Raw genomic sequence first — 72,089 nt, forward strand, 5'->3', positions numbered from 1 at the left:
TTTTGAATATTTTGAGGAAAAAGAGATAGAGGTACGAGGGTTAAAGAGAGTTAATCGCCTGTTTTGAAAAAAAAAAAACCAATGTCCAAATAGTGTCGAAACTCTGCTGAATTTTTGAGAAAATGAAAAGAAAAAAAATAGTTTTATTTGCCAATAAAAAAGGAGTTTCGTTTTCAAAAAAAAAAAGTTTGTTTTATCGGCCCGAACTACGCCGGTTTGATTCTCACAGGATGTGAGATACGTAGGCAGCCCTCATCAGGTCCAACGTCCCCTTTTGCAAAAATAGCCAAAATAACAGAATTTACTGTTATTTGAAAAATAGTTAGAGTAATGCCATTCTTGTCAGAAATAGCCGAATGTCCTTAAAAAGGGCGCCGAAAAGCCGTTTTTGCAAGAACTGCCACATGTGGTCATTTTTCGCAAGGCTTTCATCAGTGAGCCAACACAGCCTTAAAATCTTCATTCTCGAAGTGCTGAAAGGCCGTATTTGCGAAATTGGGTTTTTATTTTATTTTTGAAAAATGTGTGTTAATTTTATTTTGAGTCAAATAAGTCTTAAATTTTAAACACCCTAATAAATGTGCAGAATGAGCACAAATCAAAATTTACACGTAACAATAGTGAACAAGATCCATTTGGAGTTGCACATATGGTGGGATGACTTGGGCGAATCAGGGCGCGACACGGTCAAGCTATACCTGGGAGACATCACTGGGTTGCTGAAGATTAATCCTAGGGGAATATCATAAAAGCTTTGTTTACATTTTGGGACACAGCCCACAATGTAGTCCACTTCTCTGATTTTGAACTCACCCCGAAAGAGGTAGCAGGTTATAGGGACATTACTGAGGGGCTAAGGCACAAATATCTGATTGCTCCAAGAGCCGTTGATACGCACCCGGGCATGGATCTACTAAAGATAAGCAAGGGAGTCCCGAGTCGGATAAAGTTTCCCTACTCTACAGTTCATGGACATATAGGAGGGTTCGACGATCCAAAAGCGGGGTTTGCAGCAAAGGAAATCAGATAAAATGGGATGAACATAGGCGGTTCGCCTTCATGGTAACATTCTTGGGCATTGTGGTATTTTCACGGAAAGAAATTGATTTAAAGGTGGCGGGAGTCGTCAAAACCCTGATTGCCAACAATAAAAGCACACTGGCCCCTATGATGACATCCGAGATGTACCGAGTTCTCACAACTTGTAAAGCCGAGGCCGATTTCTTCGAGGGGTACATTAAGCACGAGCAAGGCATACGCGGTGAATAAAGAGGGACTACGAAGGGAGAATCACTATATTGAGCAAAACAATATCCACTCTCAAAGAGCGGATCTTTAGACAAGCCCAAGAGGCCAGAACAGATAGGAAGCACTGCTATGATCCGATGGCCCGGATGGAGAAATAGATCAATGGGTTTCAGGATCAACTCTTTTACAACGCTCAAAGTGCTGGGGATACGGAATCAACAAATAGAGTGATTGCTTATGGAAAGGGACAGAGTCAAGGGAAGAATCGACGATATCAGGCACTACATCACCATAAAGTGCCTAGCTTGTGAGGATATATCCTGTACCACCTTCTTTGCTTCAAAAATGATTCATGTCCACCAGGTTATGGAAGATTTAAAAGATCTACAAAGGGATCTCGCACCTAAGCCCGCGGCAAGGCCGAACGATGCCTCGCGGGCACCAACTTTTGGAGCTTTAATGTATTCATAGTTTGAGTCAGTGTTTTGTTTTTAGAGTCTGTTGTCTGTCTGTATATTCTCTTTTGCATCAAAATGTGTCAGTAGTTTTTTTAGTCCGTAATTGGTTTTACTTCGGGTTTGTTCTCCTTTCCACAAATGTCTAGTTTGTATTATAATGTTTCAATAAAGAAAATGGAAAATTCCCAACATATGCTTTCGCATTTATGTGGCAGAACTACGCCCGGTCTGATTCATGCGGGGACATGATACGTAGGCAATCCATATAAGATTCGGCCACCATTAAAAAGAAAAAAAAAAAGAGAAAAAAGAAAAAAAGAAAAAAGGGAGCACAATTACAAGAAGCTGAAATGACGCACATAACTGAAGCAAATGCATGATAGAAAGGTTTAATTGCCTAGTTGCATTGCATCCTTAATGTGTGTTTCTTATCTGTTGAAGACCCTAACGCTAACAGGTTGCTTCAATCAGAAAGGTTGTTGGTTGTGATTCTAAAGTAACGCTTCCCTGCAACACAAAGGCTAAAGACAATGGCAGAGAGCAACAAAACTGAGCGGGTTGGTACCGATGCCCGAAAGCAGTTGGTTGAACAGGACTACGGGTTGGTAGAAGAGGTAAGAATGTTGAGACAGCATGTGACAGACATGTATCGGGCATGGATGACTGGGAAAGCACCACCCCCGCCACCGCCTAGCTTCCTGAACTCTATCCTTACCCAAATGCCCTAACACAATAACGGATGATCTCCCATACTCTCCATATCTACCCACTTATAACAACTTTCCCAGCCACCCGAGTAGCTCCATCACTCGTCATCCAACTATATTCTCCCAACACCACTCCCCTCCCCAATGTTACTTCTCTCCACGGGACTCCCAAAAACATGCTTCACTTTCCCAGTACCCAGCTCCACAAAATGCCTATCCATCTTCACAAGCCTACCGAAATCCCTCTGGATCAGGTTTCTGGCCCAATCAAGCATTTAAGAATGAGAGGTTGCTGAAGAAAGAAAAGGCTTTCACCCCTGTTGGAGGATCATATGCTAGTTTGTTCCAAAAGTTGAAGCAATTGGACATGTTGAAGCCGATTCATATAAGAATGCCAAACCCTCTGTCAAAGAAGTTTGATTTTTCTCGAAGGTGCGCATATTGCTCAGATGCCCTGGGGTATGACACAGAGAAGTGTTGGAAGCTGAAGAAAGCAATTCAGAAGCTCATTGATGCAGGTGACATTATCGTGCAAAATTTAGATGCAACAGTCACTAGCCAAAGTCCATCGCCTATTCGTAATGAGATGCATATGTTGAATATGACTTGTTTTGAAAAGGAATATGAGAATTCTTCTAAGATCCTCGAAGGTCCGCGCATTGCAAAGTTTTCAGTGCTATCAGAGGTTGCTCTTAAGGACGAGCCCGCAAAGGAAACCCAAAAGCAATTTGTTAAGAACAATGAGATGGAAGTTGGTGGAGGTCCCAGTAATGTTGATGCCGAATTCAGTGGCTAAGATGCCGAACTTGGCAATTGGAAAGACGCTCCTTTCTCGGTTGGTCAGGGAGGAGTTTTTGTGGTTCATTTTGTTGTCATTACCGTTGACCAGGTTATTTGCAGGGTTGTAATCCGAACATTGTCTTGTGTCAAACCCTCTTATCCTTCCATATTTTTAGTGGTTTGTTTAGTGTTGTCTATGTTGGTTTTAGGTTTGTTCCTAGGTTGTACCCCGGTTGTTTTGCTTGTTTCGTTATACGAACCATTTAACCGCTTGTCTAATGCAAATTCCGGTATTTTGTTACCTCCAGTCATCTTTTTGTTTAGTTCTTTTTATCCTTTTGTTTTGTCTTTGTTCAACGCCGATTCTAGTGACATGACATGCACGCACAGTTTGGTCCTAATCTTAAGAGTTAATTATAAAGCCATTGGGAGATTATCGGGACACTTAAGGGAAATAAGAACATCTTGAGATCATTTGAAGCCCGAGCAATGTGAAACTAGGGCAAGTAAAAAAAAAAAGAAAAAAAACCATAAGAGCAAGTTAGCCATATTGCCAAGAGGGTCGTTCATGGTAACGAAAGTGAGAGTATTGCCCAACGGTGCTTTAAAAATGACAAATGAAAAGGCGAATGTGTAGATATGGTTATCGAGTCCGGCACAATCAGAAGATGTGGCGAATGTTTAATTGTTTTGTTTGTGCTTGGCATGTTTTGAAGATTGGAATGACGAAGGCATTTTATTCTGCTATCTACACTTTATCCTTCGTTAACCCTTTTGAACCTTATTGGTTTTCTTTCGTACTCCTCGTTCGGAATCAGTAGCAAAGACTAGAAAACACAAGCATGGAAGATAAAGAAAAAGAAAAAGGAAAAGGAAACAACAGAAACAACAAAACAACAAAAGAGAAAGGAGAAAGGAAAAATGAGCAAAAGAGAAAGAAAAAGAAAAAGAAAAGAAAATAATAAATAAGTGGAAAGGAAAACAAAAAAAGAATTGGGAACTACGTTTGACATGATTCCTCAAAGAGGATACGTAGGCGCTTCACGGCTCGGTCATAGTGTAACAAAAAATCAAAAATCCCCAAGCAAGAAACTGGGGCAGAAGTTGTGTTTGATGTAAAGAAATCTGGTTCCGAAGGTTGTAAATTTTGAACCCAAATTGATTCGTTTTGAGCCGCTAATACCCTTTCTTTCTAGCCCTATACAAAACCCCACGTTACGGTCCAAAGAAAGACCTTTTGACCAGTCTTCAAAAGATGCCAAATCATGCAAATGGAAGTCGAGAATAACACTCTGATCCCCGACAGAAAAGTAATAAAATGAGAGTCTTATCGGTGAAAACCTTCACGGGCACCTTGAGGCGGCTATAAGTTGAGAGAAAAATCAAAATGAGAGAGGCTTGATAGTGAAAACCCTTCAGGCACTACAAGTTGAATAAAGATTGAGAATCATACAGGAAAGCACCAGACGAAGATTGCGAAAGGCGATTAACGACGGAGGATAGGCCATGTGTGCATGTCATGGCCAATAGAGTTGGTATCCACATCTGATGGGTTTTACTTTGTAGTTTTCTTGTTAGGAGTCATCTCTTTCTTTTGCCTTTTACTCTGTTCCTTTTTCCTTTGTCATTTCCTCTTCTTGAGTCTCTTTGGTCAGAACAAATGATAAATGATCTCAAAATTTGCCATCAGCTTTCCAATTATGCAAGACGTGATCTGACTAGTACGTCAAAGTGGTATAAGTTAGGAAAGAACAAGCGCAATGAACTAGTAATAGTCAACGTGCTTTAAGGTTCGCGCAAAATACCCAAGATTGGTCCATGTCAATTCAGGGATAGTGCAACAAAAAGAGGGCCAGAGGGATTTAACCGAGGGTATATTCGATGATGAGATTGACAAAAGGATGGACCAGCGTCAAGAAGGATATCCCCAGCAGAAATCGAGGGTTATAAGGCTAAGGCCAGCGGAAAATCAAGAAAGAACAACGCGAAAAACAATGGACATAATTGGGAAATTCATAGGAGACTCAAAGGTGGGGGAAATGCCAAGTTCACGGACAGTACCACAAGAAGATATTGGGTCTGCACCGGGAAAGGGTATTTCAGTAACACAGACGATGGAGGGAGTGGTTAATCAATGAACATGCAAGATCTTCAAGTGAAATCAGCTGTCATGAAAATACATGAGGTCAGATAAGGAGGCCGAGAAAATGGTTAAGAGGTTTGTGAATAAGGAATCGTCAAGAAGGTCGGAAGGTATCAGCCCAGTTCAAGAGGGTCAGACAACGCATAGATGGGAAAATGGTTGATAGCATCCCCAGCAGGAGTATCGCAACCAACCACCACATTTTAAACTGACCAAATTTTCTTTGATTTAAAGCAGGGACCGAGAATGTTACTGATGACGGAAAGAAGCGCCACAAGAAAGATTGTCAAACTGGGGTAGAAAATTTTCGTTCATTTCGAAAATTTTCGCGAAATCTAACACAAGTTTGGTAAAAAGCGGTATCCCCAGCAGTTTTTTGGGAGAAAGCAAAACAAGTTTTAAATAAAGCAATGTCAAGAGGAAGATAACACAAGTTTTAAGCGAGGTAGTCTTCGAAGGAAGAAGATAACAAAAGGGAAGTAGTTTTTGAAGAGGAAGACCAGTTTTGCAAATGGAAACGGTTTGTAGAGGAATGAGACATCAGTCTTAAGGGAAGTAGTCTTTGAAGGAGTAAGATAACATATTTTCGAAAAATGTTATCCCCAGCAGTTCGTATAGAAAACAGTACAAGTTTTGAGGAAAGTAGTTTTAAAGAAAGATAATTCAAGTTAGAAGGAAAATGGTTGTTGAGGTCAGGAGCCCGCCTGAAGAACGTAATGGCGTTTTATTTTCGAAATTGTTGTCAGGAGCCCGCCTAAAGAACGGAATGGAGTTTTATTTTCAAAATTGTTGTTGAAGTCAGGAGCCCCCCTGAAGAACGGAATGACGATTTATTTTTTGAAGTTGTTGTTGAGGTCAGGAGCCCCGCCTGAAGAACGAAATGACGATTTATTTTTCGAAGTTGTTGTTGAGGTCAGGAGCCCCGCCTGAAGAACGAAATGGCGATTTATTTTTCGAAGTTGTTGTTGAGGTCAGGAGCCCCGCCTTAAGAACGGAATGACGATTTATTTTTTGAAGTTGTTGTTGAGGTCAGGAACCCCGCCTGAAGAACGGAATGGCGTTTTATTTTTCGAAGTTGTTGTTGAGGTCAGGAGCCCCGTCTGAAGAACGGAATGACGTTTTATTTTTCGAAGTTGTTGTTGAGGTCAGGAGCCCCGCTTGAAGAACGGAATGGCGATTTATTTTTCGAAGTTGTTGTTGAGGTTAGGAGCCCCGCCTGAAGAACGGAATGACGTTTTATTTTTCGAAGTTGTTGTTGAGGTCAGGAGCCCCGTCTGAAGAACGGAATGACGTTTTATTTTCTAAATTGTTGTCAGGAGCCCGCCTAAAGAACGAAATGGCATTTTATTTTCGAAATTGTTGTCAGGAGCCCGCCTGAAGAACGGAATGGCGTTTTATTTTCGAAATTGTTGTTGAAATCAGTAGCCCGCCTGAAGAAAGGAATGACGCTTTATTTTTCAAAGTTGTTGTTGAGGTCAGGAGCCCGCCTGAAGAAAGGAATGACAATTTATTTTTCGAAGTTGTTGTTGAGGTTAGGAGCCCGTCTGAAGAAAGGAATGACATTTTATTTTTGAAGTTGTTGTTGAGGTCAGGAGCCCGCTTGAAGAAAGGAATGGCGTTTTATTTTCAAGTTTTGAAGTTGCGAGTCCGCCCATATAACAGAGGAATACATTTCAGTCTTTACATTTCAAGTTTTGAAGTTGGGAGCCCGCCCATATAACAGAGGAATACATTTCAGTTTTTACATTTTAAGTTTTGAAGTTGGGAGCCCGCCCATATAACAGAGGAATATATTGAAGTTTGAAGTCAGTAAAGCGGAGTGTTACAACAACAAAAATCCCCAGCAGAAGAAGGCAGTTCAAGATTCGATGGAAAAATAATGCGAAGCTCACGAGAAGGAAATAAGCAGTTCGAGATCGGCAGTCAAGGGAGAATACAAGGAAAATCAGAAAGAATGAAACATCAGAGGAAACACCAGTCACCGAGACATCAAAGAAACAAGAGACACAAGAGCACGACTGAAGATCTAGATAAGATTTTGTAATTCATAGACTATAGTTTAGTCTAGCTTCTTGTTTTCTTTCAACATGGTGTAATAAGGAGGTCGACAAACAGTAATAACAGCATGCAACAGCAGTAACATTGCAGTCCCATGGTAGGCCCAGCTACCAAAACTTCTCGAACTACATTAACATGATTCCCTTTTAGCCAGGGATATGTAGGAAACCTTTGAAGCAAAGGTTCAGCTAAATCTTTCAAAAAATTGCTTCACACGGAGTAATCGGATGGGCAAAACTCGCTCGTATCTGCTCACTTTATCTTTGCACGAAAACTCTTCGTGTTTTCGGACAAAGAGGGGCAGCTGTGAGCACGTGATTTTTGCCCTATGTGAGAATTACTCCCAAAAATTCAAAATAAAACAATTTTCCTTTGTGCGCAATTTTGAGAATTTTCGTGGCATTTTTGGATAATTATTTGTATTTGTCCGTGCATGTTTATTTGTTAAATTAATAAAAAATACAAAAATGTTCGCACTTGCATTTAGTATTCGATTCTACAATTAGGGGTGATTAATTTTGTTTTTACAAAAAAAAAATCATAAAAATAATATACATTGCATTTTTAGCATTTAATGTCCAAATTGTGTGATTTTATCGTAATTGCTATTTAATTGTGTGTTAATTGTTATTAAGAGTTAATTAGCACTTTTATAAATTAATTTAGTTCTATAGGCTAATTTAGGATTTTTAGAATTTTAGTTTTATTTTAAGAAAAATAAAAGAAGAAAAAGAAGTAATGGAAATAAGAAGAAAATCGGAATGGGCCACCTTTTAAATTAAATCAACCAGGCCCAAACCAAATAACCCCTTATCCAACCCAAAAACCCACCGACCCGGTCCGCCCCATAACCCAAGCTAACTACCCCACTTCTATTCTTCATTCCCTAACAACAACAAAGAAAAGAAAAACCCTAAAAAAAAAAGATGCCTGCTCCCCTTCCTGCTTCATCTTCTCCGTCGTTCACCTCCAGCCAAACCAGCTTTCTCCATCAACGACCACCGTCGACGAGCCACCAAAACAAGCTCCAGCCGGTCCGCCATGGCTACTGCTTCTTCTTCTTCAACAGTCACTGCTCAACACACACACACAGAGTCCGTCGACCATCTCAAACAGCCCCACCCCTCCATTCCCGTCGACGAACCACCATAACCCAACGTCCAGCTCCACCATGACCATGTCCCTCTCCAAACCACCACGTCTGAGCTTCTTCTTCAACACCCTCATGACCAGCAGCTCCGTCACACGCACATACACAGTCCGTCGATGAACCACCAAGCCGACGACGAAACCAACCAGCCTCATCATCGTTACTACCCCCAGCTCCCCCACGACCTGAAATAGCCATCCGAGGTCATGCTCAGTCATACGTCGAGGCAGTACGTTGAGGTTCCGTTCGAGTCCGTGTCTGTTAGTCAAGCGTCAAAACAGTGTTGCGAACGAAGTTGTGTTTCATCGGAAGTTCAACATTGTTCGACGTCGGATCGTTAGCATAAAGGTCAGCCATAGTTCGTTCACGGATTTTTGTTGCTTTTTCTTTGGTTTCGTTTTAATATGTGGTTTCATTTATGATAAAATTTTCGCATGATATTCCTACTGCATATTCGTTAAAATTGTGTGTGTGTGCGTTTTGACGACTTTCCTACTGTTTTGAGTTCGATTGATGCTCAAGTTTAGTGATTGAAATCTACTCGCTTGTTCCGTTAAGTTTGTTCTGATATGAATATGACTCTGTTGTTAATTCATGAACGTTGTCGATTAGGAGTTTGTTTGGCGAGTTTGTTTATTCAGAGTTTGATTATTAATTGGATAATTGATTAGATGAATTGGTTATAGCTGATATGGTTTGTAATACAGATCAAAGGGGATGGGGGTAGAATGGTAATTTCAGTAGTTTCAGGGGTAATATGGGAAATGAGTCTTAAAAAATGATTAATTTGAGTGCTCCGTCTACTAGAAATTAATAATATTAAAATAATACCTAGTGGGGGACAAGACATATGATGGTGGGAATTAATACATTGTTTAATACATTGTTTAATACATAGTGGAGGGACAAGACATATGGTAGTGGGCAATAATGCATTGTTTAATATAGTGGGGGACAAAGCATGCAGTAGTGGGGAATAAGGGAATTAAATAAAGAAAAGACAAGTAGTAGTGGGGAAAAGTGAATTAAAAAGAGGACAAAACATATAGTAATTTGGAACCAGGCATGCAAGTGTGGGGAGAACATTTTCGGATTAATTTAAGTGTTTCAAGGCAGATAAAGTTAATGGAGTTTTGGCTATAAATAAGGGGAGCAAAACACAAGAAGAGGGGCGGGAAAGGATTGAAGGTTTTGGTATAAATATAGAGATCAGTAGAGACATGAGGGGAGGAGAAAAAAGATCCTGAAAATCTTAAAAGAGTGCTGGAGAGTTTAAAAAGAGGAAAACAAAAAGAAAGAGAGGGTTCAACAAAGCGCCATTCCGTTCTTCAGGGGGGGCTCCTGACCTCAACAACAACTTCGAAAAATAAATCGCCATTCCTTTCTTCAGGCGGGCGAGACTTCAACAACAACTTCGAAAAATAAATCGTCATTCCGTTCTTCAAGGGGGGCTCCTGACCTCAACAACAACTTTGAAAAATAAATCGTCATTCCGTTCTTCAGGCGGGGCTCCTGACCTCAACAACAACTTCGAAACTAAAGCGTCATTCCTTTCTTCAGGGGGGGCTCCTAACCTCAACAACAACTTCGAAAAACAAATCGTCATTCTGTTCTTCAGGGGGGGCTCCTGACCTCAACAACAACTTCGAAAAATAAATCGTCATTCCGTTCTTCAGGCGGGGCTCCTGACCTCAACAACAACTTCGAAAATAAAGTGCCATTCCGTTCTTCAGGGGGGCTCCTGACCTCAACGACAACTTCGAAAATAAATCGTCATTCCGTTCTTCAGGGGGGCTCCTGACCTCAACAACAACTTTGAAAAATAAATCGTCATTCCGTTCTTTAGGCGGGGCTCCTGACCTCAACAACAACTTCGAAAATAAAGCGCCATTCCGTTCTTCAGGCGGGGCTTCTGACCTCAACAACAACTTCGAAAATAAAGCGCCATTCATTTCTTCAGGTGGGGCTCCTGACCTCAACAACAACTTCGAAAATAAAGCGCCATTCCGTTCTTCAGGGGGGGCTCCTGACCTCAACAACAACTTCAAAAATAATGCGCCATTCCGTTCTTCAGGGGGGGCTCCTAACCTCAACAACAACTTCGAAAATAAAGCGCCATTCCGTTCTTCAGGCGGGGCTTTTGACCTCAACAACTTCGAAAATAAAGTGACATTCCGTTCTTCAGGGAGGCTCCTGACCTCAACAACAACTTTGAAAAATAAATCGCCATTCCGTTCTTCAGGCGGGGCTCCTGACCTCAACAACAACTTCAAAAACAAAGTGCCATTCCGTTTTTCAGGGAGGGCTCCTGACCTCAACAACAACTTCGAAAAATAAATCGCCATTCCTTTCTTCAGGCGGGCGAGACTTCAACAACAACCTCGAAAAATAAATCGTCATTCCGTTCTTCAGGCGGGGCTCCTGACCTCAACAACAACTTCGAAAATAAAGCGTCATTCCGTTCTTCAGGGGGGGCTCCTGACCTCAACAACAACTTCGAAAATAAATCGCCATTCCGTTCTTCAGGGGGGGCTCCTTACCTCAACAACAACTTCGAAAAATAAATCGTCATTTCGTTCTTCAGGCGGGGCTCCTGACCTCAACAACAACTTCGAAAATAAAGTGCCATTCCGTTCTTCAGGGGGGGCTCCTGACCTAAACAACAACTTCGAAAATAAAGCGTCATTCCGTTCTTCAGGGGAGGCTCCTGACCTCAACATCAACTTTGAAAAATAAATCGTCATTCCGTTCTTCAGGCGGGGCTCCTGACCTCAACAACAACTTCGAAAAATAAATCGTCATTCTGTTCTTCAGGCGGGGCTCCTGACCTCAACAACAACTTCGAAAAATAAATCGCCATTCCGTTCTTCAGGGGGGCTCCTGACCTCAACAACAACTTCGAAAATAAAGTGCCATTCCGTTCTTCAGGCGGGGCTCCTGACCTCAACAACAACTTCGAAAATAAAGCGCCATTCATTTCTTCAGGTGGGGCTCCTGACCTCAACAACAACTTCGAAAATAAAGCGCCATTCCGTTCTTCAGGGGGGGCTCCTGACCTCAACAACAACTTCAAAAATAATGCGCCATTCCGTTCTTCAGGGGGGGCTCCTAACCTCAACAACAACTTCGAAAATAAAGCGCCATTCCGTTCTTCAGGCGGGGCTTTTGACCTTAATAACTTTGAAAATAAAGTGTCATTCCGTTCTTCAAGGAGGCTCCTGACCTCAACAACAACTTTGAAAAATAAATTGTCATTCCGTTCTTCAGGAGGGGCTCCTGACCTCAACAAGAACTTCAAAAACAAAGCGCCATTTCGTTCTTCAGGGAGGGCTCCTGACCTCAACAACAACTTCGAAAAATAAATCGCCATTCCTTTCTTCAGGCGGGCGAGACTTCAACAACAACCTCGAAAAATAAATCGTCATTCCGTTCTTCAAGGGGGGATCCTGACCTCAACAACAACTTTGAAAAATAAATCGCCATTTCGTTCTTCAGGCGGGGCTCCTGACCTCAACAACAACTTCGAAAATAAAGCGCCATTCCGTTCTTCAGGGGGCTCTTGACCTCAACAACAACTTCGAAAAATAAATCACCATTCTGTTCTTCAGGGGGGGCTCCTGACCTCAACAACAACTTTGAAAAATAAATCGCCATTTCATTCTTCAGGCGGGGCTCCTGACCTCAACAACAACTTCGAAAATAAAGCGTCATTCCGTTCTTCAGGGGGGTTCCTGACCTTAACAACTTCGAAAATAAAGCGCCATTCCGTTCTTCAAGGAGGCTCCTGACCTCAACAACAACTTTGAAAAATAAATCGTCATTCCGTTCTTCAGGCGGGGCTCCTGACCTCAACAACAACTTCAAAAACAAAGCGCCATTCCGTTCTTCAGGAAGGGCTCCTGACCTCAACAACAACTTCGAAAAATAAATCGCCATTCCTTTCTTCAGGCGGGCGAGACTTCAACAACAACCTCGAAAAATAAATCGTCATTCCGTTCTTCAGGCGGGGCTCCTGACCTCAACAACAACTTCGAAAATAAAGCGTCATTCCGTTCTTCAGGGGGGCTCCTGACCTTAACAACTTCGAAAATAAAGCGCCATTCCGTTCTTCAGGGGGCTCCTGACCTCAACAACAACTTCGAAAAATAAATCGTCATTCCGTTCATCAGGCGGGGCTCCTGACCTCAACAACAACTTCGAAAATAAAGTGCCATTCCGTTCTTCAGGGGGGGCTCCTGACCTAAACAACAACTTCGAAAATAAAGCGTCATTCCGTTCTTCAGGGGAGGCTCCTGACCTCAACATCAACTTTGAAAAATAAATCGTCATGCGGGGCTCCTGACCTCAACAACAACTTCGAAAATAAAGCGTCATTCCGTTCTTCGGGGGCTCCTGACCTCAACAACAACTTTGAAAAATAAATCGTCATTCTGTTCTTCAGACGGGGGCTCCTGACCTCAACAACAACTTCGAAAAATAAATCGTCATTCCGTTCTTCAGGCGGGGCTCCTGACCTCAACAACAACTTCGAAAAATAAATTGTCATTCCGTTATTCTGACAGGGCTCCGTTCTCAACAACAACTTCGAAAATAAAGCGCCATTCCGTTCTTCAGGGGGGGCTCCTGACCTCAACAACAACTTCAAAAATAATGCGCCATTCCGTTCTTCAGGGGGGGCTCCTAACCTCAACAACAACTTCGAAAATAAAGCGCCATTCCGTTCTTCAGGCGGGGCTTTTGACCTTAACAACTTTGAAAATAAAGTGTCATTCCGTTCTTCAAGGAGGCTCCTGACCTCAACAACAACTTTGAAAAATAAATTGTCATTACGTTCTTCAGGAGGGGCTCCTGACCTCAACAAGAACTTCAAAAACAAAGCGCCATTCCGTTCTTCAGGGAGGGCTCCTGACCTCAACAACAACTTCGAAAAATAAATCGCCATTCATTTCTTCAGGCGGGCGAGACTTCAACAACAACCTCGAAAAATAAATCGTCATTCCGTTCTTCAGGGGGGATCCTGACCTAAACAACAACTTTGAAAAATAAATCGCCAATTCGTTCTTCAGGCGGGGCTCCTGACCTCAACAACAACTTCGAAAATAAAGCGTCATTCCGTTCTTCAGGGGGGCTCCTTGACCTCAACAACAACTTCGAAAAATAAATCACCATTCTGTTCTTCAGGGGGGCTCCTGACCTCAACAACAACTTTGAAAAATAAATCGCCATTTCATTCTTCAGGCGGGGCTCCTGACCTCAACAACAACTTCGAAAATAAAGCGTCATTCCGTTCTTCAGGGGGGCTCCTGACCTTAACAACTTCGAAAATAAAGCGCCATTCCGTTCTTCAAGGAGGCTCCTGACCTCAACAACAACTTTGAAAAATAAATCGTAATTCCGTTCTTCAGGTGGGGCTCCTGACCTCAACAACAACTTCAAAAACAAGGCGCCATTCCGTTCTTCAGGAAGGGCTCCTGAACTCAACAACAACTTCGAAAAATAAATCGCCATTCCTTTCTTCAGGCGGGCGAGACTTCAACAACAACCTCAAAAAATAAATCGTCATTCCGTTCTTCAGGCGGGGCTCCTGACCTCAACAACAACTTCGAAAATAAAGCGTCATTCCGTTCTTCAGGGGGGGCTCCTGACCTCAACAACAACTTCGAAAAATAAATCGTCATTCCGTTCTTCACGGGAGGCTCCTGACCTCAACAACAACTTCGAAAAATAAATCGTCATTCCGTTCTTCAGGCGGGGCTCCTGACCTCAACAACAACTTCAAAAATAAAGTGCCATTCCATTCTTCAGGGGGGCTCCTGACCTAAACAACAACTTCGAAAATAAAGCGCTATTCTGTTCTTCAGGGGGGGGGCGAGACTTCAACAACAACCTCAAAAAATAAATCGTCATTCCGTTCTTCAGGCGGGGCTCCTGACCTCAACAACAACTTCGAAAATAAAGCGTCATTCCGTTCTTCAGGGGGGGCTCCTGACCTCAACAACAACTTCGAAAATTAAATCGCCATTCCGTTCTTCAGGCGGGGCTCCTGACCTCAACAACAACTTCGAAAATAAAGTGCCATTCCGTTTTTCAGGGGGGGCTCCTGACCTAAACAACAACTTCGAAAATAAAGCGTCATTCCGTTCTTCAGGGGGGGCTCCTAACCTCAACAACTTCGAAAATAAAGCGTCATTCCGTTCTTCAGGCGGGGCTCCTGATTTTAACAACTTCGAAAATAAAGCGCCATTCCGTTCTTCAGGGAGGCTCCTGACCTCAACAACAACTTTGAAAAATAAATCGCCATTCCATTCTTCAGGCGGGGCTCCTGACCTCACCAACAACTTCAAAAACAAAGCGCCATTCCGTTCTTCAGGGAGGGCTCCTGACCTCAACAACAACTTCGAAAAATAAATCGCCATTCCTTTCTTTAGGCGGGCGAGACTTGAACAACAACCTCGAAAAATAAATCGTCATTCCGTTCTTCAGGGGGGCTCCTGACCTCAACAACAACTTTGAAAAATAAATCTCCATTTCGTTCTTCAGGCGGGGCTCCTGACCTCAACAACAACTTCGAAAATAAAGCGTCATTCCGTTCTTCAGGGGGGCTCTTGACCTCAACAACAACTTCGAAAAATAAATCACCATTCTGTTCTTCAGGGGGGGCTCCTGACCTCAACAACAACTTTGAAAACTAAATCGCCATTCCATTCTTCAGGCGGGGCTCCTGACCTCAACAAGAACTTCGAAAATAAAGCGTCATTCCTTTCTTCAGGGGGGGCTCCTGACCTCAACAACAACTTCGAAAAATAAATTGCCATTCTGTTCTTCAGGGAGGGCTCCTGACCTCAACAACAACTTCAGAAAATAAATCGCCATTCCATTCTTCAGGGGGGGCTTCTGACGTCAACAACAACTTTGAAAAATAAATCGCCATTCCTTTCTTTAGGCGAGCGAGACTTCAACAACAACTTCAAAAATAAAGCGTCATTCCGTTCTTCAAGGGGGGCTCCTGAACTCAACAACAACTTCGAAAATAAAGCGCCATTCCGTTCTTCAGGGGGGGCTCCAGACCTCAACAACAACTTCGAAAATAAATTGCCATTCCGTTCTTTAGGCGGGGCTCCTGACCTTAACAACCATTTTCCTTCTAACTTGAATTATCTTTCTTCAAAACTACTTTCCTCAAAACTTGTACTGTCTTCTATGTGAACTGCTGGGGATAACATTTTTCAAAAATATGTTATCTTACTCCTTCAAAGACTACTTCCCTTAAGGCTGATGTCTCATTCCTCTGCAAACCGTTTCCTTTTTCAAAACTGGTCTTCCTCTTCAAAAACTACTTCCCTTTTGTTATCTTCTTCCTTCGAAGACTACCTCCCTTAAAACTCGTGTTATCTTCCTCCTGACATTGCTTTCTTTAAAACTTGTTTTGCTTTCTCCCGAAAAACTGCTGGGGATACCGTTTTTCACCAAACTTGTGTTAGACTTCCCAAAAATTTTCGAAATGAACGAAAATTTTCTGCCCCAGTTTGACAATCTTTCTTGTGGCGCATCTTTCCGTCATCAGTAACATTTCCGGTCCCTGCTTTAAATCAAAGAAAATTTGGTCAGTTTAAAATGTGGTGGTTGGTTGCGATACTCCTTCTGGGGATGCTATCAACCATTTTCCCATCTATGCATTGTCTGACCCTCTTGAACTGTGTTGATACCTTCCGACCTTCTTGACGATTCCTTATTCACAAACCTCTTAACCATTTTCTCGGCCTCCTTATCTGACCTCATGTATTTTTATGACAGCTGATTTCACTTGAAAATCTTGCATGTTCATTGATTAACCACTCCCCCCATCGTCTGTGTTACTGAAATACCCTTTCCCGGTGCAGACCCAATATCTTCTTGCGGTACTGTCCGTGAACTTGGCATTTCCCCCACCTTTGAGTCTCTTATGAATTTCCCAATTATGTCCATTGCTTTCCGCGTTGTTCTTTCTTGATTTTCCGTTGGCCTTGGCCTTATAACCCTCGATTTCTATTGGGGATATCCTTCTTGACGTTGGTCCATCCTTTTGTCAATCTCATCATCGAATATACCCTCGGTTCAATCCCCCTGGCCCTCTTTTTGTTGCACTGTCCCTGAATTGATATTGACCAATCTTGGGTATTTTGCGCAAACCTTAAAGCACGTTGACTATTACCAGTTCATTGCGCTTGTTCTTTCCTAACTTATACCACTTTGACGTACTAGTCAGATCTTGTCTTGCATAATTGGAAAGCTGATGGCAACTTTTGAGATCATTTCTCGCTTGTTCTGACCAAAGAGAATCAAGAAGAGGAAATGAAAAAGGAAAAAGGAACAGAGTAAAAGGCAAAATAAAGAGATGACTCCTAACAAGAAAACTACAAAGTAAAACCCATCAGATGTGGATACCAACTCTATTGGCCATGACATGCACACGTGGCCTATCCTCCATCGTTAATCGCCTTTCACAATCTTCGTCTGGTGCTTTCCTGTATGATTCTCAATCTTTATTCGACTTGTAGTGCCCGAAGGGTTTTCACTATCAAGCCTCTCTCATTTTGATATTTCTCTCAACTTATAGCCGCCTCAAGGTGCCCGTGAAGGTTTTCACCGATAAGACTCTCTCATTTTATTACTTTTCTGCCGGGGATCAGAGTGTTATTCTCGACTTCCATTTGCTTGACTTGGCATCTTTTGAAGACTGGTCAAAAGGTATTCTTTGGACTGTAACGTGGGGTTTTGTATAGGGCTAGAAAGAAAGGGTATTAGCGGCTAAAACGAATCAATTTGGGTTCAAAGTTTACAACCTTCGGAACCAGATTTCTTTACATCAAACACAACTTCTGCCCCAGTTTCTTGCTTGGGGATTTTAGATTTTTTGTTACACTATGACCGAGCCGTGAAGCGCCTACATATCCTCTTTGAGGAATCAGGTTAAACGTAGTTCCAAATTCCTTTTTTGTTCTCCTTTCCACTTATTTATTATTTTCTTTTCTTTTCTTTCTCTTTCTCATTTCTCCTTTGTCTTTTGTTGTTTTGTTGTTTCTGTTGTTTTCTTTTCCTTTTTCTTTTTCTTTATCTTCCATGCTTGTGTTTTCTAGTCTTTGCTACTGATTCCGAACGAGGGGTACGAAAGAAAACCAATAAGGCTCAAAAGGGTTAACGAAGGATAAAGTGTTTAGATAGCAGAATAAAATGCCTTCGTCATTCCAATCTTCAAAACATGCCAAGCACAAACAAAACAATTAAACATTCGCCACTTCTTCTGATTATGCCGGACTCGATAACCATATCCACACATTCGCCTTTTCATTTGTCATTTTTAAAGCACCGTTGGGCAATACTCTCACTTTCGTTACCATGAACGGCCCTCTTGGCAATATGGCTAACTTGCTCTTATGCTTTTTTTTTACTTGCCCCAGTTTCACGTTGCTCGGGCTTCAAATGATCTCAAGCTGTTCTTATTTCCCTTAAGTGTCCCGACCATCTCCCAATGGCTTTATAATTAACTCTTAAGATTAGGCCCAAACTATTCGCGCATGTCATGTTACTAGAATCGGCGTTGAACAAAGACAAAACAAAAGGATAAAAATAACTAAACAAAAAGATGACTGGAGGTAACAAAAGACCGGAATTTGCATTAGACAAGCGGTTAAATGGTTCGTATAACGAAACAAGCAAAACAACCGGAGTACAACCTAGGAACAAACCTAAAACCAACCTAGACAACACTAAACAAACCACTAAAAATATGGAAGGATAAGAGGGTTTGACACAAGACAATGTCCGGATTACAACCCTGCAAAAAACCCGGTCAACAGTAATGACAACAAAATGAACCACCAAAACTCCTCCCTGACCAACTGAGAAAGGATCGTCTTTCCAATTGCCAAGCTCGGCATCTTAGCCACTGAATTCGGCATCAACATTACTGGGACCTCCACCAACTTCCATCTCATTGTTCTTAACAAATTGCTTTTGGGTTCCTTTTGCGGGCTCGTCCTTAAGAGCAACCTCTGATAGCACTGAAAACTTTGCAATGCGCGGACCTCCGAGGATATCAGAAGAATTCTCATATTCCTTTTCAAAACAAGTCATATCCAACATATGCATCTCACTACGAATAGGCGATCGACTTTGGCTAGTGACTGTTGCATCTGGATTTTGCACGACAATGTCACCTGCATCAATGAGCTTCTGAATTGCTTTCTTCAGCTTCCAACACTTCTCTGTGTCATGCCCCGGGGCATCTGAGCAATATGCGCACCTTCGAGAAAAATCAAACTTCTTTGATAGAGGGTTTGGCATTTTTATATGAATCGGCTTCAGCATGTCCAATTGCTTCAACTTTTGGAACAAACTGGCATATGATCCTCCAACAGGGGTGAAAGCCTTTTCTTTCTTCAGCAACCTCTCATTCTTAAATGCTTGATTGGGCCGGAAACCTGATCCAGAGGGCTTTCGGTAGGCTTGTGAGGGTGGATAGGCATTTTGTGGAGCTGGGTACTGGGAAAGTGAAGCATGTTTTTGGGAGTCCCGTGGAGAGAAGTAGCGTTGGGGAGGGGAGTAGCGTTGGGAGAATATAGTTGGACGACGAGTGATGGAGCTACTCGGGTGGCTGGGAAAGCTGTCATAAATGGGTAGATATGGAGAGTATGGGGGGATCATCCGTTATTGTGTTAGGTGCTTGGGTAAGGACAGAGTTCGGGAAGCTAGGCGGTGGCGGGGCTGGTGCTTTCCCAGTCATCCATGCCCGATACATGTCTGCCACATGTTGTCTCAACATTCTTACTTCTTCTACCAACCCGTAGTCCTGTTCAACCAACTGCTTTCGGGCATCGGTACCAACCCGCTCAGTTCTGTTGCTATCTGCCATTGTCTTTTGCCTTTGTGTTGCAGGGAAGCGTTACTTTAGAATCACAACCAACCACCTTTCTGATTATTGAAATAGGACAAAATGGAAGCAACCTGTTAGCGTTAGGGTCTTTAACAGATAAGAAAACACACATTAAGGATGCAATGCAACTAGGCAATTAACCCTTTCTATCATGCATTTGATTCAGTTATGTGCATCATTCCGGCTTCTTGTAATTGTGCTCCCTATTTTATTTTTTCTCTTTTTTTTTTCTTTTTAATGGTGGTCGAATCTTATGTGGATTGTCTACGTATCATGTCCCCGTATGAATCAGACCGGGCGTAGTTCTGCCACATAAATGCGAAAGCAAATTTCGGGAATTTTCCATTTTCTTTACTGAAACATTATAATACAAACTAGACATTTTTTGGAAAGGAGAACAAACCCGAAGTAAAACCAATTACTGACTAAAAGAAACTACTGACACATTTTGATGCAAAAGAGATTATACAGACAGACAACAGACTCTAAAACAAAAACACTGACTCGAACTATGAATACATTAAAGCTCCAAAGGTTAGTGCCCGCGAGGCATCGTTCGGCCTTTCCGCGGGCATACTTGCGAGATCCCTTTCAAGTTGCTCCAGTTCGTACATTGTCTGCTTGACGAAAATCATTACTGCTGACATGAAGGTAGTGCGGGTCATGTCTTCACACATTCGGCATCTCCTAATGATGGTATGGGCAATAGTCCCAATCTTGTCCCTCTTTATTTGCCGCGTATGTTTTGCTCGCACTTATGTACCCCTTGAAGAAATCTGCCTCGGCTTTACAAGCTGTGGGGGCTCAGTACATCTTGGATACCATCATAGGGGCCAGTGTGCTTTTATTGTTGTCAATCAGGGTTTCGACGACTCCCGCCACCTTTAAATCAATATTTCTATCTTTCCGTGGAAACACCACAATGCCCCAGAATGCTACCATGAAGGTGAACCACCTATGTTTATCCCATTTTGTCTGATTCCCTTTACTGCAAACCCCGCTTTTGTATCGTCGAACCCTCTTATATGTACATGAACTGCAGAGTAGGGAGACTTTATCCGACTCGGGATTCCCTTGCTTATCTTTAGTAGATCCATGCCCTGGTGCATATCGACGGCTCTTGGAGCAATCAGATATTTGTGCCTTATCCCCTCAGTAATGTCCCTATAACCTGCTACCTCTTTCGGGGTGAGTTCAAAATCTGAGAAGTGGACTACATTGTGGGCTGTGTCCCAAAATGTAACCAAAGCTTTTATGATATTCCCCTAGGATTAATCTTCAACAACCCAGTGAGGTCTCCCAGGTATAGCTTGACCGTGTCGCCCCCTGATTCGCCCAAGTCATCCCACCACATGTGCAACTCCAAAGAGATCTTGTTCACTATTGTTACGTATAAATTCTGACTTGTTCTCATTCTGCACATTTATTAGGGTGATTTAAGAAATAAAATTTATTTGACTCAACAAATTGACTATTTTTTTTAATTTTTCACAGATTAAAAAGGAAGATCCGGTTCCGCACACGGCTTTTCAGCACTTCGGGAACGAAGATTTTAAAGCTGGGTGAGTCAACCGGTCAAAAAATCAAAACAAATGACTAAAAGTGGCCGTTTATGCAAAGTCGGCCTTCCGGCATCCCTTTCGGGAACATTCGGCTATTCTTGCCAAAAACGGCATCACCTGACTTATTTATGTTGACAATTAAAATTCGACATTTTTTTTGGCTATTTTTGTAAAAGGGGAGGTTGGACCCAATGAGGATTGCCTACGTATCTCACATCCGGTGAGAATCAAACCGGCGTAGTTCGGGCCGATAAAACAAACTCTTTTTTTTTTTAAAAACGAAACTCCTTTTTTATTGGCAAATAAAACTATATTTTTTTTTCTTTTCATTTTCTCAAAATTTCGGCAGAGTTTCGACACTATTTGGACATTGGTTTTTTTTTTCAAAACAGGCGATTAACTCTCTTTAACCCTTGTACCTCTATCTCTCTTTCCTCAAAATATTCAAAAGCCGGTCAACATGCAAGTCCGAAGCAAACAAATGCACAAGTAGCAAATAAGATGCATCAGGATGGTCTCTTGTCATTTTTGGTACACTTGTCCTAGACAGACCCAACCCCTGTGTTGAGCCTCCAAAGTCAAATGCACGTGATGCAAACAAACGTTCCTACTAGGGATTCGGCATGAAACTGAGTTATTCTCGGTTTATAACCTGAGTATTTTTTCTAGACTGTGTACCCGAGCGGACGACTCGAGTCGAGGAGGGGGCTACGTACCGGGAACCAAAAGGCCATCTGGCTTAGTAACTTGTCAGGCCTCTTTCTTATTTCAGGGTATGACACTAACAGAATAGGGAGTCTCAACCAGTAAGAACATCCCCGGAGGCAAGAAGAGAAAGGGTTCGGCACAATTTATATACAGTTCGGATAATATCAAAGCGGTAAAAGCATCATTTAGCACATTAGGCCCAAACATGTAACAAAATCAGATAAAGCCAAATATAACAATTTATCTAAGCTCGAATTCTGAACCCTGAACCAGAGATTCTGGGTTCGGTCCCTAGCAGAGTCGCCAGAGCTGTCACACCTCATTTTTCAGCTACACCCCGCAAAGGGGCGTAGAAGGGAGTTTTTCCAATTAAAGGACAATCGAATGGGATTTTATTTAAAGATTCAGAGTCGCCACTTGGGAGATTTGTAGTGTCCCAAGTCACCGGTTGAATCCCGAATCGTGGAAAAGAATGACTCTATTTAACGGTCTGTGCACCAAAAATCCGGATAAGGAATTCTGTTAACCCGGGAGAAGGTGTTAGGAATTCCTGAGTTCCGTGGTTCTAGCACGGTCGCTCAACTGTCATATTTGGCTTGTTTATCTGATTTTTAATACATGTTGAATCTGTGTGCAAATTTTAACTGTGTACCGCTTTTATTATTATTATTTTTACCGAGAATTGCAACATCGTGAAAATACATCTCGAACCACGTCACATCAATGCACCCGTGGTTATTGACACATTTCAACTCTATTGAGATTTGGATTTGGGTCACATAAATGTGCACCCGAGTTTAAGAAGATAATATTATTAAATACGCGCCTAAAGTGACTAGCGTATCATTATTTTGGGTAGGGCCGCGAAATTTTGCTAAACAGTCAATCCCGAAGTCTAAGTAATTTTACCAACACGTATAGAGGGCCCCGCAGCTTGTGTACTTTTGTTTGTCAAGGCTCGTCTCTTTCATTATTTTTAAAAGGAATTTGCAACGTCGTGGAAATGCATCTCGAACCACGTTACAATCAATGTACCCGTGATTAGCGACACATTTCGACTTCGTTGAGATTTGGATTTGGGTCACATAAATGTGCACCCGAGTTTAAGAGATTATTATTTAAAGCGCGCCGGAAGTGATTTGCGCGTTGTTATCTTTTGGGGAAGGCCGTGAAATTGGCTAAACGGCCCGTCCCTAAGTCTAAGTATTTTAAAACAAATATTTATTGAGGGCCCCGCAATTTTGTATTTTTTATTCGGCGAGGCTCATCTCATTTTTTTATTCAAGGATATCCTAAAGCGACTATGATTTCCTATTTATTGGTCTCTAAGAATAAAGAAAAATCCTAATCAATTAGCATTAAAAGTTCGGGCTTCAAATTCAAATCCGGGTCCAAACAAAAGGAAACACCTTCTAGTTTGAACCCGCTACCTAACTTAAGATCCGCCGCCTGCCGTTGTAAATATTAACAAACCAGCTACCATTTCGATCCAGTTCAACTTTAGCTTTATTATATGAATTGGATTATTGGAGTTAACTATGTGGAATATAAAGCCATTTTTGAGCTCTTTTTACGATTTGTTGAAAAATGCATCAATGCTTAAAACTGACATCAAGCTAACATTAATCACTAACATTCGAGAACTAACATTAGTTACTAACATTATTTACATTGCGGTTTTAAATGATACTATTTACTCAAGTGAACTCGCGATTTCAGAATTAGACCTATTAAACCAACATGCTGATTTTCATAAACTATTTGAACCTGTTTTGTGACATAACCTACTTGAAACTATTACACAACCACTAAAAAAGGAATTAACTACACTATATTTCATAACTAGTAATCACAAACTAGGATTAATTACAATTGATATTTACATGTTTGTAGAAATAGATTCAACGGTCCAGTTTATGCATTCCAAAGTCGTTCTAATACATACTATGCGATATCAAGTGAACTATTGCTTATACATTAAATTAAACACAAAGAAACAGGAGAAATTCATAAATCCATTCCAACAACTCTTTACTTCCTTTCCATTAAATTTGAGAGCTTTAGAACATGTACCTGGATAATAGAAATACAAGAAGATGAAGGAGCAGTTAGCAACAGTAGTAACACAGCAAAACAACAGCAACCCAACAGCAGCAGTTCAAACCAAATTCGAGGCTCGAAAAAATTTGAAGAAAACCAAACAAGCTCGATAGAACAGCCCCAAAAGTTTGTAAAAGACTAAACAGCAACCACCAACATCACCACAAACAGACTCAACCACGCGTGTATTAAACCCAAAACTGAACTCGTAGACCACTGAACCAATTAAGCATTCAAAAAGGAATCAGGTTCACTGTCCCGAATTTGAGTTACTCCTACAGATGCAATGAAAAACCCTCTCTTTCTTTTTGTTTTCCTCTTTTTAAACTCTCCAGCACTCTTTTAAGATTTTCAGAATCTTTTTTCTCCTCCCCTCAAGTCTCTACTGATCTTTATATTTATACCAAAACCTTCAACCCTTTCCCGCCCTTCTTCTTGTGTTTTGCTCCCCTTATTTATAGCCAAAACTCCATTAACTTTATCTGCCTTGAAACACTTAAATTAATCCGAAAATGTTCTCCCCACACTTGCATGCCTAGTTCCCCATTACTATATGTTTTGTCCTCTTTTTAATTCACTTGTTCCCCACTACTACATGTCTTTTCTTTATTTAATTCCCTTATTCCCCACTACTGCATGCTTTGTCCCCCACTATATTAAATAATGCATTATTGTCCACTACCATATGTGTTGTCCCTCCACTATGTATTAAACAATGTATTAATTCTCACCATCATATGTCTTGTCCCCCACTAGGTATTATTTTAATATTATTAATGTCTAGTAGACGGAGCACTCAAATTAATCATTTTTAAGACTCATAGCCCATATTACCCCTGAAACTACTGAAATTACCATTCTACCCCCATCCCCTTTGATCTGTATTACAAACCATATCAGCTATAACCAATTCATCTAATCAATTATCCAATTAATAATCAAACTCTGAATAAACAAACTCGCCAAACAAACTCCTAATCGACAACGTTCATGAATTAACAACAGAGTCAGATTCATATCAGAACAAACTTAACGGAACAAGCGAGTAGATTTCAATCACTAAACTTAAACATCAATCAAACTCAAAACAGTAGGAAAGTCATCAAAACGCACACACACACAATTTCAACGAATATTCAGTAGGAATATCATGCAAAAATTTTATCAAAAATGAAACCACATATTAAAACGAAACCAAAGAAAAAACAACAAAAATCCGTGAACGAACTATGGCTGACCTTTATGCTAACGATCTGACGTCGAACAATGTTGAACTTCCGATGAAACACAACTTCGTTTGCAACACTGTTTCGACGCTTGACTAACAGACACGGACTCGAACGAAACCTCGACGTACTGCCTCGACGTATGACTGAGCATGACCTCGGATGGCTGGTGTTTGGAGACGGCCTGAGAGACAACTATTTCAGGTCGTGGGGGAGCTGGGAGTGGTAACGATGGTGAGGCTGGTTGGTTTCGTCGCCGGCTTGGTGGTTCGTCGACGGACTGTGTGTGTGCGTGTGACGGAGCTGCTGGTCGTGAGGGTGTTGAAGATGAAGCTCAAGCGTGGTGGTTTGGAGAGGGACATGGTCATGGTGGAGCTGGACGTTGGGTTATGGTGGTTCGTCGACGGGAATGGAGGGGTGGGGCTGTTTGAGATGGTCGACGGACTGTGTGTGTGTGTTGAGCAGTGACTGTTGAAGAAGAAGAAGTAGTAGCCATGACGGACCGGCTGGAGCTTGTTTTGGTGGCTCGTCGACGGTGGTTGTTGATGGAGAAAGCTAGTTTGGCTGGAGGTGAATGACGGAGAAGATGAAGCAGAAGGGGGGGCGGGCGTCTCTCTTTTTTTTAGGGTTTTTTTTTTCTTTGTTGTTGTTAGGGAATGAAGAATAGAAGTGGGGTAGTTAGCTTGGGTTATGGGGCGGACCGGGTCAGTGGGTTTTTGGGTTGGATAAGGGGTTATTTGGTTAGGGCCTGGTTGATTTAATTTAAAAGGTGGCCCAGTCTGATTTTCTTCTTATTTCCATTGCTTCTTTTTCTTCTTTTATTTTTCTTAAAATAAAACTAAAATTCTAAAAATCATAAATTAGCCTATAGAACTAAATTAATTTATAAAAGTGCTAATTAACTCTTAATAACAATTAACACATAATTAAATAGCAATTACGATAAAATCACACAATTTGGACATTAAATGCTAAAAATGCAACGTACATTATTTTTATGATTTTTGTTTTTTGTAAAAACAAACTTGCTTAATTAAATCCTAAATTGTAAAATTAAATCCTAAATGTACATGCAACACATATTTTTTTGCATTTTTCTCATTTAAAATAGAAAAATGCACGGACAAATACAAATAATTATCCAAAAATGCCACGAAAATTCTCAAAATTGCGCACAAAGAAAAATTATTTTATTTTAAATTTTTGGGAGTAATTCTCACATAGGGAAAAAATCACGTGCTCACACCCTTCTCCACTTAAATATCAGGCTTTGTTTTGCATGGTGTGGGGGCTTGAACCCGTGACCTAAGACACAAATCCACCACCAAGGGCCTAGCTTTGCAAATATTGTGATGATCAATGATTAATCAGGCTGCAAAAGCATGCTTAAATATAGTTGAAAGACCAGTAAATAAAGTCACAACAACATCAAAACAACCACCAGATGGACAAAAAAAGAGAGTTCAGCCTTAGCTAATTATATGGTATTAATATAACTGATATAATTTGTATGAGAGCTATCACTCAAAACTCTATTTTGTGACAAGTGAGAACAAAAAATTAAAACTAACAGAATCATTCACATTGCTAGCTGCTTCTGTCTTTTTAGGATGAAAGATTAAGACAAATAGGGCAAATAGTCATAGGTCACAGCAACCATGGATTAATGCCTATGTCTATTTATAACCGCCATCATTCAAGACCAGGGAAGGCAAAAGAAATAATCCAGCCAAAATTTGTTCTATTTTCTGAAAGAGTTCATAAGGGAACCATCCTTGTTGTACTGGAGTAGATCTGTTTTTACAAATTTATTAACTAGGCAATTGGCCAGATGAGGACCTAAGACCAGAGCATGCAGCAAAATCAAGCAATGGATCTAAGAAAGTCAACTCTGAGGCACAACTTTTTCTATTTTTGTCTAGGCATTCAAGTTGCCTAGAAGTAAAAATCTTCCTTTACGGTCCTAAATTCTTCGCTGAGTTACTAAAACAGTTTAACCAAAATATAGGAGACAGAGGCATAGATAACACTTCTTGACCACTAAGAGTTGATTAAAATATACCTTCAGAAGGGAAAGCAAATGCTGATCCATGTCATTGTTAGAAAAGCAACAACTTGACTGAGTTATCAAGTGACTGGTTGAATAATTGTCCAGCATCACCAAGAACCAAAGATTTACTTGCACAAGCCACCAGAGAAGAATCTTCAATTGGGCCAGAGGAATTTATTAATTTCTGCACCAATACTTGTCACAAAAATGGATGATAAACCAACTATAGTACCACAATAAACAGATAACGAGAGGAAACTCAAGATGTACAAAATGTAACAAATTTTTATCTGACCAAGAAGTTCTTGAGTTGAAGTTTAGCATTGGCAAGTATATCCATGGTGGCACTTGTAGCCTGACCAGAGCCAGAAAGACCTCCCAGGACAGACAATATGGAGCACTATTAAGAAGTGAAAGAAAAAGAGAGTTCGTATGAAGATGTCTATCGAGTTTACAACAAGGCATAAACGAGGACATTAACAAAATGATGTACCTCATATCTAGAAGAAACTTCATAAAACCGCAAACGATGAAGTATATAAGTAGCAAGAGAGGCTACATCATGCCGCAGATTGTGCAATAATAACTTCAACAATTGATTGTATCGCTCACTAGTACCAGAAGGTATATTTTCATCCTCACGAGGCCACCATCCAAGGAAACCTTCGCAGCCAACTGAATGAGAAGTTGCCTGTTCAATAACTCCAAGGTGCAGCAATTTGAGAGCACTAGAGTTCTGCAAGCTACTAACAAAACAATAACCAAGCTGCTCCATGCCACCACAATTAACAAAATGATAGCAGCTTTCTCTTGCCAAAGACACTAGAAGATCCAGAGTCAAACAGAGAACCATGTTCTCTCTCTGAAATGAGAAATCATAATCATATTACAAAATTTATGTTGAGATAAAAAATAATCTCGCCCAGGAATAATATCCACAGCAAATTTAATAGCACAAGAGAGTAACAATGACACCAAATATTTTTGTGGGATAAAATACAATACCCGAGTAGAACAATATTATTACTATAATATTACAACTGGTAGTGTCAAGAGACTACTACAACTTTGAAAGAAATAACACTTTTTATTTAAAACACCTCACTACAATATTACTACCACTCACTAGTTATCTCACAGACCACAATCTGTGGATTACTCTCACTGCTTTATGCTTCTCACGTTATTTTGGTGTACATCAAAAGAGAAATGAAGCCTGCTATTTATAGAAGATCAGAATGGTTTATTCACTGTAATTTGCAGTGCAAATTACCATCGATCAAAACATGTGTTTGTGACTTTTGCAATTTGGCAACTTTTTCTAGCCGCCTAACTTGAAAATTTTTTCCAGCCACCCTATTTGACTTCTGCAACATTTTCATCTTTTCTCTTTTGTTTCATCTTTTTTATGGGTCCTACAAATCTCTCCGTTAATTTTGATTTTTCTTCTTTATTCTAAGTCTTGATCTCAATCTTTGAAAATCTTCAAATTTGAGAGGCTTTGTGAAGATATTTGCAACTTGATCATGAGACTTCACATATTTGAGCCTGACTTCCTTCTTGGCAATGCACTCTCTGATGAAATGATACCTTGTATCTATATGCTTGCTTCGATCATGATACACCAGATTCTTGGCGAGTGCTTGTGCATATTTGTTATCAATACAAATCTCTGTAGCCTCAATTTGTGATAAATTGAGCTTCTTCAATAATCTTCTTAGCCAAATAGCATGACAGGTACATGATGTTGCTGCTATATATTCGGCTTCACAAGTCGAGAGAGTAACTATGGACTGTTTTTTTGAACTCCAAGAAATAACAGATTCACCCAAGAAAAATACAAAACCAGTTGTACTTTTTCTATCATCAATATCTCCCGCATAATCGCTATCACAAAATCCCACAAGGTTGAAATCATTAGAAGAAGAATAAAATAACCCATAATTGATCGTACCTTTTAGGTAACGAAGAATTCTTCTAATGACCTTCAGGTGAGTAGAGGTAGGAGCCTCCATGAAGCGACTTACTACTCCAACTGCAAAAACTATATCTGGCCTAGTACAAGTAAAGTACCTCAAACTTCCTACAAGACTTTTGAAGAATGTGGGATCCACTTTTTCTCCTTCATCAAACTTGGACAATTTTGTCCCATTTTCCATCGGTGTGTTCACAGGGTTGCAATCGAGCATGTTGAACTTCTTCAATATCTCCTTTGTATAGCTTTCTTGAGAGATAAAAATTTCATCCTCCATCTGCTTCACTTCTAGGCCCAGGTAATATGACATGGGCCCTATGTCTGTCATCTCGAACTCACGGGATATATCTTTTTTGAAAGCTTCAAACAAACTTGGGTTATTACCCGTGAAAATAAGATCATCAACACAAAGACAAACAAGTAAGATATCTCCATTAGTATGAATTTTAAGGTAAAGAGCATATTCATGGAGACAACGAGTAAACCCATTGTCTTGAAAATACTTGTCGATGCAACTATTCCATGCTCGTGGGACTTGCTTTAATCCATATAAAGCTTTCTTCAACCACAACACTTTATCTTCATGGTTTTTGACCATGAAACCCAATGGTTGTTCAACATAGACTTCTTCTTCAAGATAGTCATTCAAGAAGGCTGACTTGACATCTAGTTGATGAATCTTCCACTTCATTTGTGCCGTCAAAGAGATCAGCAAACGAATAGTCTCCATGCGGGTAACAGGTGCATACACTTATTCATAGTCAATGCCTTGCCTTTGCTTGTAGCCTTTAGCCACAAGTCGTGCCTTGTATTTCTCCACATCTCCATCAACATTCTTCTTTGTTTTGTATATCCATTTAACTCTAATTGCTCGATGACCCTTGGGAAGAGTTGTTAACTCCCAAGTGTTGTTCTTCTCTATTGACTTGATCTCCTCCTCCATGGCTTGTTTCCACCTTTTGTCTGTAACAGCTTCATCAAAGTTCATTTGTTCACTATCAGCAAAGAGACAATATAAAAAATCAAAATTAGTAACTTCTTCTGTGTCATCATAGACTTGAATGCTCCTTGTCCTTTGCGGCTGTTCGCTTGAACTTTCTTGAGAAGAAGGAGATGCAACATTGGTTGGAGAAGGGGGTGGAGTTGTATCCTGCACAGGTTCCACGGTCTCTGGTTCTTCTTCATCACCAAAGTATGGAAGAAAATCATATGAAGTTTCTTCCTCAGCTTCCCAATTCCATGCCAGTTCTTCATCAAATTCAACATCACGACTTACCACCACCTTACCGCTGCTTGGGTTGTATAGCTTGTAGCCTTTTGAACTCGTATCATAGCCAACAAACACATGCTTGACACTTCGATCGTCAAGCTTTGCTCTCCCTTGATGTGGCACATGAGCATAGGCTATGCTCCCAAAGATTCTCAAGTGCTTGACACTTGGCTTTCTTCCACTCCATGCTTCTTGAGGGGTTTGATCTCTAACATTTCTTGTTGGAGACCTGTTATTCAAATAAACTGCACAAGAAACAGCTTTGGCCTAAAATTCCTTGGGCATACTTTTAGCTTTCAACATACATCTAGCCATATTAAGAATCGTTCGATTCTTTCTCTCTGCAACACCATTTTGTTGAGGTGAATAAGGTACCGTTAGAGGGCGACGAATTCCATAAAGTTGACAGAAGTCATTAAATTCGCTTGAAGTGAATTCGCCTCCTCTATCGGACCTTAGAGCATTAATTTCATAGCCACTTTTTCCACAACTACTTTGAAATTTTTAAAAGTAGCAAAAGCTTCAAATTTTTGGTTCAAGAAATAAACCCAAGTCTTTCTACTAAAGTCATCAATAAAAAGCAGAAAGTATTTTCTTTTACCAAAAGAAGGTGGATTGATTGGTCTACACACATCAGTGTGGACAAGCTGGAGCGGCTTGGTTGATCTTGACATGGTCTCCTTTGGAAAACTCCTCCTTGCATGTTTTCCAAAAAAACAAGCTTCACACAATTGATTTGGATGGTTGATTGATGGTATCCCATGTACCATGTTCTTTTCTCCCATTGATTTGAGTGCTTCAAAATTTAAGTGCCCAAATCGCATGTGCCAACACCATGATTCATCTTGCACATTAGCCTTCAAACACTTTGCATCAATTGTTTTAATATTGAGAGAAAACAATCTATTCTTTGCCATATGCACTTTAGCAATTAGAATTCCACTTGAATCTCTAAGCCAAAGATGCATATTTTTCATGTGGATGTCATATTCCTTTTCAAGAAGTTGGCCCAAACTTAAAATATTACTTTTTAATTTTGGCACATAATAAACATCTTGAATTAACTTGTGACTACCATCTTTACAGGAGATCAGAATCGTACCTATCCCTTCGATTTGAACCTTTGAGGTATCTCCAAAGGACACATTACCTCTCACTGTTTTATTGATCTCCACAAACTTCTCTTTGCATCCACACATATGATTGCTTGCTCCATTGTCCAAATACCACGAGCTGCAATCATCTCTGTCTTCTTCCTTGAGTGCCATCAACAACGTTGACTCATTTTCTTCTTTCTTGTCGTCAACAAGGTTAGCCTTTTCTTCAACATTGCTACGACATTCCCAAGAGTAATGGCCAAATTTATGACAATTATAACATTCAATTTTTGATTTGTCATACCTTTGTCCATTATTTTCTTGGTAGTATCCACGTCCTCTTCCTCTTCTTTGTCCACGACCACGACCTCTCATTGTTAAAGTTGTTACCGTTACTTCTTGAAGTTGTTACCATTACTTCTTCCTTTTTCATGACCGCCACGGCCTCGTCCTCGTCAGTTTCCTCGATAGCTTGTTTCACCTCCATAATCCTTGAAGGATGCCTGAGTTTTAAGAAGTTGCTTCAATGACACTTCTTTTCTCCTTTTGATCTTTTCTTCGTGGGCTTGTAAAGAACCTTCCAATTACTCCACCATTACAGATTCTAAATTTTTAGACTCCTCAATAGCACACACCACAAAATCAAATTTAGGTGTTAAAGTGCGAAGGATCTTTTCTACCACACGGACATCTTCTATGTCCTCCCCGTATCTTCTTAGTTGATTTACAATAGCCTTCACTTTTAAAAAATAATCCGAGATGCATTCGGATTCTTTCATTTTTAAAGCTTCAAAATCAGCCCTTAGAGTTTGAAGTTTTACCTTTTTTACCTTGTCAACTCCTTGAAAAGAATTTTGTAAAATCCCCCAAGCTTCCTTTGAGGTGGTAGCATCTGCCACCTTCTCAAACATGGCATCGTCCAAACATTGGTGAATGAGCGTGAGGGCTTGTTGATCCTTCTTCCTCGTCTTTGCCAAGACCTTTTTTTTATTTTGAGGCAGAACTTTCTCATTATTGGGTTTTGCATACCCTTTGTCTACGATTTTCCATATATCCTGAGAGCCAAGAATGACTTTCATACGTAGACACCATTTTTCATAATTATCTTTTGTGAGACGGGGGTACTGAAAAGATAGCAGACCATTATTCGCCATTGCTCTAATACCACATTGTTGGGAAAAATAATAATCCAGCTCAAAAATAATATTCACAGAAAATAATAATAACACAAGAGAGTAACAACGACACCAACTCTTTTTGCGAGATAAAATACAATACCCGAGTAGAGCAATATTATTACTATAATATTACAACTAGTAGTGTCAAGAGACTACTACAACTTTGAAAGAAATAACACTCTTTATTTAAAACACCTTACTACAATATTACTAGCACTCACTAGTTATCTCACATACCACAATCTGTGGATTACTCTTACTTCTTTATGCTTCTCACGTTATTTTGGTGTACATCAAAAGAGAAATGGAGCCTGCTATTTATAGAAGATCAGAATGGTTTATTCACTGTAATTTGCAGTGCAAATTACCATCGGTCAAAACATGTGTTTATGACTTTTGCAATTTGGCAACTTTTTCTAGCCGCCCAACTTGGAAAAATTTTCCAGCCACCCTATTTGACTTCTGCAACATTTTCATCTTTTTTCTTTGTTTCATCTTTTTTATGGGTCCTACAATTTACACATGAAAACTAGACGCATTTAGAAAAAGAAGAGACAGAAAACATCGAGCTATATTATAATGAGGATATGATATCATAAGTACACATACAAGCTAGATATCCAACCACCTTTGAAAGCTCACGATGAACAGCATCTCCAGTACTACTGCCAAATTTGAAGTGGTGGCTTAAGGAGTCCAACAGTTGCTTTGGAGCAGCAGTCTCATTCTCGGATTCCAACAACATAGCATCTGCTACAAATTCAGCAGACTGGTCGCCAGCTTGAAAAATAAAGCTATCATATATCTCCTGGAGCTCCTTTTTGGCTTCAGCAATTTTAAGTTGAACTTCTTGATTATAAACCAACTTATCCAGTTCAAGCTGCTTTTGCATTGTCATCATAGAAGGAAAGTAGGAGTTGCATAGATTGAGGCCACTGATAACAAGGACGTAAAAACCTTATTTTTCACAAGTCCAAATTTTGGTGATTCCAACATTTTAAGAATAAGTTGTAAAAACTGCCTGAGCTCGAGAGGAATATCCTGAGGAATATTTTTTAAAGATAATGATTTCAAAGAGGACAATGTTTTCTCAGTCGAGAGATTATTTGGACGCAATGCAGGTGGGAGGTCTTCAAGGTCTCCTTCAACAACACTAATAGTATTGGCCAAAGAGCCATCTAAATCAACATCTATGTTGAATTGGCCAAGATCTTCGGTGGTGTTTCCATACACAACCAGGCTAAGGCTTCGATAGCTGCCTCGACAACCAAATGATTGGTTACAATTGCCTGCAAAAGTCATATTCACTTTAACAAATAGCAAAATACAAAAGATTCTCATTTTTCTTTCCAGTTTAAACCTTTTAAAAGAGGTAAGAAGAGGAGGGCGATGATGATGTCCATCTCATTGAAGAAGTATTAGGCATGTGCCTAATAAAAGTTTCTTTGGTTTGGTAGCCAACCTTGTTGACTTGGTTTGGTTTGATAGCCAACCTTGTTGACTTGGTTTGGTTTGGTAGCCAACCTTGTTGAATTTCTTTGGTTTGGTAACCAACTTTGTTGAATTGTAAAAAGTGTGTGTAAATTGTCAAATATGGTAGGCTTTAGAGAGTGAACCTTTGGCTATAAAAGGAGAGCTTCAACTCTCATTTCTATACTCCAACAAAGAGAGAAAGAAAGAGTGAGGTTTCACAGATAAGGTATAAGAAAATAATTTGCGAGGAAATTAGAGAGTGAGCGATATTGTAGTGAGGTGAAAATATCAAAAGAGGGTTATTTCTTTTGAGTGTTGTAGTGGTCTTTGGAGTATTTTACTCGGATCTACAAAGTGTAAACATTCCTTGCTATAGTGATATCAGTTGCTCGTCTCAGGGCCGTGGTTTTTTTTCCTTATTTAAAAGGGTTTTCCACATAAAAATTTTGGTGTTGTTGTCACTATTTTATTCTTGTTAATTATCATATCTTGGTGCTACGTTATTATAATACCGTGAATATTATTTCTGTGGGGGTTTATTCCCAATAACTGGTATCAGAGCACAGGTTTTGCTCGTTCACTAAAATACTATTCAGTGTCGGTAGTACTATACTCGGTGAAAAATAAAAATGTCCGAAATAAAGTACGAGGTAGCAAAATTCAACGGAGATAACGGTTTCTCAACATGACAAAGAAGGATGAGGGATCTGCTCATCCAACAAGGATTACCCAAGGTACTAGTTGTTGATGCCAAAAAGCCTGATACCATGAAAGCTGAGGATTGGGATGACTTGGATGAAAGAGCTGCTAGTGCAATCAGGTTGCACTTATCAGATGATGTGGTAAATAATATCATTGATGAAGACACTGCACGTAGAATTTGGACAAGGATGGAAACCCTATACATGTCCAAAACGTTGGCAAATAAATTGTACCTAAAGAAGCAGTTATACGCCCTATACATGGGTGAAGGTACAAATTTTTTGTCACATTTAAATGTGTTTAACGGATTAATCACACAACTTTCCAACCTCGGAGTGAAAATCGAGGAAGAAGATAAAGCCATCTTGCTATTAAACTCGTTTCCATCTTCGTACGATAATTTGGCAACAACCATCCTGCACGGTAAGACTACTATTGAGTTGAAAGATATCACATCGTCTCTTTTACTCAATGAGAAGATGAGAAAGAAGCCTGAAAATCAAGGACAAACTCTCATCACAGAAGGTAGATGCAGGAGTTATCAAAGGAGTTCGAGCAACTATGGTAGATCCGGAGCTCGTGGGAAGTCAAAGAACCGATCCAAATCAAGAGCCAGAAATTGCTACAACTGTGATCAACCAGGTCACTTCAAAAGAGATTGCCCAAATCCAAGGAAGGGAAAAGGTGAAACCAGTGGCCAGAAGAATGACGACAACACAACCGCCATGGTGAAAAACAATGATAATGTTGTCCTCTTTATTAATGAAGAGGAATGCATGTACCTGTCAGGTCCAGAGTCGGAATGGGTGGTTGACACAGCGGCATCTTACCATGCCACACCGGTAAGAGATCTTTTTTGCAGATATGTAGCAGGTGATTTCGGCACAGCGAGAATGGGTAACACAAGTTACTCAAAGATTGTGGGGATTGGTGATATTTGTATCAAGACAAATGTCGGATGCACATTGGTTCTAAAGGATGTGCGACATGTACCTGATTTGCGGATGAACTTGATCTCGGGAATTGCTTTAGACCGAGATGGATACGAGAACTATTTTGCAAATCAAAAGTGGAGACTCACTAAAGGATCATTGGTGATTGCAAAAGGAGTTGCTCGTGGCACGTTGTACAAGACAAATGCAGAAACATGCCAAGGTGAATTGAACGCAGGACAAGATGAGATTTCTGCATATTTGTGGCACAAAAGAATGGGTCATATGAGCGAGAAGGGATTGCAGATTCATGCCAAGAAATCACTCATTTCTTATGCCAAAGGTACTACGGTAAAACCTTGTGACTACTGTTTATTTGGTAAGCAGCATAGTGCCTCATTTTAGACATCGTCTGAAAGAAAATTGAATATACTTGATTTAATATATTCTGATGTTTGTGGCCTAATGGAAATTGAATCAATGGGCGGTAACAAATATTTTGTTACTTTTATTGATGATGCTTCACGAAAATTATGGGTTTATATTTTGAAAACCAAAGATCAGGTGTTTCAAGTTTTCCAGAAGTTTCATGCTCTAGTAGAAAGAGAGACGGGTCGAAAGCTAAAACATCTCCGAAGTGACAATGGAGGTGAGTACACTTCAAGGGAATTTGAAGAGTATTGTTCAAGTTATGGGATCAGACATGAAAAGACAGTTCCTGGAACCCCACAACACAATGGCATAGCCGAGAGGATGAACCGTACTATTGTGGAGAAGGTGAGAAGCATGCTCAGAATGGCTAAACTGCCTAAGTCATTCTGGGGTGAAGCAGTTCAAACAGCATGTTACCTGATCAATAGGAGTCCATCAGTTCTGTTGGCATTTGACATTCCAGAGAGAGTTTGGACCAACAAGGAGGTGTCCTACTCGCATCTAAAGGTGTTCGGTTGTAGAGCTTTTGCACATGTACCAAAAGAACAGAGAACAAAGCTAGATGATAAATCTGTTCCCTGCATATTTATCGGATATGGAGATGAAGAGTTCGGGTACATACTGTGGGATCCTATAAAGAAAAAGGTCATCAGAAGCAGAGATGTAGTCTTCCGAGAAAGTGAAGTTGGAACTGCTGCTGATATGTCAGAAAAGGTGAAGAATGGTATAATTCCTAACCTTGTTACTATTCCTTATAGTTCTAACAATCCCACAAGTGCAGAAAGTACGACCGACGAGGTTGCCGAGCAGGAGGAGCAACCAGGTGTGGTTATTGAGCATGGGTAGCAACTTGATGAAGGTATCGAGGAAGTGGAGCACCCCACTCAGGAAGAAGAACAACCTCAACCTCTGAGGAGATCAGAGAGGCCAAGGATAGAGTCATGCAAGTACTCTTCCACAGAGTATGTCCTCATCAGTGATGAGGGGGAGCCAGAAAGTATTAAGGAGGTGATGTCCCATCCAGAAAAGAACCAGTGGGTGAAAGCCATGCAAGAAGAGATGGAATCTCTACAGAAAAATGGTACGTACAAGCTGGTTGAACTTCCAAAGAGTAAAAGACCACTCAAATGCAAATGGATTTTTAAACTCAAGAAAGATGGAAATGGCAAGCTGGTCAGATACAAAGCTCGATTGGTGGTTAAAGGCTTCGAACAAAAGAAAGGTATTGATTTTGATAAATTTTCTAACATGTTGTCAAAATGACTTCTATTCGAACAATTTTGAGCTTAGCAGCTAGCCTAGATCTTGAAGTGGAGTAGTTGGATGTGAAAACTGTATTTCTTCATGGAGATATGGAAGAGGAGATTTATATGGAGCAACCAGAAGGATTTGAATTAGCTGGAAAGAAACACATGGTGTGCAAATTGAATAAGAGTCTTTACGGATTGAAGCAGGCACCAAGGCAGTGGTACATGAAGTTTGACTTATTCATGAAAAGTCAAACATACCTAAAGACCTATTCTGATCCATGTGTATACTTCAAAAGATTTTCTGAGAATAATTTTATTATATTGTTGTTGTATGTGGATGACATGTTAATTGTAGGAAAAGACAAGGGGTTGATAGCAAAGTTGAAGGGAGATCTGTCCAAGTCATTTGATATGAAGGACTTGGGCCCATTACAACAAATTCTAGGGATGAAGATAGTTCAAGAGCGAACAAGTAGAAAGTTGTGGCTATCTCAGGAGAAGTACATTGAACATGTACTGGAATGCTTCAACATGAAACGTGCTAAGCCAGTCAGCACACCTCTTGCTGGTCATCTAAAGTTGAGCAAGAAGATATGTCCTACAACAGTGGAGGAGAAAGGGAATATGGCTAGAGTTCCTTATTCTTCAGCAGTCGGAAGCTTGATGTGTGCAATGGTATACACTAGACCTGATATTGCTCACGCAGTTGGTGTTGTCAGCAGGTTTCTTGAAAATCATGGAAAGGAACATTGGGAAGCAGTCAAGTGGATACTCAGGTACCTAAGAGGTATCACAGGAGATTGTTTGTGCTTTGGAGGATCTGATCCAATCTTAAAGGGCTATACAGATGCTGATATGGCAAGTGACATTGATAATAGAAAATCCACTACTGGATATTTGTTTACATTTTCAGGGGAAGCTATATCAAGGCAGTCGAGGTTGCAGAAGTGTGTTGCACTCTCTACAACTAAAGCGGAGTATATTGCCGCCACCGAAGCTGGCGAGGAGATGATATGGTTGAAACGGTTCCTTCAAGAGCTTGGATTGCATCAAAAGGAGTATGTCGTCTATTGTGACAGTCAAAGTGCAATAGACCTTACCAAGAACTCTATGTACCATGCAAGGACCAAACACATTGACGTGAGATATCATTGGATTCGAGAAATGGTAGATGATGAATCTCTAAAAGTCTTGAAGATTTCTACAAGTGAGAATCCCGCAGATATGCTGATCAAGGTGGTACCAAGGAACAAGTTCGAGCTATGCATAGAACTTGTCGGCATGCACTCAAACTAGAAGATAATGCTACCTCTAGATGAATGAGACTGGAGGGGGAGATTGATAATGTCCATCTCATTAAAGAAGTATTAGGCATGTGCCAAATAAAAGTTTCTTTGGTTTGGTAGCCAACCTTGTTGACTTGGTTTGGTTTGGTAGTCAGCCTTGTTGAATTAGTGTGGTTTGGTAGCCAACTTTGTTGAATTTCTTTGGTTTGGTAGCCAACTTTGTTGAATTGTGAAAAGTGTATGTAAATTGTCAAATATGGTAGGCTTTAGAGAGTGAACCTTTGGCTATAAAAGGAGAACTTCAACTCTCATTTCCACACTCCAACAAAGAGAGAAAGAAAGAATGAGGTTTCACAGATAAGGTATAAGGAAATAATTTGTGAGGAAATTAGAGAGTGAGCGATATAGTAGTGAGGTGAAAATATCAAAAGAGGGTTATTTCTTTTGAGTGTTGTAGTGGTCTTTGGAGTATTTTACTCGGATCTACAAAGTGTAAAAATTCCTTGCTATAGTGATATCAATTGCTCGTCTCAGGGCCGTGGTTTTTTTCCCTTATTCAAAAGGGTTTTCCACGTAAAAATTTTGGTGTTGTTGTCACTATTTTATTCTTGTTAATTATCATATCATGGTGCTACGTTATTATTCCGCTTTTAATACCGTGAATATTATTTCTGTGGGGGTTTATTCCCAAGAGGCGAAACGTGTGGCAATAAAGACATATATAGGAATTCAAGGAGGAAAGAAAAGAGAGAAGTAACAATGGAAAATAAGTTCATATTTGTCCAATCGAAGTCTAGAATGCACCATATACAGGAAATAGTAGTTGCATTAAAAAGCATTAACACTCATAGAGCCCCATAAGTATGTTGCAAATAGATAGAGGCCCTCAAAATGCATCTTTTTCCCATCATGGAGCAGCATGGGAACCACCTCACAGGTAATAACAACAAGAAAAGGGAAAGAAACGATATAAAATGCTGTTCTCGAAACAGAACTGTTTTGTTTCTTGCACAGGTATTTTGGTTTTTCAAATCCAAACACGTTTTGTTTTGTTTTAGAAAACAAAACAGAACAATCAGAACACACATTCTCTCAGAATAATCCCAAATCCAATCACTGGTGAAAGACAAAAAAAACAGAAGAACATAACAAAAACAAACTGTTTCCTAGTCCAAACACACCCAGAATTTCTGTAAGCCAGAAGAGAAGACAGTTATCACATTTCCCTACTGTTAGTGGACAACAACATAATACCCAGTATAGTCCCACAATAGGGGTCTGGGGAGGGTAGTGTGTACGCAGACCTTAACGCCTCTTAATTATCAAAATAAAAAAATAAAAAATGGCGTCTTATGTCTTATTTTGTCCCTGGGCAATATGCCTTGGTGATGCCTAGAACTGCAATCTGCTTAAGCAGCTGCCTTGTTTGAAGGAACAGACAGTTTTGGGGGATATTATACACATGTTTGTCTAGGCTTATTTGGCTGGAAAGAATTAGAAGGATGTTTCAGGGGAAGAATATGTCTTTGAACAGGCTCAGATCCATCTCTGTTCAATATTTATACTGGTCGACAGGTGAAGCAAGGATAAATATCCTATTTCCCACCATGAAATATGAAGCTTTTGGATGCATTAAGATCCAACGACTTTTAGCTCATTTCTTCTACAGTTATCGTTGGATGCATCGTATTGATGCATTAAGATCCAACGACTTTTACCCTTAGTGCTTCATCAATGAAATCTAAATATCAGAAAAATGTCTGTAACGATCCAATTCAAGCTGATCAAACTTAGAATATCATGAAATATACATGTTTTAGAACTTCTGAAAAGATTGGCTCTTGTTACTTTAAAATACAAAAAAACAATTGTAGGAAACACATCTATAAAGTGAGAGATACCAAAACACAAGAGACGTTCACAAAACTTAACAGATACTGAGCCACAAGAAGATAACTGGCTTTGTTTGTTATTTTTGTGCATAAAGAGGAGCTTCAAAAGAGCTCGTTTAGGAGATATTTTAGCACAATTGACCCTGATGGCTCATTCACCAAGTCATTGAGGAAAAATGTTGCTTTTACAGCGATGAGATCACTAACTCCAAAATTGAATCTTGAAGTTGAAAAAGCAAGCCATATTCTGTTTTTTGGGGGGCGACAGATTAGCATTTCAATTGTCTTTCAGTTGGTACTGATCCGGACCAATCTTACCTAGCCAACTTGGGAAAACTATTAGACCTTCATAAAAGAACACTACCACCTATTGACCTTTCAATTTAGATAAGTACTCAGGAGAGACTGCAACAGCAGCTTTATGGTCAATGAGTAATGACATACCAAATGTTATTCTCCACTTCTTCTTGCAGAGTCTCAACTACTGTTTTCAGTGCCAGAGATCTAACCTTACAGCCCAAATCCCGTGGAGGAGGAGGAGGAAAAAGGAAGTGTGTGCACTCGGAATATTATCAGAGAGCTCATGGATTAATATAATTCTTTCTCAATTTTATAGACGTAAAAGATTTTGGATATATGCAATATAAGATAAAACGTTCCATTTGGCATTTGGGAACTAATCAACAACACATCCCATTCAGGAAAAAAGCTAGTATTACAAGACAGCCTACAACAGAAACCACGACATTCAAATTATAACAGTGGAATACAGATTAAATTCCTCCAAATTCGCTGTGGCTAGAATTGAAACAGCCAGTTATAAAGGGAAGCTTCAGTTGTAAAAGTAAAAAAGAACAAGCAAATGTACAGCTGGACATTATTAATGGCCACGAAATACGAATGTCCTAATGGATTTATTCAAACACAAAAGAGAATTTCTAAATGGAGTTGTCATACAAACAATAATTACTCCTGAAGAAAAGAAATGAAATAGAAAACTACTTTCTCCTAAACACGCACAATGGCACAAGGGTTGCAAACAATGTGGATTAGTTCTTCAAACAATATCCTGAAAACTAATGCCATTTTCCAAGACCACCGTATGAATAAGACAAGAATTAGGCAAATTTTACTTGATACCTCAACTTCAAGCACATTTGACGAAGAATGAGAATACAGGAAAGGTTGACATAGACGCCTAAACCTTGTCTCTCCCTCGCATTGGACAAAAACCTCCAAAGCAAATGAAGGTGGGGAAGTGGCCCTGAGCAAACCAAAAGGTAGTATCAAAACATACATCAAGAAGTATTCTCATATTTAGGGAGAACTAGATAAAAACTTTTATAGAAGGGTCCAAAGGGGTATTCATAAGCCATAACAATCATGACAACACATACAAAACTCATTCAGTCATAATTTCACATAGCTCCAGAAAAGCAAGATGATAACAAATTCAGTAGAAGATTATAAGTGTCTTCAACCAATAATGTGGTAAGTAATTTTGACCCAACAGCATAAAAGCAGATTTATGGAGAGGATGTGTTATCTTTCAGGTTTGCTTTGTCTTCCACTCTAAATACAAAGCGTCTGCTAAAGAAATAACAGCAAGATCCTATATAATCTGGTTGAGAAGTGCGATCATATCTTCCACTTAGATTATTACACTATATTTGTATTAGTTATGAAAAGCACTAAACTAGAATTATCCTAAATTTCTCCATGGGACTGAACGTTACTTTCTCTGCGATAAGGATAGAGCACTATGCCTACTTCAAGAGATCTAGTTCACTGACCTCCTAAATAATTGTGAGGCTTTTGTTATTAGTTGTATTGTTGCACAGAAAAATTGTTCTTTTTTCGGTACACATCCTTACTAACAACGGTTTCTTTTATACGAAAGAGAAGATCATAAGCTTATCAGTCTTCGACACATAGGGTCTTCTTTTTGTTATTATATATTATAGGTAATTGTTCCTATAACAAAAATGCAGATCAATGATATTTGACATTGGCTTCTCAGATCCATAGGAAAAAAATGTGTTCCGCTCGAACCAGCCAATCATGTAAAGGTCTTTCCTTAATTTCCCTATTAAAAACTTCTTTTTCGAAAAAATTACCCTAATAAAAACTAAGAATTGAGATGAAAACATTCTCCCTGCACTCACACATGCATCAAAGAGAGAAAAACATATTCAAACGGACTCAGCAGAAAGATTTTTTGCTAATTTTAGTTTTCTATAACACATAGTAAAAATCTTCCACTTCACTCTTTCGTCCAGATGAACTCAAGTAAAAGCTTTTTTTAAATAACTGTTGTGTTCGGGCTAGCTTGCGCACTCCTCGACTAATTCCATGGATACCTGCTACCTCCCACCCGCAACAGGTACCAGGTAACTCTATCCACCAAGCTTGGATGGATGGATTGAAATCACCTAGTGTTTTTGGCCTCCGTTGGGATTTCATCTGAGACCTCATGGTTCTCACTCACTTCATTGACCATTAAGCCACACCCTTGGGTGCAAAACTCAAGTAAAGTTATTCTCACGGTCAGCGCCAAGATCGATACATAAGGAAGTCCTTCACTCTCTAAATTGCTAGAACACGGCACAAAACTTTTCAGAATCAGTCAAAGACTTAATAGGGTAAATTTTATTTCCACTCAATATCCATCAAAAAAAATATAATTACAACCTCCTCTATCTTGCGTGGTAGATTCAACCAATTTCTTTAGAATGAAAAGTATCATATCCCCAAGAGCAAGGTGGGAAGTTCTTGGAAGGAAGGATGCCGAAGGCCTATTTGGAAACAGCCTCTCTACCCCAGGGAAGGGGTAAGGTCTGCGTACACACTACCCTCCCCAGACCCCACTAAGTGGGATTATACTGGGTTGTTGTTGTTGTTTGTTGTTGAAAAGTATCACATCCCTTCCATTAAAGTGAAGACCATGCACTGAGATTGAAGGCCATGATCTATTAAGTTCTCATCCAATAGGCTCTTCTTAAATCCATAGCCACAATCAGACATGAAGAGTGATATGCAAGTCAGACTGCTTATCAAATTCTCTTTAATAATTAAGGTTGTTGATGAGTTAGAAGTTCCAATACCACTGGAAAAGATACCGGGGGAAGTGACTTCCACCAACAATACCCCAAACATATAGATTTAAACTAACCATAAATATCCACTTTAAGACTCGTAATAAGAGAAGACCTGAACTTGATATTACTGCTAACTATCATCTATTTTTCTCTGTAACGTTGTGATTAATAAGCAGCGGAATTTGTACGCCCAATTGTTCTTCCCTCCCAAGTTCCTCACCTCCTTTTATTTCTCTTACTCTCTCACACAATTGGAGGTTTGCCGGAGATGTTCGCTGGGGATTACCATCAATGTACATGTACTTCTAAGCACACTTGGCCAAGACTCACGACTGTCAAAACTGAGCAAGAGAAATTCCCGCCATGGACTGAAAACTCATATGTAAATTTGGGATTCTCCAGTCTTTGGAAACTACTCTCAAGTCTCAACTGCTGTTAACACTTCACATAGCCCAGTCTGAGATTTTCAATTTCCTTTTGTAAGTCCTTGAGCCTGTAACTACACCATTTCCACCCTATTCGGCTTCAAAGTTGAGAAGAACCAAGGCCTAAAACTTCAGCCTTCTGTTTATTATATTAACCCAGGCAAATATTTATATCTTAACAACTCTTTGACAAATATGCTCCTAAGATTTTCTAAACAATGTCACATCTCAGACAAATCCTTTTTGTCTTGCTTCTCTACGTCTCACTGTCAACAATGATAACCTGATTGGCTGATGGTCCCAAAAATACCCCATTCCGTTGTAAGCATAATATATGGTGTATCAAAAACTTTTAATGCGTTATTTGAACATGTAAACCAACATTAATGCAATAAAACCGCAATAGAACCTATAACCTAGAAATTTTTGAATTCACACTTGGACTACAACTTAAATATAGCTTTGTGCAATGTTACTTCAAACTGCGGTAAATAATAGTAAGCAAATATAAAAAGCAAACCGTACCCCACAAGCTTGAGTGAAGAACAAGCAGAAGCGGCATTCTGTTCAAGAAACTCGCAAGCAGTGACTACGACCGGCTCTGGGAATAGCACCTGGCAAACACCCGGATAACAGAGCAATGACATCAAAAAAATAAAAATAAACAATAAAAGGCATCCACAACAAGAAAATAGACAATTGGAACAATATAACACAACAATTATCCACATAACATAACCCTAGTGACTGGCAAAGAGGATAATAGTTACCTCGTCAACATACTCATCGAGTTGAGGCTGGACGAAAGTTTGGGCAAAGAGTACACAGGGCTCCGGTCGACCCATTCCTTGTATCTGCGTACTCCCGCCGGGAGAAGTTAACCCGAATGTTTAATCTGAATCGTGTTAATGCTCTCTGCCAACGGTAACATAAGAGGATCTCAACAGCGACTAGTTCAGTCGCCGGCGACCACCCTCCGCCCAGGTAAGTCCCCTCACCCCTTTCTCCTTCCCATCATCCAACACCCCTCTCTCTCTCTCCGCCATTCTCTCTCACCCTACCTCTCCTCCTTTCCCGTCTTGTCTTCTCCCCCTATTACTCCGGCGAGACACGGATCAGTCGCCGGCGAGTGGGAACAACCACAGTCAGGTTTTGGGCCTGGTTGGTCAGGTTTTGGGCCTGGTTGTAGTGCCGTGGTGACACACAAACCAGGCCCGTCTTCAAGCCAGAGGTGCGGATTCTTGTCCGGTGAGGTCAAGCTATTTTTCAGGTGGCTTTGGGCAGCGAGCGAAACGGGCACGTACAAACAGTGAAGAACAACCCGAGTATCAGCAAGGAACGACAGGAGCTGGACGCGAACGAGCTAGGTGGACGCAATATAGTCGAGTATACTAAGATAATTCCCGGGTTATACTCACGGGAATTTGGTACCTCCCGTTTGCCTATTTCCCTTTATTGTGTTAGTAAAATTGCTATCCTTTTAGTTCTTATTAGTTTAGTCACCGTATTAGGGCACCTGCAATGACATCTTGTCTTATTCTAGTTTGTTATGTGGTGTCTGTTAGTGATTACCCCTAGTCCTCCAGAGTTATAGTGGCTGCAGTCTGGGATGGTCAACAGAGTTCATGTGCGAGGGGTGGGTTGGGAGGTAGGGTGGGGGCTAGGAGGTGTATTGGGACGCAAGGGAGGTAAAGGGAACAAGGGTGTCCATCGGTTGAGAATTGGGTCATGGAACGTAGGTTCATTGATAGGTAAATCTATAGAGCTGGAGAAGATCCTCAAGAAGAGGAGGGTTAATATAGCGTGTGTCCAGGAGACAAAGTGGGCAGGATCGAGTGCGAGGGACGCAAATGGGTATAAACTTTGGAACTCTGGAACCCAGAAGGGTAAGAATGGAGTGGGTATATTGGTGGATAGGGAACTTAGAGAGTCTGTTGTTGAGGTTAGACGAGTGAATGATAGATTGATGATTATTAAGTTGGTGGTTGGTCAGTGCACCGTAAACGTCGTCAGTGCCTATGCGCCACATATGGGCCTAGATGAGGAGGTTAAACAGCGCTTTTGGGATGGGTTGGATGAGATTATATGTCAGGTACCACCTACTGAGAAGTTATTTATAGGAAGGGATTTCAATGGTCATATTGGGTTGACCGCAGGTGTGTATAACGAAGTGCATGGAGGCTTCGATTTTGGGGAGAGGAACGGAGGAGGAACCTTGTTACTGGACTTCGCTAAGGCTTTTTGGTTGGTGGTTGCTAACTATTGCTTTCTGAAGAGGGAGGAACATTTGGTTACTTTTCAAAATGCGGTGGCGAAGACTCAGATTGACTATCTCCTTCTCAGGAGACGCGACAGAGGGTTGTGCAAGGATTGCAAGGTGATTCCAAGTGAGATACTCGTGACGCGACATAGGCTATTGGTGATGGACGTTGGTATTATGGTGAAGAGGAGGAAAATGTCTGCTCGAGGAAGATCGAGAATCAGGTGGAGAGCCTTAACTAAGGACAAAGCCCAAGAGTTGGAAGGGCGGTTGTTAGTTATGGGAGCTTGGAAGATTAGTGGTGACGCGAACTCTATGTGGTCAACTACAGCAAACTGTATAAGAGAGGCTGAGAGAGAGGTGTTAGGGGTCTCGACGGGCATCTCCGGCAGGCACAAAGGAGACTGGTGGTGGAATGAAGTGGTACAAGGTAAAGTGAAAGCGAAAAAAGAGGCGTACCGGGCATTAGTGGGGAGCATAAGAGAGGGGGAGAAGCGAGCTTGCATGGAGAGGTATAAGGTAGCTAGGAAGGAAGCGAAGCTGGCGGTCACGGAGGCTAAGACTGCGGCTTATAGTCGTATGTACGAGGAACTAGGGGAAAAAGGAGGGGAGAATAAGTTATTTAGGTTGGCCAAGCTAAGAGAGAGGAAAGCTCGGGATTTAGACCGAGTGAGATGCATCAAGGACGACGATGGTGGAGTATTGATGGAAGATTCTCAGATTAAGAAGAGATGGCAGACTTACTTTCAAAAACTTCTTAATGAAGTAGGGGATCGGGATATTGTGCTCGGTGAATTGGAGCATTCCGGTAGTCACAGTGACTCTGGGTACTGCAGGCGCATCGAGGTTGAGGAGGTCATGAGAGCTATGAGTAAGATGAGTAGGGGCAAAGCGACCGGGCCCGACGAGATTCCGGTAGAATTTTGGAAGTGTGTGGGGAAAACAGGTTTGGAGTGGTTAACTAGGTTGTTGAATGTTATTTTTAAGGCGAAGAGGATGCCAGATGAGTGGAGATGGAGTATGATGGTCCCACTGTATAAGAACAAAGGTGATATCCAGAGTTGTAACAATTATAGGGGCATCAAATTACTGAGTCATACTATGAAAGTATGGGAGAGGGTGGTTGAAGCAAGGTTGAGGATGACAGTATCCGTCTCCGACAACCAATTTGGTTTCATGCCGGGTCGTTCTACTACAGAAGTTGTACACCTTGTTGGAGGTTGGTTGAACAGTACAGAGATAGGAAGAAATATCTGAACATAGTGTTTATTGACTTGGAAAAAGCGTATGACAAGGTTCCTACAGAAGTTCTTTGGAGATGCTTGAAGGCAAAAGGTGTATTGGTTCTCTATATTATGGCAATTAAGGACATGTATGATGGGGCAAAGACTCGGGTTAGGACAGTAGGAGGCGACTTTGGGATTTTCTGGTTGTTATGGGGTTACAAAAAGGTTCTGCGCTCAGTCCATTCCTATTCGCCCTGGTGATGGACGCGTTAACATATCACATTCGAGGGGATGTGCCATGGTACATGCTATTCGCCAATGACATAGTTCTGATTGACGAGTCGCAAACCGGTGTTAACGAGAGGCTGGAGGTTTGGAGACAAACTCTTGAATCTAAGGGTTTTAAGCTTAGCAGGACAAAGACTGTCACACCTCCTTTTTGCGCGCCCGGCCCCGAAGGGTAAAAATGCGCGAGTGGAGTTTTTCCAATTTAAGTGACAATATTCGAAATGGGATTATTTATTTAATTCAGAGTCGCCACTTGGGAAAGGTTTGGCTTTTGGTGTCCCAAGTCACCGGTTTATCTTGAATCCCAAATCGAGGAAAATATTCGACTTTTCCAAATGAAGTCTGCGAACCAGAAATTCTAAGTAAGGAATTCTGTTGACCCGAGGAAAGGTGTTAGGCATCCTCGAATCCCGTGGTTCTAGCACGATCGCTTAAATTGTTATAATGGCTAAATATCTGATTTAAATACATGTTATGACTTATGTGCTTTTATTAAGTTTAAACCGCTTTGATTATTATCATTTATTTTTATAGAATTGCAACGTCGTGAAAATGTATCTCGAACTACGTTGCAATCAATGCACCCGTAATTGTTAAACACACTTCGACTCCGTTGAGATTTGGAATCGGGTCACATCAATGTGCACCCGGGTTTAAGAATGTAATTTAATTAAGTCGCGCCTAGAGAGTCTAGCGCATTATTATTTTTGTAGGAAGCCATGAAATTTGCTAAAACGGCCTATCCTGAATTCTAAATATTTATTATGGTTAATTATTGAGGGCCCCGCAATTTACATTTTTTCATTTGGCGAGGCTCGTCTCATTATTTTAGAAGGAACATCCTAAAGCGACTACATTTCTAATGTGTTTATCTAAAAATAGAAGAAAAGATGCATGTTAATTCAACTGTATGTTTGGCCAAATCCAGATTTTAGTTAATCGTCTGATTAATTATTTGCAGAGTGAAGAAACGTTGTACCTCATGAAAACATGCTTTTAACTTGATAGAAGAATTATATACGAGATTGATGAAATGCTACGACTGTTACAAGAGCTCCCTAACTTTAACTTATTCAGACAAGATTAATTAAAATTGCTTATTTGAAAATGCGACTAATGATATTTGAAACTCATCCTATAAACTGCCTAATGAAAACTGAAACTCAAAAGCTTGAAACTGTATTATCTTTAGCTAGATCTAAACAGCCATTTGCCCTTACATATTCGAAGCATGCTGAAAGAGCGAGTTTGAGTTAACAATCGTATTGAATGGCTGCACATTTCATGGATTGTGTTTACATCTTGTATACTACTAAACGAATAAAATGTCACAGTTTCAGATTGGCATAAACTTTAATTAAGTACAACCTTACTAATGTATCTCTATTAGGCTAACGGTCGAGGAACTTACATATCTTAACAACATTTATAAAAAAAATTCGTAAGCAATACAACAGGTGATTATAACTCCTTCAGATCTTTTGATTCAGCTTTCATTGCAACATCAGACAGATTCGAAATGTGTACCTGAGGAAATGCTTATAATGAAGAAGGTAGGGGAGTCAGTTGAGCAATAGAAGCGATACCAAACAGCAGCAGTAACAGCAGGTACCAATAGAACAAAAATCCCAGTGCAAGAGGCCAGTAAAGCCAATGGAGGAAGGGCAGAATGAAACAAATTCCCAGTAGTATGGAATCAGAGATCCAGGCAATCCAATTCCAGGAGAAACAAACAATACAAATCCAAACAATAGATTTAGCCGACACTTGAAAGAAGGCAGAACTGATTTGGACAGTTTGAACAAAACTGAGAGTCGAACAAACAATAGGAAGAAGACAATTTCTGATCTTTGTGATATCCCTTTCCCTATCTCCTTTATTTTCAAATTCTAATGTCAATTCTCAGTTTTGAAATCTATTTGGGTTATCAAAAAGAATTCTTTTCCAGTTTCTGTTTTCAGAATTTGAACTCTCAGGTGTTCCCTCTCAGTGTCTCTCTCTATCTCTGTATGCTCTGTCTGTGTATCTCTATCAGCTCTCTCTTTTCTCGTATATCCTCACAGTGTGTGTATCCCTCTATGTCTGTATGTATATATCTGTATGTATTTCCAACTCCCTTCCTATTTCTCCAGCCCCCCCTTTTATAAGCCTTAAACTTACTCCTTTTACAGCCTGATAGATTAAAAGAAACCCCTCCCATGTGCCCATCTTCTTTTCAGTTCTACTTTAGCTATTTAAGTATTAAACCCCATCATTCCCTTGGCAGGCTTAACTTTCCCATTTTATTAACTAAAAGCGGATATGGGCAGTAGGAGGTAGTCTGACAGCACATGCTGTCAAACTATTTAATTCAAAAGGGCCTTTATGCCCATGTTGTGCACATGCCCTCCAGTTCAGATTACCATTACAGCCTACACCTTAGATTTCTGAAATCAAATTAGCAATTATAAGTAAACTGAACTTAGTTCTTAATTGATTCAGGCAATGTTCAACAGAAGCAAATCGATTTATTTTTGTTCAGACAGTTGAAACTAATTGACGACATATGTCGACTCGACTATATTAGTTATAACACATACAATCGTAGCCAAAATCAGACATTTAACAGTATCACACAAGGTTCGAATTATACTGACTAAGCAGAATTGTACTCGAGGGGTCAGCTAATCAGCTCAAATTTGAAGCTCAACTATTCGCACAGCACGTACACATATACACATTCAGTAACAAGTAAAAGAAAGAAACAAATCAAACACAAAGGCTCGGGCAAGGTGGACAGGACACAGTTAATAGAACTCAAAACAAACAAATTTCAACAATCATGAACAGCTTTTAAAACAGAACACACGGACTAAAACAAGTAAAGGAAAGAAAGCAAACTCACCTTAAAACTCGAAAAATCAAAAGTTTTGAACTCGGATTTGGACAGACCTTTCTTAAGGCTGAACGGACTTTAATCGAAGTGTTTCTCAGATGAGAAACACCTCGATTAAGGTCCATTAGGCCTTAATTTCTTTGGCTCGAACAAAACACGGACCAGTGACGAGGAACCCTAAGGTTCGAAAACTAGATCCGGGATTCATGCTTCCCTGGTCAGATTCGGACCAAACCAAGTATGGTTTGGTCACGAGGGGGTCTGGGGAGTGTCTGGTATGAATTTAGGGCAGATCGGTGTAGATTAGGTCCCGACTCGAATCTTCAAATGAAGATTCGAGAAGGTGGGATAGGATTCGAGGTGTGTGGTCGATAGATTTGGGTTCAGGACGACAAGGGGGTTCTACGGTGTTAAGGGCGAGGTCACCGGCGTTCATGCCGCCGGCTTTCATGGCGAAGGTATGCAGGGGCGGCTAGGGTTTGGAAGGGTTGGGGTCTTGGTGAAGACGACCTAAAGCAGGGGGGTTTGGATTAGGGCACGGGGTAAAGGGGGAAGGGTTTATATACGGGGTGGATGCATTGATCTCAACCGTTAGATCGATCTAGATCTACGGTCTGGATCCGAGGGCTTAAGTGGAACGGTGTCGTTTCGAGGGTAAAGGGTTTGGGTTGGTCCGGGTGGCAACGGGTCGGGTTCCTCAGTGGGTTATGGGGAATCGATCTTGACCGTTGATCAATTTGAGATCAACGGCCCAGATCGACCTGGATTAACACGACGTCGTTTGGACGCTCTGGTGTTTAGCTGGGACTGGACCGGGTAGGCCTGGTTTTTGTGCATTGTTTGTTTGGGCCAATTTTAATAAATTGGCCCAATCCGGAAGAAGAAGGGATCTTTTTATTATTTTTATTTCTTTTTCTTATTTATTTTAAAAACAAAACTAAGCAAAATCAAATTAAAATTAAATACACACTCAATACAATTATTCGCACACACACTAAAATATTTCAAAACAGGTAAAATCAAACAAAATAAAATCACGGACGAAGATGCCTATTTATGATTTTCTATTTAACGACCGGATTACGGTTCGAATTATGCATGGCACACACATTTTTTTGTATTTTGTTTTGATAAAGTAAAAATGGGCCAAAGTCATAAACAATTAACGAAGTGCCATGTAAAAATCCAAAAATTGTACAGCAGGGCCAATTATTATTATTTTTTATTTCTTTTGGAGCGATTGTCGTGCGAAACAAAAATCACGTGCTCACAGCTGCCCCTCTTTGTTCGGAATCACGAAGAGTTTTCGTGCAAAGATAAAGTGAGCGTGTATGAGCGATTTTTTTGCCTATGGACTACTCCGTGTGAAACACATTTTTTGAAAGATCTGACCGAATCTTGCTTCAAAGATTTCCTACATATCTTGGGCTAAACAGGAATCAGGTCAATGTAGTTCGGGAAGTTTTGGTAGCTGGGACTACTATGGGATTGTAATGCTTGCTGCTACTGCTGTTGCTGTTGTCACTGCTGCGTCACTGACCGCCTTATTACAACCAAACGAAAATTGGAAACTGAACTAACTACTTATATGCATGTCAACTGCTAGTTACAAGATTCCTATCTATGATTCTTTTACGACTTGATCTTGGGTCTTAGCTGATTCTGCTTGTAGACTCCGATCTGAATCTTGATGCTTGCGAGTTGCGGCGACTTGTTTAATCTCTGGGATACTGAGTGAGACGCGATTGGCAGGGTTCAGGACCTTAACCAAATGTTGGAGTCAATTTGCCTTCCATTTACTTCGATATCTCGGGACATCTTCTCTCTTTTTTCTTCTTTTTTCTTCGTTGATTCCGAACCGGGACTCATCTCGTGGGTCATTTCGATCCATGTGGCTCGAGGTTAGACCTGCGGGAGAAAACAAATGAACGAAATTTTCTGCCCCAGTTTCACGAGGAAAATTTCGTTAATTATTCGCCAGGAAGTTCATAAAATTGATGAAAGAGGATATGCATGCTCAGTTCAGGGTTGGAGCCCTAATATCGACTAGCTGGGGAAAGGTTCAGTTTAGGGTTTAAAATCCTAACGCCGAACAAAGGAAGAATTCAGTTTAGGGTTTAAAACCCTAATGGTGACTAAAGAAAAATTCAGTTTAAGGTTTAAAACCCTAATGCTGATTGCATGGGAAAGCTCAGTTTAGGGTTTAAAACCCTAATGCTGGCTGAATGGGAAAAAGTTCAGTTTAGGGTTTAAAACTCTAATGCTGACTAAAAGAAAAATTCAGTTTAGGGTTTAAAACCCTAATGCTGATTGCATGGAAAGCTCAGTTTAGGGTTTAAAACCCTAATGCTGGCTGAAAGGAAAAAGTTCAGTTTAAGGTTTAAAACCCTAATGCTGATTAAAGGAAAAATTCAGTTTAGGGTTTAAAACCCTAATGCTGATTGCATGGAAAGCTCAGTTTAGGGTTTAAAACCCTAATGCTGGCTGAAAGGAAAAAGTTCAGTTTAGGGTTTAACACCCTAATGCTGATTAAAGGAAAAATTCAGTTTAGGGTTTAAAACCCTAATGCTGATTGCATGGAAAGCTCAGTTTAGGGTTTAAAACCCTAATGCTGGCTGAATGGAAAAGGTGCAGTTTAGGGTTTAAAACCCTAATGCTGACTAAAAGAAAAATTCAGTTTAGGGTTTAAAACCCTAATGCTGATTGCATGGAAAAGCTCAGTTTAGGGTTTAAAACCCTAATGCTGGCTGAAAGGAAAAAGTTCAGTTTAGGGTTTAAAACCCTAATGCTGACTAAAAGAAAAATTCAGTTTAGGGTTTAAAACCCTAATGCTGATTGCATGGAAAAGCTCATTTTAGGGTTTAAAACCCTAATGCTGGCTGAAAGGAAAAGGTTCAGTTTAGGGTTTAAAACTCTAATGCTGATTAAAGGAAAAATTCAGTTTAGGGTTTAAAACCCTAATGCTGATTGCATGGAAAAGCTCAGTTTAGGGTTTAAAACCCTAATGCTGGCTGAAAGGAAAAAGTTCAGTTTAGGGTTTAAAACCCTAATGCTGATTAAAGGAAAAATTCAGTTTAGGGTTTAAAACCCTAATGCTGATTGCATGAAAGCTCAGTTTAGGGTTTAAAACCCTAATGCTGGCTGAAAGGAAAAAGTTCAGTTTAGGGTTTAAAACCCTAATGCTGATTAAAGGAAAAATTCAGTTTAGGGTTTAAAACCCTAATGCTGATTGCATTGAAAGCTCAGTTTAGGGTTTAAAACCCTAATGCTGGCTGAAAGGAAAAAGTTCAGTTTAGGGTTTAAAACCCTAATGCTGACTAAAAGAAAAATTCAGTTTAGGGTTTAAATCCCTAATGCTGATTGCATGGAAAGCTCAGTTTAGGGTTTAAAACCCTAATGCTGGCTAAAAGGAAAAAGTTCAGTTTAGGGTTTAAAACCCTAATGCTGACTAAAAGAAAAATTCAGTTTAGGGTTTAAAACCCTAATGCTGATTGCTTGAAAAAGCTCAGTTTAGGGTTTAAAACCCTAATGCTGGCTGAATGGAAAAGGTGCAGTTTAGGGTTTAAAACCCTAATGCTGACTAAAAGGAAAATTTAGTTTAGGGTTTAAAACCCTAATGCTGATTGCATGGAAAAGCTCAGTTTAGGGTTTTAAAACCCTAATGCCGGCTGAATGGAAAAAGCTCAGTTTAGGGTTTAAAACCCTAATGCTGGCTGAATGGAAAAAGTTCAGTTTAGGGTTTAAAACCCTAATGCTGACTAAAGGAAAATTCAGTTTAGGGTTTAAAACCCTAATGCTGACTAAATGGAAAAAGTTCAGTTTAGGGTTTAAAACCCTAATGCTGACTGGCTGGGGACAAAATTCGAGAACAACCACTGACTTCTTTTTTTTTTGAATTTTCTTACTTTAGTACAAGAAATAAAAGGGAGTTTCGTGGAAACTTACCTTTCGATTGAATTCCTTATTGCCAAAATGTTTCTTGCACCCATGTACCTTCTTCTTTGGGCGACACCTACTTCTTGCACGGTTGTCTTGGATTAAACCTGTTTGAACTTTTCAGACAAAGAACAATTGTTAGTTCGGAAATGACGGTCGGTTTGGTGACCTTGATCGTTCCCAGTTGCTTTCGTGCGTCTTTATTTCTGTTGTGAAATTCCGCCATTGATTTGATTCGAATGGCGAAACCCTTTAGACTGCTCAGGCTTGTATTTCCAGATTCTGCGATGATTTGCCTCGTAAGGCCTCCTTTTCTTTTCTCTCTTTTTTGTCCCATTTTGATTGAAGGTTCTCAACGGGGATTTTATTGGAGGTATTCTTGTGGGAATTTGTACAAAAGGAAGCTTTGCTTGTGGGGGGGGGATATTTACAAAGTGGATTCTTTGTGTGGAGTTTGTACAATGGGGCATGCTGGGTATTTATTTCAAAACGAGTTTCCCAAGGTTTGTTGGGGTAAGTTTGTTGGGGAATATTTACAAAGGGACTCGCTGGGGATGTGCTGAGGAAATTCCAACGGGGATTTTTTTTTTTTTATATTGGGGAGACTCTGTGGGAGATTGTACAAAGAGAGACTCTGTGGGGATTTGTACAGAGGGAGACTCTGTGGGGATTTGTCCGAAGGCGGACTTGCTGGGGAAGATTTCTCTCTTTCCTCTTTACTTTAAACAACATCAGACATGATGATTCATCAGGCTTGGGCAATCGTACCAACGAAATGAGGCGCTTTCCTTCATGAGATGGGATTCCGTGCAAACAAACCTGCCACCTGCCCTTTCCGGTGTATCCTGAACTTGGGGTTAAGACATAAAAGAGATTCAAGAAGAAACAAAGAAAGAAGAAAACAATCTTCAGGAAAGGAGTGTCCTTTTCGGGACGAGAAAGACTTATCTGAGGAAGATAACGCTGGCTTTAAATGACATGACATGCTCTTTGGACTGGGCGCCTGACCGTTCCATGAACTTGCGTTTCTCTGAACCAGAACGGATCTGTGATTCCAAACCGGTGGAACGTTGTCGAGACTTTCTTGGGGTGGAGTCATTCTTTTCCGGCCAACAGCGCCCTTTGCGGGTTTTCGCTGGCTGACCTCTCTCATTTCTCTTCCTGTCATCGCTTGATAGCACTCTTTGTGAGTTTTTACTAAACAAGCTCTCTCATTTTGGTTTTTCTGCTCCCGTCGCCTCGTGGTGCCCGAAGGTTTTCACTGCCGAGACTCTCTCATTTTATCTCTCTCAATTCAGAGTGTGCTGGTCTCCAATTGTGACGCTTATTAGTTCCCCACCATATTTGGTAATTGATTTGAAGGCTTGTGCTTGGTAAAGAGAGGTAGATGATACTAACTTCTCAACTGCTCGACGTGCCCCGGTTTCAATTTCAGGATGAATGGGATTTTATTGTTGGTATGACTGAACCTCAGGGAGAGGCTGCCTACGTATCCTTTCGGAATCAAGTCAAACGTAGTTCAGGCCTCAATCAATGTTTTGTTTTTTTTTTGTAGAGAGGATTGGGTAGTGTTTTGGAGTAGTGGGGGATAAAACCTTCGCCATTTTCAAATGTGTCAGGACTACTGGAGTATGATCTAGACGTAGTATCTCTTGATTGCATCTGCATTTACTGCTGTGTCGGGGTCATTTCCTTCGATATCACCTAAATACAATGCTCCTCTCGACAATATCCTCCTTACGATGTATGGGCCTTTCCAATTTGGGGCAAACTTTCCTTTTGCTTCTTCATGATGCGGCAGAATACGCCTTAGTACCAGCTGACCTACTTCGAAATTCCGGGGTCGAACTTTCTTGTTGTAAGCACAGGCCATCCTTCGTTGGTATAACTGTCCATGACAAACTGCGGCCATTCGCTTTTCATCAATCAACGTCAATTGCTCCAGTCGAGCCTTAACCCACTCGCTGTCTTCGATTTCTGCTTCGACAATGATTCGAAGCGAAGGAATTTCTACCTCTGCCGGTATTACAGCCTCGGTCCCATAAACCAAAAGATAAGGAGTCGCTCCTACTGATGTGCGTACCGTAGTGCGATACCCCAATAATGCAAAAGGTAACTGCTCATGCCACTGTCGGGAGCTTTGGATTGTTTTCCTCAAAATCTTCTTGATGTTTTTGTTTGCCGCTTCCACAGCACCATTGGCTTTTGGCCAATAAGGAGTGGAATTCCTATGCGTTATCTTGAATTGCTCGCATACATCTCCCATCAAGTGACTGTTCAAGTTTGCTGCGTTATCTGTAATGATAGTCGCAGGAATACCGAAACGACAGATAAGATTTGAGTGTACAAAATCCACCACAGCTTTCTTAGTGACCGACTTGAGAGTGACAACTTCTACCCATTTTGTGAAGTAATCGATGGCAACCAGTATAAACCTGTGTCCATTCGAAGCCTTCGGTTCGATTGGTCCAATGACGTCCATGCCCCAGGCGACAAATGGCCAAGGTGCAGACATGGGATGCAGCTTCGTGGGAGGGGCATGAATCAGATCACCGTGCACCTGACACTGATGACACTTCCGAACAAAGCTAAAGCAATCTTTTTCCATGGTCATCCAGTAATAACCTGCTCGAAGGATTTTCTTCGCTAAGACATACCCGTTCATGTGAGGTCCGCACACACCTGCGTGTACTTCGTGCATGATATTTCTCGCTTCCTCGATATCGACACATCTTAGGAGATTGAGGTCCGGGGTCCTCTTATATAACAATTCACCGCTCAGAAAGAAACCACTTGCATGTCGCCTGATGGTCCTCTTTTGATCTCCAGTAGCGTGCTCGGGGTATTCTTGTGTCTTCAGGAATTTCTTGATGTCATGGTACCAAGGCTGCGTATTTGATCCCGCCTCGATTACACTGCAGTAACCGTGTCTTTCCTTGATTTGGATTTCCAAAGGATCGACGTGGGCGTTGCCCGGGTATGGTAGCATTGAAGCCAAAGTAGCAAGTGCATCTGCCAGTTCATTGTGACACCTCGGAATATACCTGAACTCTATTGATGTAAAGCGCTTGCTGAGGTCCTCCACATGTTGTCGGTATGGGATAAGTTTGACATCCCGAGTTTCCCATTCGCCTTGAGCTTGCCGGATGATCAGGTCAGAATCTCCCATAATCAGTAAGTCTTCGACATCCTGATCGATTGCCATATGCATGCCCATAATGCAGGCTTCATACTCAGCTGTATTATTTGTGCAAAAGAAACGCAGTCTAGCTGTGGCAGGATAATGCTGACCGGAAGGCGAGATCAAAATTGCCCCAATCCCCACATCCGTTAGCGTTCACGGCTCCGTCAAAGAACATCTTCCAAACATGAGCTTCCTCCGAGATCACTTCTACGGTGTTTACTTCTTCATCTGGAAAGTAGGTATCCAATGGATGGTATTCTTCATCGACCGGATTTTCGGCCAAATGATCTGCTAACGCCTGGGCTTTCATTGCCGTACGAGTGACATAAACTATGTCGAATTCCGTAAGCAAGATTTGCCATTTAGCCAGTCTCCCAGTAGGCATTAGTTTCTGAAATATATACTTCAAAGGATCCAACCTGCTTATGAGGAACGTAGTGTGGGCTTGGAGATAATGTCTCAGCTTTTGAGCAACCCATGTGAGAGCGCAGCATGTCCTTTCCAGCAGAGTGTATTTGGCCTCGTAGCCGGTGAATTTCTTGCTCAAGTAGTAGACTTCTTGCTCTTTCTTTACGGTTACGCCGTGTTGCCCGAGGACGCAACCGAAAGAGTTCTCCAAGACTGTTAGATACAAGAAAAGTGGCCTCCCTGGTTCTGGAGGGACCAAGACTGGGGGATTCGAAAGGTATTCTTTGACTTTATCAAAGGCTTCTTGACACTCAATTGTCCATTTGATCGCCGCATCTTTCCTTAACAGCTTGAATATGGGCTCACACGTGCTTGTCAGCTGGGCAATGAACCTACTGATGTAATTCAACCTGCCCAACAGACTCATCACGTCTTTCTTTGTTCTCGGGGGAGGTAGATCTCTGATAGATTTTATCTTAGTTGGATCTAGCTCGATTCCTCTTCTGCTTACGATGAAGCCCAAAAGTTTGCCCGACGGAACTCCGAAAGCGCATTTGGCTGGGTTTAGCTTCAAGTCGTACTTCCTTAATCTCTCGAAGAATTTCCTCAAGTCTCGGATGTGATTATCCTGCATCCTGGATTTACTATCACATCGTCCACGTACACCTCTATTTCTTGATGCATCATGTCATGGAAAATGGCAGTCATGGCCCTCATGTAAGTAGCCCCCGTATTCTTCAAACCAAACGGCATGACCCGGTAGCAGTAGGTGCCCAAGGCGTGGTGAAGGCAGTTTTCTCGGCGTCCTCTTCATCCATCAATACCTGATGATACCCAGCATAACAATCTACAAAAGACTGTATCTCGTGCTTGGCGCAATTATCAACGAGGATGTGGATGCTGGGCAGCGGGAAATTATCTTTAGGACTTGCTCTGTTCAAATCTCGGTAATCTACACATACTCGAGTTTTCCCGTCCTTTTTTGGTACTGGGACCACATTCGCCAACCATGTTGTATATTGGACTACCCGGATCACTCCTGTTTTCAGTTGCTTGGTGATCTCCTCCTTAATCTTGTCACTGACCTCAGTTTTGAACTTTCGTTGCTTTTGTTGAACTGGAGGACAATCAGGATGAATCGGCAATTTATGAACCACTAGATCAACACTTAGCCCCAGCATGTCATCATACGACCAAGCAAACACGTCTTTAAATTCAAAAAGCAGTTGAATTATCGCCTCTCGCGTTTCTTTGTCCGTGTGAATGCTTATCTTGGTCTCCCGGATTTCTTCCGGGGTTCCTAAATTTACCGGTTCAGTGTCATTCAGATTTGGCTTAGGTTTATTCTCGAAATATTCCAACTCTCGGTTTATCTCCCTAAAAGCCTCTTCCGCATCATATTCTGGTTCTGGGTTCATTAATTCGCAGTTAAATAACTCATTGTGATCTGGGCGTGAAGTCCGCAAGCATGTCATATTTAAAGCCGCATTATTATGACTGAAAAGAAAGATAAAAAGGAAAAATAACAAAAAATTAGAACAAAAGAAAGAATGGGAAAGCAATGATGATTTTTTTATTTTTTCTTTGGAAAGTTGGAAGACAACAATGTTTACAACTTAAGAATTCAAGATAACAATTGAAAGGAAGAAAACGCTCAAGTTATGTCCTGGAGATAACTTGTGACACAGGAAAGGTGGCAGGACAGGTCTACCCGGACTTCCGTCTAGTCGGGAATGGCGTAGCCTCCCAGTTTTGAAGTCGGGCGTTCGGCCCCATGTATAGCATCTCCGCATTGCTTGTGCCTTCACCTGGTTGAACCATGTGGACCTCGTAGAGCATCTCTCTCATCGCCCCACATATCTCCTCGATTTCCTCAGCTGTGAAGACCTCATCATCTTCTTCTTCAACGTACCTTGGCCTGATGAAAGTTGCATATAAATCCGGCAGTGGTTGAGGTAACTTCCAACCCTCATTTTTCCTTTTCTTTGCCCACTCTTCGTCTGCTGGAGTAGGTTTGAAACCTAGTCCAAAAGGTTTCTTGATGACTGGCAAAGTAATGGGTTCTGTTATTCCCTGAAGGGTTCGTCCAAGTCCCTTCCCTGGCCTAAATCCATGCCGGATCATCTCTTTGGCCACCATGACCGAGGCGTTAGACAAGAAAGGCTGGGGGCAGGGTATTCCCTCTTCGTGCTGCTCGGCCAGTACAATCTCGAAAGCTTGATAGACCGTACGTTCGCTCCCTTCTCTCGGTTCAAGATACGGGATGGATGGGTCCCGATAAATGGCATGCTCATCTTCCCCATGGACCACGATCTCCCGGTCTTCGTACTCGAACTTCACCATCTGGTGAAGAGTGGAAGGTACGGCTCCTGCCGCATGGATCCAAGGTCTGCCAAGGAGAAAATTGTAGGATGTGTCCATGACGATCACCTGGAAGGTTACTTGAAATTCGACTGGTCCTATGACCAACAACAGGTCTATCTCTCCCATGGTATCTCTCTTAATGCCGTCGAAAGCTCTTACGCAGACATTGTTGGGTCGGATTCTTCCGGTCCCAATTTCCATTCTTTGCAGCGTGGAGAGCGGGCAAATGTCAACGCCTGAGCCTCCATCCAACATTACCCGCTTGACATAATAGTCTTCGCATTTAACTGTTAGATGCAAAGCCTTGTTGTGTGCCGCTCCTTCCGGGGGTAAATCATTCTTGCTGAAAGAGATTTGGTTGACGGCGAATAATCTTTCTGTCATCCGCTCTAGTTGCTCCACCGAGGTTTCAACTGGTACATATGCTTCATTCAGGGTTTTCAGCAGGATCTTTTGATGCTCGGTTGACCTCATCAATAATGACAGCATGGATACTTGCTCAGGGTGCTTGCGCAGCTGATCTATCACTTCGTAATCCGGCATCTTCATTTGTTGGAAGAACACTTCCGCTTCTTCAACACTCACGGGCTTCTTTGGAGGGAAGCGCCTTTGTATGGCGTTGTTCAGTTCTTGGGTATTTGAATACCTTCCAATGAAAGTATTTTCTGGAAGTTCTCCCATGACCTCTTTACCTTTGTACATTACCAAAGTCTTTTGATAATTCCACGGTACTGTGGACGGGTTGGTCATTGGCTTTTGTGGCACGCGTCCGATAACCACTGGCTCATTCAGCCGAGGTGGTTGAATCGTCCCCCGGACCACATAGGCCCCTTTCGGCACGTACATAGGTTTTGTCTTTTTGATTCCGAAGTTCTGCGCCTTCTCAGCTTGACCTCGTGGTATGTAAAGAACTTCATCCTTTACCGGTACCACTTTCTTCTCCACCTTCTTTTCAGGCACTTTCTTTATAGCTTTGACCTCTTCCCCCTTTTCTGGTTTCTGGTCCATTTCGGGCCTCTTCCCCGTGTCGACAATGGCAATTATAGCTTTCAAAGCAGGATCGAACTCTTTGTCTTCACAAATCATTCCGATCAGCGGCCCATTATTGTGAGCAGGTAATGGATTGTTAGTTACGTTCGGGATTTCCTCGTCCCTTAGCACTATTTTCCCTTGCTCTATCAAATTTTCAACCACTCTTTTCAACGACCAGCAGTCATTTGTATCATGTCCCTCGGCCCCTGAATGATAGGCACATCTGACTCCAGCTTTGTAAGAAGGTGACGTTGGGTTTTGCCTTGTTTGAGGGATTGGTTGTAAGAAACCCAACTGGACTAGCTTCGGGAACAAAGTAGAGTATTGTTCACCGATGGGCGTGAAAGTTCGCCTTCGAGGTGGCTCCTGAGGGCGAAAGTTATTCTGCGGGGGTTGTGGGTTATAGTGGTTGCGGTAAGGAGGCTGATTTCTGGGAGGTGGAGCTGGGCCTCGGTTGGCTTGTTGTGGTGGATGGTTATAAGGTTGGGCATTCATGACCATATAAGGTTGATGAGCATATGCCAAATTTGAGTGGGGGTAGTAGTGTTGTGGGGCTCTTTCCGGAAAATGGGGCCTGGGATAACGATACTCCCTTGCTTCAGAGGCTGCCATAGTCGTTTCTTCCTTCTTCTTCCCCCTTGTCGTTCCTCCGGACCCGCTTTGGACGGCCTGGGAGGTCGCCCTTATGGCTGCTTGACTCAGAATCCTACCTGTTTTCAAACCATTTTCCACCATCTCTCCAATCTTGATCGCTTCCGCGAATGGCTTACCCATGGCTGACATCATGTTTTGGAAATAGTCAGACTCTTGAGCCTGGAGAAAGGTAGTGACCATTTCCACTTCATCCATGGGAGGTTTCACTCCTCGACGCCTGTTCACGCCACTTAATAGCATACTCTCTAAAGCTTTCCGAAGGCTTCTTCTTCAAATTCGACAGAGAGTTTCGGTCTGGCGCAATGTCGATGTTATACTGGAATTGTTTTACAAAATCTCTGGCGAGATCATCCCATATATGCCATCGGGACATTTCCTGATCCATATACCATTCTGAAGCTATCCCTACTAGACTTTCCCCAAAATATGCCATTAGCAGTTCTTCTTTTCCGCCGGCTCCCCGCAATTGGTTGCAGTATTTCTTAAGATGTGCAATGGGGTCACCGTGCCCATCGTATTTCTCAAACTTGGGGGTCTTGAAACCCGTTGGCAGGTGCACGTGAGGGAACATGCACAGGTCGGCGTAAGAGACGCTCTTTTGTCCGCTCAATCCTTGCATATTCTTCAAACTTTGTTCAAGGCTTCTCATTCTCTTGGCAATCTCATTTTGTTCTGCAATTCTGGGGTTCTGATCCTGTCCCGGTGCAAGCTCTCACTGAGGCGGTAGAGGATTAGTATTGGTGGCGAACCTAGTTGGTTCCATTGAGAACGATGGTGCTTGGAATGTAAAAGAGGATGAGTCAAAGCTTGGTTTGTACGTGGTAGGCTGTGCCGTAATCGGGCAAGGCGATGCAGTAAAGATGTTCATGCTTGCATCAGTGGATGACATTCGGGGATGAGGCTCAGAAGGCGATCCAGCAGAGAAGGCTGAGGTGGCTGGGTACCCAAATGGGGTAGCAAGATAATTTATGGGGACATTAGACGTTCCACTTGACCTGGAGAATAATTCCGGGAATCCGGGGACGACACTTGGCGGCTCTTTCCCATTATTCCAGTCGTCCAGCATTTCCAACATGCGGAGCCGTAGGATTCTATTTTCCTCCGCAGTTGCGGATTCAGGTGTAAGGACGGCTGAGATTGAGCTCTCCTCAGAAACAGGGATCGTTTGCAATGGGATTTCTGAAGACATTCCCACACTTCCTTTTGACTTGGTGAAGTAAGTGTGAGTACCGCTTCTGGCCTTAACAACAGGTAGTTGAACGCTTCTCCTTGACCTCGTGAAATATGAGTGCGAGGCCAGACTTTCACCAAACCAACCGTCTTTTCAAAAACCCTGAGGAAATACTCAACGACAAACGCACGGTTAATTTGTAGCAAATAACAGATAGTTAATCTTACGTTGGGCATGATGCACCTATACAGTTAAGTGGATTACTATATGTTTGCTACGAGAGCATGCGTCATTCCGGCATTTTTATTAGTTTTTATTTTCTTTCTTTTCTTTTTCTTTTTCTCTTTTGTTTTTCTTTTATGTTTTTTTTGCAGTAAAAGAAATGCGACCGGATCCGATGAGGATTGCCTACGTATCACGATGCCTACGTGAATCAGATCATTACGTAGTTCGAAAAACACAAATGATCGTAAAAGAAACAACCTCTTTATTGTTGAAAATGTTCTATTACAAACTACATTTTGCAAAAGAAAAAGCGAACTTTGAAAATAAACCTAGATTCAAAATAGACTAAAAATCACCCTGATGGGAAAAACGAGCATAAGATGCTAAGATACAGATTTGACCTATGAACGCATTATGGTTTTGAAAATTGGTGTCCGCGGGGCATCGTTCGGCCTCACCGCGGTCCTAGGCGTGAGATCCCTCTCAAGTTGCTCCAGCTCATGCATAGTCTGCTTAACATAACCCATTACTGCCGAGAGGACGGTAATGCTGGACATGTTCTCACATCGTAGACATCGTCTGGTGATGGCATGGGCAATGGCCTTGATCCTGTCTCTGGTTTGCTTCTTCTCTACGAGTAGGCGTTTTATCTGATCGCTGCATATCTTGAAGACTTGAACATCTTGTTCATGCTGATGCTTTAGTCGCCGTACTTCCAACTTCATCTGGGCTATTGAGTCGTACCAGTATGTGCTCTCAATTTGGAAATCCTTGGCCTGATTAGCTGCTTTGATCTTAAGTGTAGCCATCTCTCTCTTCATTTCAACAACAGTCTTCTCGTGGTCGCCTTCCAATTGATTCAGGTATCGGCGATGCTTATCTGCTTTTGTATCCCACTGTGCCCTGAGCTCTGCTATGATGTTTTCAGATTTCTCCAAACCATCTTGCCATTCCCTGATTTCACCTTTTAGCCTTTTTATCAGCTGCTCGTCTGATTGACGCCTTGGCTGTTTATCTGCATCCACCTTTATCTGTTTGATCTGGGCTCTGAGCATTTTGTTTTCCTGAATTAAGCTGTTCCGCTCTCCCAGACTGGTGGCAGCTTGCACGTTGTGCTCATATTTCAAGCCTTCTACTTGTTGCTTTAACCTGCTGATTTCGGCGCAATAGCCTCTTTCCTTTGCTAACCAATCCCACTGCCTTTGCGATGATTCGGTGAAATTCCGGATGTGGGGTCTCTTAGCCGGCCTTTCATGCTCAAATTCCCTTCTATACCATGCAAGGTAACCTGGTGCCGTCTCTCCTTTGGCTCGATCCCGCACGCAAGTATCTGATTTCAAATATTGACACTCACTCCAGATTTGGCGAATCTTTGCTTCTGGGAATTGTCCGTTAGGACTTATTTCAACTACTTGAGTGCTAAGATCTTCCTCATGAGGTACTGTCTGGCATCTTCCGAACTGTCTCAAAACTCGGCAGGGTGCGTAAGGTTGAATGCTCTTAAGCCCCATCAGTAAGAAATGAGTTTTAGCTGCAGACATATATAGGATCTCATCAACAGGCAACCATCCCAACGTCCATTGTATTTGGCTGGCCGTAAGAGCTTGAAAGAACGAAGTCCATGCCAAGACTCCTTTGGGCAAAATGATCTCTTTGGTTCTCGTGTAAGATTCTTCTATGCAGGTCTTTTCCGGGGAACCATGGCTCAAAATCTCGGAATGATGGCAGAGGTGCTCGGTCATCCATATCTGTAGGAGCAAGTTACAACCTTTGAAGAAATCTCCCCCAGCTTTACAAGCTGTAAGAGCTCGAAAGATGTCAGATACCACCATAGGCGCGAGAGTACTGTCACTTTGCGTGAGTAAAGTGCTGACGACCCCGGATATCTTCAAATCAATGTTTCCGTCTTTCCTTGGAAATACCAGAAGGCCCAGGAACATCATCATGAACGCTACCCGTCTGTGCTTGTCCCACTTCTGACGAACTCCTTTGCTGCACAGTTTGTTGATTGGATTATTGAATCCCCCCTCATGACCGTACCTATCATATATGAAGCATGGAGTACAAAATCCGGCAGCCAGATCCGGGTTGTGGACTGTCCTAGGTATCTTCAATGAATCTAGGAACCGATGTACCGTGACGACTCTTGGGGCGACCAAGTATTTTTCCTTCAAGGGAAGTTCAGTATTCCCGATGTATCCGGCCATTTCTTCCAAAGTCGGGGTGAGTTCAAAATCAGAGAAATGGAAAACATTGTGCGCCGGGTCCCAATAGGTAACCAAAGCTCTTATGATATCTCCCCGAGGCTGGATTTCCAATAAACCCACAAGACCTTTCAGATATTTCTTAACCTCATTTTGTCCTTCAACACCTAGATCATTCCGCCATAGCCGTAACTTGACAGGGATTTTGGTCATTATTGAAAAATGTTCATTTTGCATCGTGCTCATCCTGCACATTTATTAAGGTGATTTTAACAAAACGAACTGACTCAAAATATTTTACAGAGGGGATCAAGTTTTGAACACGACCTTTAAACACTTCGGGGACGAAGATTTTAAGGCTGTGTGGGTCTACTGGATAAAAATGCTAAACAAGACCCAAAGGTGGCTATTTATGCAAAGTCAGCCTTCCGGCGTCCCTTTCGGGAACATTCGGCTATTTATGACAAAACAACGTCACCCGATTTATTTACGACTCTTTTTTAAAGTTTGAAACGCATTTTTTTCATTGATTTGGCTATTTTAGCAAAAATGGGGGTTGAACCTGACGAGGGTTGCCTACGTATCTCACATCCGGTGAGAATCAAACCGGCGTAGTTCGGGCATATCATGAATAGAGAAAATCAAATAAACCTAGAATTCAAGAATAAGTATTTTTTTATTATTTTTGAAAAAAGATAAAGACTAAAGAAAATATTTATTATTTTTTTTTAGGCAATATTTGGACTATTAGTCTGAATTTATAAAAGGGGTACTACAAAAGAAACAACACATTTTTTGAATTATGAATTTTCCGTTTTTTTTTACTTTTAAATAAATACCTTCTTTTTTTTTATTTTGGACATGAAAGAATTTTTTTTTTTTTGTATATTTTTTTTAATAATTCAAACTAAGAAGACAAATTTTGTTTTTATTCCCTTTTTTTAGAAAAATTCCGGCGCGGTTTTGACAATACTTGAACATTGGTTTTATTTTTTCAAAATAAGTAATTATCTCCCTACGCTGCTATTTTTCCTTTTTTAGAAACCGGTCAGCATGCAGAACCGAAGAAAATAAATGCACAAAACAAATAGGATGCAGCAGGGTGGTCTTTTTCATTTCAGGTTGCCTGTCCTAGACGGGCCCAACCCCTGTGTTGAGCCCCCTAAGTTAGATGCAACATGATGCAGATAAACGTTCCTACTAGGGATCCGGCATGAAGTTTCGTTATACTAGGTTTATAACCTGGGCATTTGTTCTAGACTGTGTACCCGAGCGGACAACTCGAGTCGAGGAGGGGGCTACGTACCGGGGACCCGCGAGATCGTCCGGCTTTGTAACTTGTCCGACCTCTTTCTTATTTCAGGTATAGACTCTAATAGAATAGGGAGTCTCGACCAGCGAGCTTCTCCCCGGAGGTAAGGAAAGAAAGGTTTCGGCACAGTTTATATACAGTTCAGATAATATCAAAGCGATAAAATACAACATTTAGCACGTTATGCAAAAACATGTAATAAATATCAGATAATAAAGCCAAATATAACAATTATTCTAAGCTCGAATTTTTGAACCCTGAACCAGTGGTTCTGGGTTTACTTATCCCCAGCAGAGTCGCCAGAGCTGTCACACCTCCTTTTTGCGCGCCCGGCCCCGAAGGGTAAAAATGCGCGAGTGGAGTTTTTTCAATTTAAGTGACAATATTCGAAATGGGATTATTTATTTAATTCAGAGTCGCCACTTGGGAAAGGTTTGGCTTTTGGTGTCCCAAGTCACCGGTTTATCTTGAATCCCAAATCGAGGAAAATATTCGACTTTTCCAAATGAAGTCTGCGAACCAGAAATTCTAAGTAAGGAATTCTGTTGACCCGAGGGAAGGTGTTAGGCATCCTCGAATCCCGTGGTTCTAGCACGGTCGCTTAAATTGTTATAATGGCTAAATATCTGATTTAAATACATGTTATGACTTATGTGCTTTTATTAAGTTTAAACCGCTTTGATTATTATCATTTATTTTTATAGAATTGCAACGTCGTGAAAATGTATCTCGAACTACGTTGCAATCAATGCACCCGTAATTGTTAAACACACTTCGACTCCGTTGAGATTTGGAATCGGGTCACATCAATGTGCACCCGGGTTTAAGAATGTAATTTAATTAAGTCGCGCCTAGAGAGTCTAGCGCATTATTATTTTTGTAGGAAGCCATGAAATTCGCTAAAACGGCCTATCCTGAATTCTAAATATTTATTATGGTTAATTATTGAGGGCCCCGCAATTTACATTTTTTCATTTGGCGAGGCTCGTCTCATTATTTTAGAAGGAACATCCTAAAGCGACTACATTTCTAATGTGTTTATCTAAAAATAGAAGAAAAGATGCATGTTAATTCAACTGTATGTTTGGCCAAATCCAGATTTTAGTTAATCGTCTGATTAATTATTTGCAGAGTGAAGAAACGTTGTACCTCATGAAAACATGCTTTTAACTTGATAGAAGAATTATATACGAGATTGATGAAATGCTACGACTGTTACAAGAGCTCCCTAACTTTAACTTATTCAGACAAGATTAATTAAAATTGCTTATTTGAAAATGCGACTAATGATATTTGAAACTCATCCTATAAACTGCCTAATGAAAACTGAAACTCAAAAGCTTGAAACTGTATTATCTTTAGCTAGATCTAAACAGCCATTTGCCCTTACATATTCGAAGCATGCTGAAAGAGCGAGTTTGAGTTAACAATCGTATTGAATGGCTGCACATTTCATGGATTGTGTTTACATCTTGTATACTACTAAACGAATAAAATGTCACAGTTTCAGATTGGCATAAACTTTAATTAAGTATAACCTTACTAATGTATCTCTATTAGGCTAACGGTCCAGGAACTTACATATCTTAACAACATTTATAAAAAAAATTCGTAAGCAATACAACAGGTGATTATAACTCCTTCAGATCTTTTGATTCAGCTTTCATTGCAACATCAGACAGATTCGAAATGTGTACCTGAGGAAATGCTTATAATGAAGAAGGTAGGGGAGTCAGTTGAGCAATAGAAGCGATACCAAACAGCAGCAGTAACAGCAGGTACCAATAGAACAAAAATCCCAGTGCAAGAGGCCAGTAAAGCCAACGGAGGAAGGGCAGAATGAAACAAATTCCCAGTAGTATGGAATCAGAGATCCAGGCAATCCAATTCCAGGAGAAACAAACAATACAAATCCAAACAATAGATTTAGCCGACAGTTGAAAGAAGGCAGAACTGATTTGGACAGTTTGAACAAAACTGAGAGTCGAACAAACAATAGGAAGAAGACAATTTCTGATCTTTGTGATATCCCTTTCCCTATCTCCTTTCTTTTCAAATTCTAATGTCAATCCTCAGTTTTGAAATCTATTTGGGTTATCAAAAAGAATTCTTTTCCAGTTTCTGTTTTCAGAATTTGAACTCTCAGGTGTTCCCCCTCAGTGTCTCTCTCTCTCTCTGTATGCTCTGTCTGTGTATCTCTATCAGCTCTCTCTTTTCTCTTATATCCTCACAGTGTGTGTATCCCTCTATGTCTGTATGTATATATCTGTATGTATTTCCAACTCCCTTCCTTTTTCTCCAGCCCCCCTTTTATAAGCCTTAAACTTACTCCTTTTACAGCCTGATAGATTAAAAGAAACCCCTCCCATGTGCCCATCTTCTTTTCAGTTCTACTTTAGCTATTTAAGTATTAAACCCCATCATTCCCTTGGCAGGCTTAACTTTCCCATTTTATTAACTAAAAGCGGATATGGGCAGCAGGAGGTAGTCTGACAGCACATGTTGTCAAACTATTTAATTCAAAAGGGCCTTTATGCCCATGTTGTGCACATGCCCTCCAGTTCAGATTACCATTACAGCCTACACCTTAGATTTCTGAAATCAAATTAGCAATTATAAGTAAACTGAACTTAGTTCTTAATTGATTCAGGCAATGTTCAACAGAAGCAAATCGATTTATTTTTGTTCAGACAGTTGAAACTAATTGACGACATATGTCGACTCGACTATATTAGTTATAACACATACAATCGTAGCCAAAATCAGACATTTAACAGTATCACACAAGGTTCGAATTATACTGACTAAGCAGAATTGTACTCGAGGGGTCAGCTAATTAGTACAAATTTGGAATTCAACTAATTGCACAACAAATACATACATACACACTGTCAGGACAAGTAAAAAAAGACACTCAATCAAACAACAAAGGTTCAGGCAAAGTGTACAGGACACAGTTAATAGAAACTCAAAATAAACAGATTTCAACAATCATGAACAACTTTTAAAACAGAACACACGGACTAAAACAAGTAAAGGAAAGAAAGCAAACTCACCTTAAAACTCGAAAAATCAAAAGTTTTGAACTCGGATTTGGACAGACCTTTCTTAAGGCTGAACGGACTTTAATCGAAGTGTTTCTCAGATGAGAAACACCTCGATTAAGGTCCATTAGGCCTTAATTTCTTTGGCTCGAACAAAACACGGACCAGTGACGAGGAACCCTAAGGTTCGAAAACTAGATCCGGGATTCATGCTTCCCTGGTCAGATTCGGACCAAACCAAGTATGGTTTGGTCACGAGGGGGTCTGGGGAGTGTCTGGTATGAATTTAGGGCAGATCGGTGTAGATTAGGTCCCGACTCGAATCTTCAAATGAAGATTCGAGAAGGTGGGATAGGATTCGAGGTGTGTGGTCGATAGATTTGGGTTCAGGACGACAAGGGGGTTCTACGGTGTTAAGGGCGAGGTCACCGGCGTTCATGCCGCCGGCTTTCATGGCGAAGGTATGCAGGGGCGGCTAGGGTTTGAAGGGTTGGGGTCTTGGTGAAGACGACCTAAAGCAGGGGGGTTTGGATTAGGGCACGGGGTAAAGGGGGAAGGGTTTATATACGGGGTGGATGCATTGATCTCAACCGTTAGATCGATCTAGATCTACGGTCTGGATCCGAGGGCTTAAGTGGAACGGTGTCGTTTCGAGGGTAAAGGGTTTGGGTTGGTCCGGGTGGCAACGGGTCGGGTTCCTCAGTGGGTTATGGGGAATCGATCTTGACCGTTGATCAATTTGAGATCAACGGCCCAGATCGACCTGGATTAACACGACGTCGTTTGGACGCTCTGGTGTTTAGCTGGGACTGGACCGGGTAGGCCTGGTTTTTGTGCATTGTTTGTTTGGGCCAATTTTAATAAATTGGCCCAATCCGGAAGAAGAAGGGATCTTTTTATTATTTTTATTTCTTTTTCTTATTTATTTTAAAAACAAAACTAAGCAAAATCAAATTAAAATTAAATACACACTCAATACAATTATTCGCACACACACTAAAATATTTCAAAACAGGTAAAATCAAACAAAATAAAATCACGGACGAAGATGCCTATTTATGATTTTCTATTTAACGACCGGATTACGGTTCGAATTATGCATGGCACACACATTTTTTTGTATTTTGTTTTGATAAAGTAAAAATGGGCCAAAGTCATAAACAATTAACGAAGTGCCATGTAAAAATCCAAAAATTGTACAGCAGGGCCAATTATTATTATTTTTTATTTCTTTTGGAGCGATTGTCGTGCGAAACAAAAATCACGTGCTCACAAAGATGGAATACCTGGAGTGTAAGTTCAGCGCTGAGTAGAGGGAAGTAGGCGTGGATGTAAGGCTTGAATCACAGGTCATCCCGAGTAGAGACAGCTTCAAGTACCTTGGGTCGGTTATCTAGGGGGAGGGGAGATCGACGAGGATATTACACACCGTATCGGGGTAGGATGGATGAAGTGGAGGTTAGCATCTGGAGTATTGTGTGACAAAAGAGTGCCACTGATACTCAAAGGTAAGTTCTATAAAGCGGTGGTTAGGCCGGCCATGATGTATGGGGTTGAGTGTTGGCCGGTTAAGAAATCACATATCCAGAAAATGAAGGTATCAGAAATGAGGATGTTGAGGTGGATGTGTGGGCATAGTAAGATGGATAAGATTAGGAATGATGATATTCGAGTGAAGGTGTGTGTGGCTCCCATTGATGGCAAGATGCGGGAAGCAAGGCTCAGGTGGTTCGGGCACATTCAGAGAAGAAGCCCAGATACTCTGGTAAGGAGGTGTGAACGACTGGTGGTGGA

General features: G+C 41.0%; 2 protein-coding genes across 3 annotated transcripts; both read right to left on the reverse strand.

Moving 5' to 3' along the window:
• Window positions 1–23,639: 23,639 nt before the first annotated feature.
• Window positions 23,640–28,276, reverse strand: LOC142161693 (protein virilizer homolog). Of its 2 annotated transcripts, none has more exons than XR_012710880.1 (4): window positions 27,596–28,276; window positions 27,398–27,502; window positions 27,115–27,297; window positions 23,640–23,799 (listed from the first exon to the last, which is right to left on the reverse strand). XR_012710880.1 is itself a non-coding variant. In XM_075255719.1 (4 exons), the coding sequence occupies exons 1-3, from the start codon at window positions 27,953–27,955 to the stop codon at window positions 27,152–27,154; spliced, it is 600 nt and encodes a 199-aa protein (XP_075111820.1). In that variant the 5' UTR covers window positions 27,956–28,276; the 3' UTR covers window positions 23,640–23,799; window positions 27,115–27,151. The 2 variants fall into 2 exon arrangements, 1 of the variants encoding a protein (XP_075111820.1); XM_075255719.1 differs by having other exon boundaries at window positions 27,115–27,286.
• A 5,473-nt stretch (window positions 28,277–33,749) lies between these two features.
• Window positions 33,750–45,716, reverse strand: LOC107807102 (protein virilizer homolog). The gene is made up of 4 exons (XM_075255720.1): window positions 44,883–45,716; window positions 44,638–44,726; window positions 41,730–41,853; window positions 33,750–33,911 (listed from the first exon to the last, which is right to left on the reverse strand). The coding sequence occupies exons 1-4, from the start codon at window positions 44,955–44,957 to the stop codon at window positions 33,813–33,815; spliced, it is 387 nt and encodes a 128-aa protein (XP_075111821.1). The 5' UTR covers window positions 44,958–45,716; the 3' UTR covers window positions 33,750–33,812.
• Between the last annotated feature and the right edge of the window lie 26,373 nt (window positions 45,717–72,089).

Source organism: Nicotiana tabacum, chromosome 6, assembly GCF_000715075.1.
Source record: "Nicotiana tabacum cultivar K326 chromosome 6, ASM71507v2, whole genome shotgun sequence".
Classification (NCBI taxonomy): domain Eukaryota; kingdom Viridiplantae; phylum Streptophyta; class Magnoliopsida; order Solanales; family Solanaceae; genus Nicotiana; species Nicotiana tabacum.

Coding starts and splice junctions, on each gene's coding strand:
- LOC142161693 (XM_075255719.1), bottom strand. CDS start 27,955: ATGGTTCTCTGTTTGACTCTGGATCTTCTAGTGTCTTTGGCAAGAGAA. Junction 27,503..27,595: donor AAGTTTCTTCTAGATATGAG/GTACATCATTTT, acceptor ACTTCTTAATAG/TGCTCCATATTGTCTGTCCT. Junction 27,287..27,397: donor TTCAACTCAAGAACTTCTTG/GTCAGATAAAAA, acceptor GTATTGGTGCAG/AAATTAATAAATTCCTCTGG.
- LOC107807102 (XM_075255720.1), bottom strand. CDS start 44,957: ATGGGTCGACCGGAGCCCTGTGTACTCTTTGCCCAAACTTTCGTCCAG. Junction 44,727..44,882: donor TCGATGAGTATGTTGACGAG/GTAACTATTATC, acceptor GGTGTTTGCCAG/GTGCTATTCCCAGAGCCGGT. Junction 41,854..44,637: donor TCTTCACTCAAGCTTGTGGG/GTACGGTTTGCT, acceptor TGGTTTGCTCAG/GGCCACTTCCCCACCTTCAT.